The sequence below is a fragment of the Entelurus aequoreus genome, linkage group LG02 (genome assembly GCF_033978785.1).
Source record: "Entelurus aequoreus isolate RoL-2023_Sb linkage group LG02, RoL_Eaeq_v1.1, whole genome shotgun sequence".
Lineage (NCBI taxonomy): Eukaryota > Metazoa > Chordata > Actinopteri > Syngnathiformes > Syngnathidae > Entelurus > Entelurus aequoreus.
Window position 1 is genome coordinate 85690292 of NC_084732.1, and position 72089 is coordinate 85762380.

A 72089-nucleotide genomic window follows, 5' to 3' on the forward strand; every position below is an offset into this window, starting at 1 on the left:
AAACAATGGATGTCCGCTAACTTTTTGCAACTCAACGCTAAGAAAACGGAAATGCTGATTATCGGTCCTGCTCAACACCGACATCTATTTAATGATACCACCTTAACATTTGACAACCAAACAATTAAACAAGGCGACTCGGTAAAGAATCTGGGTATTATCTTCGACCCAACTCTCTCGTTTGAGTCACACATTAAGAGTGTTACTAAAACGGCCTTCTTTCATCTCCGCAATATCGCTAAAATTCGTTCCATTTTGTCCACAAGCGATGCTGAGATCATTATCCATGCGTTCGTTACATCTCGTCTCGATTACTGTAACGTTTTGTTTTCGGGCCTCCCTATGTCTAGCATTAAAAGATTACAGATGGTACAAAATGCGGCTGCTAGACTTTTGACAAAAACAAGAAAGTTTGATCATATTACGCCTATACTGGCTCACTTGCACTGGCTTCCTGTGCACCTAAGATGCGACTTTAAGGTTTTACTACTTACGTATAAAATACTACACGGTCAAGCTCCTGCCTATCTTGACGATTGTATTGTACCATATGTCCCGGCAAGAAATCTGCGTTCAAAGAACTCCGGCTTATTAGTGATTCCCAGAGCCCAAAAAAAGTCTGCGGGCTATAGAGCGTTTTCTATTCGGGCTCCAATACTATGGAATGCCCTCCCGGTAAAAGTTAGAGATGCTACCTCAGTAGAAGCATTTAAGTCTCATCTTAAAACTCATTTGTATACTCTAGCCTTTAAATAGACTCCCTTTTTAGACCAGTTGATCTGCCGTTTCTTTTCTTTTCTTTTCTACTCTGCTCCCAACCCGGGGTGGACCGCTAGCCTGTCCATCAGATGGGGACATCTCTACGCTGCTGACCCGTCTCCACTCGGGATGGTTCCTGCTGGCCCCACTATGGACTGGACTTTCGCTGATGTGTTGGACTTTCACAATATTATGTCAGACCCACTCGACATCCATTGCTTTCGGTCTCCCCTAGAGGGGGGGGTTACCCACATATGCGGTCCTCTCCAAGGTTTCTCATAGTCATTCACATCGACGTCCCACTGGGGTGAGTTTTCCTTGCCCGTATGTGGGCTCTGTACCGAGGATGTCGTTGTGGCTTGTACAGCCCTTTGAGACACTTGTGATTTAGGGCTATATAAATAAACATTGATTGATTGATTGATTGAAGACTATGTCTCCCGGCTGGCCTGGGAACGCCTCGGGATCCCCCGGGAAGAGCTGGACGAAGTGGCTGGGGAGAGGGAAGTCTGGGCTTCCCTGCTTAGGCTGCTGCCCCCGCGACCCGACCTCGGATAAGCGGAGGAAGATGGATGGATGGATGGATGGATGGATCTGCCCCAACACAAAAATGAATAATTATAATTACTAAACTTTAATTAAGCCGATGAATAAGTGACATATTTGCATTTAATTTAATAGGCACAGTACATAATATTGTGCTGGAGTACCTAGGTACAATTTTGAGAGGTATGACGTACCTGCATGTGAACCAGTGACGTGCGGTGAGGTTCACGCCAGATGAACCACTGATGCCTTTCAACTTTAAATTAATCTGCTCTATTCAATGTTGATACAGGTTGCTCATTAAGACGATAACAAGAAAAAAAAAGATAATTACTGTTATCAACTACTGCTGAGACCAGGGTTGTCCAAACTTGTTTCCACTGAGGGCCGCACACTAAAAAATAATAGCATGCGGGGGTCGTTTTCATATTTTTCAGTTTCAAAACCAATACAATATATATTGTAACCCTTCGGAGCTTTCTTAAATTTTGATAAATATTAAGGCCCCAAGGACCCAAAATGGTCTCAGTCATTCAAAATTTCCCCCAAAACATTTTTCACAATTGAATATTTGATGTAAGATAATTGGAGCCTTAAATTGGTAAATAATTCTATACAACATTGCTTTTAATTCATTATAATATTTTTAATAATTACAATTAGTGGCCCTAGTGTGTGAATGTGAGTGTGAATGTTGTCTGTCTATCTGTGTTGGCCCTGTGATGAGATGGCGACTTGTCCAGGGTGTACCCCGCCTTCCGCCCGAATGCAGTTGAGATAGGCTCCAGCACCTCCCGTGACCCCAAAAGGGACAAGCAGTAGGAAATGGATGGATGGATGGACAATTAAAAAATAAATCTCACCAAAGGTCTATAAATATATATATATATATATATATATATATATATATATATATATATATATATATATATATATATATATATATATATATATATATATATATATATATATATATATATATATATATATATATACATATATATATATATATATATATATATATATATATACATATATATATATATATATATATAAATATATATATATATATATATACATATATATATATACATATATATATATATATACATTATCAAATATGAATGAAGATTAATTCCCGGATTAAGGTTTAACTCGGAAGACGCGCACATTTAAAGGTGAAACACATACTCGAGGTCGAGGATGGCGCAGACAGTGTTGCCAATCCTCTTGGCGACTTTTTATGCAAACAGCTACTATAGTGACAAATCTAGTGACTTTTCCATGTGATATTGGAGACTTGTTTGTGTCTTGGAGACTCTGAGGTGAAAACAAGCAGCAGTCACGGTCTTCAGCGAGCAGTGGCGGCTGCTGCCAATCAGCTGGTGCTGCTGCTCTGCTCGCGCCGACAGCTACACTGCAAAAAGTCAGTGTTCAAAAACAAAAACAAAAATACAAAAGTTAGGGGCATTTTACTTTAACTAAGCAAAATTATCTGCCAATAGAACAAGAACATTTGGCTTGTCAAGACTTTCCAAAACAAGTAAAATTAGCTAACCTCAATGAACCCAAAAATACTTTAAAAGTATATTCTCACTAATAACAAGTGCACTTTTCTTGATAGAAAAAACAAATATGAGACCTTTTTTATCAATATGTTGAAAAATATTCTTAAATTAAGTCAATGCTAGTGCCATTATCTTGACATAATGATATGCGCTCTGCATTACATTTATTTCATTTTCCCATCGATAACATGACATCATCGCGCCAAGTGCGTGCTCTTTCAGTTAATTAGTGCGCAAGGAATATAATTTTTTTTATTGTAATTTTGAAGAATTTATCTGAATGTGCATGAACTATTTCTGTTCAAAATTGTTTGAAATGTCACATGTTCAATGTTTAAATATTAACTGTCAGTTTACTGTACTGTGCCAACTGTACTACTATATGAGTACGTATGTTCTATTGTTTAATAGAAAATAAAACAGCAAAGTCCATTTTGCTGTCATCTGTTTTTGAGACACAATTGTGTCAAAGTCATGAATTTCTACTTGCTTGAAATAATAAATTCTTACTTTGAAAAAGCAGTTTTATACTTGTGAGTGTTGATGACACAGCTTCGCATCAGTTGATATTCTAGTTTCAAGCATGTTTTACTCAATACAGGTCATCAAATCTTAGCAACAAGCTGTAATATCTTACTGAGATAATTTAGAACAAAAACACTTAAAACAAGTAAAACACTGTAACATAAAATCTGCTTAGTGAGAAGAAGTATCTTATCAGACAGAAAATAAGCAAATATCACCCTTATTTGAGATATTCAATCTTACTTAGATTTCAGTTTTTGCAGTGCACATACTAGCATGAATGATAGCTACGTCCACAACAAGCAGAGGAGAACGCTGCGCTGGCAATGTTTACTGAGTCAATGTTGTCAACAAAAGTAGCACATTTAAGTTAAACATATGCCTTTGCTAAATGGACAGGCACCACATGCAGGACATCTAAAATCTGTTAAGACCAAGCCCTGCAAGAAGATGTCTTTCATATCACCACAGCTGATTCGTCGTACAATAGCTAAGGAGAGGCACAATTACAACAATAATAAACCAACTGTACTACACAAACATAAGCATTAACTTGCAACTTCAGACTGAATGTGAATTTATTTAGCTTCTTGGAAAACGTTGGACATCTGTAACTTATTACAACGAGCTAGGGTCGCATTGTACCAAACAAAGAGATCAGCATAATCGTACGCTATGTTAAGTTCTTTATAAGCGTGTTTACTACATTATTGATTAATAACTGTACTTTATTTGCAACATTATTGCAAACTGCAAATACTTTGAAAATGTGCACTTAATTTTTACTATACTTATTTTCACATTGTTTTGAGCAAATCAATGACTTTCAGTTCAGTGAAACATTTAAAAATGTTCCTGTATTACATTCTGACTACCAAATTGCATTGGTACCCAAATATTGGGGTATTTTCTTCAGCAAATTTTACCGGTAGCTTTGTAGCAAAATGTATTTTGATACTTTTCGATACTTTTCTAAATAAAGGGAACCACAAGAAATGGCATTATTGGCTTTATTTTAGCAAAATGTCTTACGGTACATTAAACATGTTTCTTATTGCAATCGAAGAACAAATTTGTCCTTAAATAAAATAGTGAACACATGAGACAACTTGTCTTCAAGAAGTAAGGAAGCAAACAAAGGCTCCCAATTAGTCTGCTGACGTATGCAGTAACATATTGTGTCATTTCTTATTCTATTATTTTGTCAAAATTATGAGGGACAAGCAGTACAAAAATAATTATTAATCTACATGTTCATTTACTGTTAATACCTGGTTACTTTCTGTTTTAACATGTTCCATCTACACTTGTGTTAAAATGTAATAAACACTTATTTTTCTGTTGTTTGATAGTTTACATTAGTTTTGGATGATACCACAAATTTGGGTATTGATCCGATACAGGATCATACATTGGTCATAATTCAAATAATCATGTGTCGACTCCAGGGACATATTTCCTGAGTTTATAAACATACTATAAATGAAAAAAAATGGAAAAAGATTTTGTGATGATAAAAAATATAGATGTAATCATAGTAGTATCGACTAGATACACTCTTGTACTTGGTATCATTACAGTGGATGTCAGGTGTAGATCCACCCATGGTGTTACCTACCATAGATGACATACTGCTGCCATAGTCCAGAGTGTTCTCCCTGCTCTACGCGGCTAGTGGCTTCTGGCAAATCCCGCTGGAGAAGTGAACAGCCAAGCTGACCACGTTGATCACTCCCATGGGGAGGTACTTCTTCGAGCGGCTCCCGTTTGGGATCTCCAGTGCACCGGAAATCTTTCAGAGGGAGATGTCAGTGCTGTTCAGAGGCCAGGAAGGAGATGAGGTGTACATGGATGATATTCTCGTCCACGGCAGGGATGAGAAAGAGCACGAAGCGAGATTCCAGAATGTCCTGCAGATCCTAGAGAGTACAGGCTTGAACCTCAGTGACAGAAAGTGCCTCCTGCGCCAAAAGCAGCTGACTACCTGGGGCAACCTCATCGATGATGAGCGCATTTGGCCTGACCCCTCAAAATTGCCATCACAGAACTACAGCTGCCAGATGACACGCCAGGCCTTCGGAGGTTCCTGGGTATGGTTAATTATTTGGGTAGATACCTGCTCAACCTGTCAGAAGTGATAAAACCTCACAACAACCTGCTGAAAACTGACGCGGTATGGACTTGGGACGCAGCACAAGTCAACGTTTTCAATAAGGTTAAACAACTCATCTCCACAGCACCCACACGTGCATTCTAAACCAACCCACAATATTGAGTGCAGACGCAAGTAGCTTCGGGCCGGGTGGCGTGCTGCTACAGCGCTATGTCGAGGGACTGAAACTAGTAGCTTTATGCTCCAGAACATTGACCGATGCAAAATGATGCAGGTAGAGATAGTGTTTGGCGGTCGTTTCGGCCTGTGAAAAATTCTCTACCTACCTGGAGACGGTGTGGCGCGGTTGGGAGAGTGGCCGTGCCAGCAACCTGAGGGTTCCTGGTTCAATCCCCATCTTCTATCAACCTAGTCACATCCGTTGTGTCCTTGAGCAAGACACATCACCCTTGCTCCTGATGGGTCGTGGTTAGGGCCTTGCATGGCAGCTCCCGCCATCAGTGTGTGAATGTGTGGATTTGAGATCTTCACAGTGCACACAGACCACAAACCAGAGCCCCACTGACCAACAACAAACATGGTTCCCCTGAGGTGCCAACGCCTGCTCATGCGTCTGATGTGATTCAAGCCCACTGCAGAGTACGTGCCAAGGAAAACATTGACAGTGGCTGACACACTGTCAAGACAGCCACTACCTGTAATACAGAGGGAAATATCAGAACTGACCTGTGATGTTTCCGTGTTCAAGGATGCAGCTCCTGCAGCATGGCCAGTGTCGTCCTCCAACCTGTAGCGGATCAAGCGAGAGACAAGCACTGACTGTGACCTGCAGGTGGTGAGTAAACTGGCGACGTATGGGTGGCCAAAGCATGTGGGCAGCATCCCAGTACAGGCCACAGTATACCACTAATGGGGTGAGAGCCTGTCAACCTCAAAAGGGCTACTGTTGTATGTAGATCAAATTGTTATCCCACACAGTATGAGAGGTGACATACTCCACCGTTTGCATGATGGGAACCAGGGCATCACGAAGTGTCGCAAGTGGGCGCGAATGAGTGTGTGGTGGCCCGGACTAGAGAAGGAGATCCAATAACTCCAATTCAGGGCAAAGTGTCCTGAATGCATGCAAATCAGACCGACACAGAGGAAGGAGCCTGTGATGGCAACACTGCTACTTCAAAGGCCATGGCAGAAGGTCGGCGCCGACATCTGTAAGTATGAAAAGAGAAAATACCTGATTGTCATCGACTATTTTTTTTGCTATTTGGAAATAGCACATTTACCCGACATGACCATTGGTACCACCTGTGCGCGTCTGAATAACATTCTACGCAAGGTGGGGGTGTCCAGATGAGCTACACACAGGCAACGGCCAACAGTTTTCGAGTAAGGAATTTCAAAACTTTTCTGTTTCTCATGATTTCAAACACATCACCTCCAGCCCTTACTACTCCCAATCCAACGGTGAGGCTGAGAGGGCAGATCAGACAGCTACAGAACCACACTGGTACAAGCAACGTGTGCCAGCCCTGCACAGCTCATGTTGGGCCGTCAGATTAAGACAACTGTGCCCACAGTGGACAAAGCAGAGATACTGCAGTTTTTCTTGGTAATTGTTTGCATACATTTAATGTCTATGACTCAAAAGAGGGGAGATGTCATGAGTGTGCTATCCAAGGGACTTTTTTGTGTATGCGCGCATTGATCTGAGTTCACGTGTACAAAAGCAATTCTGGCTCAAGTTATAAGTTACTGCTTACAGCAGGGGTGCCCAACCAGTCAGAAACTAAGAGACACTTTTTTTTTACTGTGTTACTGCAAAGAGCCACATCCTACACATGGGCACACATGAACATCACCCCATCCCTTCCTCACACACACACACACACACACACACACACACACACACACACACACACACACACACACACACACACACACACACACACACACACACACACACACACACACACACACACACACACACACACACACACACACACACACAGACCTCTGCTCAGCCAGATTTATTGCAAATGTCACACACCAACATGACTCCTACAGTACTAAGACCACAGGCCAGTTATTTTTAACAATTAACATTGTGTGCAATGTCTCACACACACAATGGTTTTATCAATGACAAATACTGCCTCAGTTGGCACTCAGACAAGTTTACCGCGAGGGGCTGTCAAAATAAAGACTTCATGGTAAACACTAAGGCACTAATAGAGTTGTTACACCTTTCCTGCTTCCGGCTCCCAGACCGTAGTCGTGGAGCGCAGGGGAGACGTTCCTCCAGGGCCGATGTACTTCAGGGGTAACACCCTTCATTTTAACTGGCAGTGGGTCTCAGCTCCGGACTTGAGGGTGAATGACGAGGCCGGCGGTTTGTTGCAACTTTGTGACTTTATTGATGTCTTGCACGCAGCCATCCACCAAGCTACTAGCAACTGCACGCACTCACTGTTACCGCTCCCTCACCACTCTCGTCCACCCACTCACTGACGTCACTCACCTCACATGCTGTCATATCTTAAAGGGCCACACACTCACATACACTACTCTCATAACAGAGTTAAGAGCCGCATGAATCCAGCCAAAGAGCTGCATGAGGCTCGCGAGCCGCGGGTTGGCCAGGTCTGGCTTACAGTAACTTAAACAGCATTAACAACCAGCAACATTGCCAACTATTCTTCGGAGGTAACTTCCACAGTGGGTGACACTCCGGTATACGCGGCCAGGGCGATGGGTGGAATGGCTGGATGGAGTTATTGTGTCCGGGGTGGTCACGGTTGTCATTATTGTTGTGGTGCTGTTTGGTGTACTTGGGGTGGTTGTGCACAATTCGGGGTCTTTTAGACGGGCTGTGTGTTTTTTTTCTTTTGTTTTTGGATGACTGGGTTGAGTTGCCACGCGGTAGACTTTCTTGGCGGAGGGGTCATCGGGTGTTGTTCTGGCTTCATGGGGGCCCTAGTGTTTTTGTTTTTGTGTTTGGATACGTTTGTCTTCGTCCGTTTGGGTTTTTGACATTTTGGATATTTTTTTTTGATGGGTGTGGATTGAGTGATCGGTTGTTTTGCTTTAGGTCTGTGTGTGTCGTGCGGGTTCACCTCACGTTGGGCGTGGTCCGTGTCCGTCTCTTTTGGCTTCACGCTGTGGGGTTTGTATTAATGGCTTGGTGAGGGGGCAGCGCAGCCTTTTTGTTTGGTGTGGGTACTGTGGCTTGGTTGTTTGGGCAGTGGTGTATTTGTGTGGGTTTTGATTGGGGAGTTGGATGTATTTGTGGGGGGTGGCATTGATGTCTCTTGTTTGCATGTTGGCGTTTGGGCTGGCTAGCGGACTGGCGCTGGTTGGTCACTTTCAAATACATACAATACCTACACACAGTACGCACATGCACACGCATATTCACTGTTCAAACATACACACACTGTACATACAAATGTACATATACATACATACACTCATGCATATAATCACTTATCATCAAACATATTTTAATGTTGTCCGCCCCGGGGGACACTGGATAGAAACCCGGCTCACTACCAAAGCTTAACTTAATTTTACCATAACAATCCATCCATCTATCCATTTTCAACCGCTTGTTCTTCACGGGGTTGCGGGGGTGCTGGAGCCTATCCCAACTGCATTCGGGCGGTTGGCGGGGTACACCCCGGACAAGTCGCCACCTCATCGCAGGGCCAACACAGATAGACAGGCAACACACACTCACATTCACACACGAAGGCCAATTTAGTGTTGACAGTCAACCTATCCCCAGGTGCATGTCTTTGGAGGTGGGAGGAAGCCGGAGTACCCGGAGGGAACCCACGCAGTCACGGGGAGAACATGCAAACTACACACAGAAAGACCCTGGGCCCGGGCATCGAACCCAGGACCTCATATTGTGAGGCACACATGATATTGTCTTTTCGGTCACAACCCAAAGCTCATGACCGTAGGTGAGGATAGGAACGTAGATCGACGGGTAAATTGAGAGCTTTGCCTTCCGTCTCAGCTTCTTCACCACAACGGATCGATACAATATCCGCATCACTGATCCGCATCACTCATGAACAAGACTCAGAGGTATTTGAACTCTTGCCAAGCCCAGAGATGGCACTCCACCCTTTTCCGGGCGAGAACCTCGTACTTGGATGTGCTAATTCTCATCCCAGGGGCTTCACACTCTGCTCAGAACCAATTCACTGAGAGTTGAATGCCCTGGCTAGATGAAGCCAGCAGGATCACATCATCTGAAAAATCTGTGATGTCTTTATTTTGTGTTTAGAATGTGTCGCCAATAACAAATGAACTGCGAGCAGCAAATGGCCCCTGGGCTGCACTTTGGACACCACTGCTCTAGGCTCATCGGGTAGAATGATTTTATGGTCTGAACAATGAGGCTATGAAAGGTTTGGAGACAAAACCAATGAAAGCAAAATAAATAACTTTTGACATTTCAGTGTATAGCAGGTTAAACCTGTTGGGTGTACTCCAAAGGAAACGCCTTTCAGGTCTCTAAATTGAAACTGACTCAACAAGCTTCTGTTTGAACAGAGTCTCTCCGACATCATGGCAGCAAGCGCCATCCTTCTGCTGCTGTTTGCGTTACTGGGGTTTGGCTCAGCTGAGGACTTTTATGGAGATAGTGTTAGTTTTGTTCATCCACACAAGGACCCTGATGGATATTTTAAGGTACAGTAGTACAATTTATACAAGCATTTCCTTTCTTGTTGACTGATTGCAGTTTTTTTTTTAGATTTGTAGTTAATCTGCAGCTACTCAAGATAAACAAAACAATACAGCACAGTGGTGCATTGCTCAGCCAGGTTGAGAATTGGGTACGAATCTTGGTTCCGTTTCATGCTAAGTGTAAATAGAGGTCTGTCTCTGTCAGCTCTATGACTGACAAATGATCAGTCCATAGTGTATCGCCATTTAGCTCTCCCCTGACCTGGAACTACAAAGCGCATAAGATTAAACACTTTACCGACCCTCATACTACTCTTATTGGTAAAATCCATTCCAATACATTTTTGATATTTACAAGTCCTTTCACAAATTGCGGTCAAACAACCTTTTCCTGCTCAACTCATTTGTCTTTATCTCTACCTTAAAACTCTCTTGTAGCCTTACGCTCTTACAATAGACGGTAGAAATGGGAATTTTTGGGCGCCTCACGCGTCGGTTCGATTCAGATTCTTGGGGTAACGATTTAATTGAGTACCGATTCTCAATATAACAAGATTCTTGTAATATATTATATGATATGTAAATCAAGATAACATTTTTCAGAACAGGTTACAAAAGCTCCTTTTGTCTTCTGACATTTAAAAATATTTAAAAAAAATATTACTTACAAAAATCACAGAATGTTAAATAAAAGAAAATAGAGCAACCCCAACTCCAACCCAATCCCAGCTTTACAATACTCAGGAGAGACATGTAAAAATCAATTGAGAAGATGTACAAATACTATACTTCTTAAATACAATACTTAAAAAAAGGAAAACCAAAAACTTATAAAAGCAACAGTATCAATCAGGCAATAAATCAATCACAATTTATTTGTATAGCCCTTAATCGCAAGTGTCTCAAAGGGCTTCACAAACCACAACAACAGCCCCTGATCTAAACCTACATCCAGGCAAGGAAAAACTCCAAAAGCATGAGATGGGAAAATAAAACATCTTGGGAAGGGGCTGCAGATGCAGTCTAAAAAAACTGGCAATATTTTTTTTTGAATAAATTCTCGAAAAATTATAAATCAATTTAGAATCGGAGTACAGAAAAATTGCGATTTGGATGTGAATTGATTTTTTTGAGCACGGTATATGTATTGTCTTTGACGGCTTGTCATATGTTCTAAAATGTAATTGGCATACCTGGTTAAATAAAATGTAGATAGATAAGATAGGAAAAAAGTGTAACCTTTCTGTTAGTCCAACTTCATGGTATTATTTAGTGGTTTCTTCTGTCCTAGATCACCAGCTTGTGTCAATGCTGCTTCACATCACATTTTAAACACATTTGACAATTAAAAAGTCAAGGTTAATTTCAATCCGTCAAAACCGACTGACAGAAATTGGATATCTTTGTAATACATGTGCAGTATGATACTTTGCTGTACTCACAAATATCCACACTAAATTGAATAAGTTTGTCGTTTTTCGGGCTCGGGGTCTTTCTATGTGGAGTTTGCATGTTCTCCCCGTGACTGTGTGGGTTCCCTCCGGGTACTCTGGCTTCCTCCCACCTCCAAAGACATGTACCTGGGGATAGTGTGTGAGGGGGAATGTTGTCTGTGATGGCCCTGCGATGAGGTGGAGACTTGTCCACACTTATATATATAAATAATAAAAAGGTCTTATGTATTATTACTTGTCTGGCATGTTTTTTTATTTTTATAAAACTCTTTTAAACTCCATAGGTAGCCTTTCATCACAGACAGAATGGCAGGAATCATTGTGATTATCCGTCATCCTATACATGCATGGAGTGTACAAGCTTCGACAACAGCAGCGTCATGCAAACAGACCAGGACAACTCAGGCCAGGACAGGTGGTGTCAGTCTGAAGGACATACGATGGCCAAAGTCTCCTTGGACGCTTCATACATTTCCCTAAGGTACATGACCAAAATGTATTCTATTTTTTTGTTTTTAAGTACACCTCTGAGAAAAACGGTGTTAAAGTATGTCTTAACTGCACTTAGTTAGCCAATGATGTGCCCATTAATTCATGCTTACAACATCTCTGAGTTTTTCCTCCATGTGCTTGCATGGGTTTTGTCAGAGTTCTCCAGCTTTCTCCCACATTCCAAAACTATGCTTTCTAGGTTATTGTGTGAATGTGAATGGTTGTCTGTCTATTAGAACCTTGCGATTGACTGGCATCTCTTGCCAAAAGTCAGATGGAATAGGCACCCAGCTCTCCCATGACCCTAAAAAGGGGTTGAATGGATTAATCGAATTAATGAACTCAATCACTAAAACTTGAATTCCAGGCGGCAACATTTCTGCTATCTGTAGCTATGTCCACATAATAATTAAAGTTATTAACATTTTAAATCCCTTTTTTTTTTTTTTTTTACTTTAATCCCAATTCTCCCCCTTAAATGGGAACTGCATTTTTGGAATTTTGCCTATCGTTCATAATCCTTATGAGAGACATGACGATGGATGTTATTTTTTTTTGCATTCTAAACATTAAATAAATGTGATTAAAAGTCCCCTTACAATGGAGCCTAAGGGAGTCGCTTTATTCTGCCTCTAAAGCCCTAAAAAAAATCCAAACACCTCCATTGAGGTTTTATATACATGATGTAAGTATATATGTGATGTACTAATGGGCATATTTATAAGAACATTTAATATTTACATATTTCGATCATATTAAGCGTACGCAGCGCATTAATTTAAAAAACGCATCGATACGTTTGCTTTTTAGGATGTTCATATATTCCCATTTAGATGAACAATGACCATAATTTTCACAAGGAAATCGTCTTTTCGTGCCGTTCTCGCCATTTCCGGGTCCTAAATGGCTTTCAAAGTGTATCAACTTGTCAGAAAATGTCCTCAGACTTCTTCAGGTGATATGTATGATTTATGATCAATAATGAACTTCCAGGGAGCAAGGAAGGGAGGAAACACCGCTCCAGTCGATTATGTCAAAATTGTACACAGGCTTGTGATCATGGCGCCGCTATAAATAGTTAATCTGCGTTAGCGCTTATAATAACAATATCACTAATACTTGGTTAATATTCAAGTCACAAAATGTACAGTAAATGGAGTAATGTTGGCTGTTTTTGAATGGTTCAATCAATCAATCAATGTTTATTTATATAGCAATAAATCACAAGTGTCTCAAAGGGCTGCACAAGCCACAACGACATGCTCGGTACAGAGCCCACATACGGGCAGGGAAAAACTCACCCCAGTGGGACGTCGGTGAATGACTATGAGAAACCTTGGAGAGGACCGCATATGTGGGTAACCCCCCGCCCCCCCTCTAGGGGAGACCGAAAGCAATGGATGTCGAGTGGGTCTGACATAATATTGTGAAAGTCCAGTCCACAGTGGATCCAACACATCAGCGAGAGTCCAGTCCATAGTGGGGCCAGCAGGAAACCATCCCGAGCGGAGACGGGTCAGCAGCGCAGAGATGTCCCCAACCGATGCACAGGCTAGTGGTCCACCCGGGGTCCCGACTCTGGACAGCCAGCACTTCATCCATGGCCACCGCACCTATGCAACTCCCTCTCCCAAGGGACAGGGGAGAAGAGGAGAGAAGAAAAGAAACGGCAGATCCACTGGTCTAAAAAGGGGGGTCTATTTAAAGGCTAGATTAAACAAATGAGTTTTAAGATGGGACTTAAATGCTTCTACTGAGGTAGCATCTCTAACTGTTACCGGGAGGGCATTCCAGAGTACTGGAGCCAATGGTTATTTATTGGATTTTTTTGGACAAAATAGAAAAGTTCCCATTGACTCTGCTGTAAGTGGACTTTTATTTATGTTTATTTCCAAGTAAGAATGCATGAAGAAAAAAATCCATCCTTCGTCATGTCTTTCATAATGATTGCGAACGACAGGCAAAATTTCCAAACAAGTGCCGTTCCCCTTTAACCTTTTCCCTTTTAAAAAGTTAAAGTTAAAGTACAAATGATAGTCACACACACACTAGGTGTGGCGAAATTATCCTCTGCATTTGACCCATCACCCTTGATCACCCCCTGGGAAGTGAGGGGAGCAGTGAGCAGCAGCGGTGGCTGCGCCTGGGAATCATTTTTGGTGATTTAACCTCCAATTCCAACCCTTTATGCTGAGTGCCAAGCAGGGAGGCAATGGCTCTCTTTTTTCTTTTTTGTAGTCTTTGATATGACTCGGCTGGGGTATGAACTCACAACCTACCCATCTCAGGGCGGACACTCTAACCACACTCTTACGCTAAATTACTATGAAAGAAACTGATATATTGTTAACCTGTTTACATAGTGTATCGCCATGTACTTAGCATATGCAGCGTGATTTATCAATATTCCTCATTGTTGTGGGAGCACTAGTTTGCGTTATATTTAGCACGTTTGAAAAGGACCTACAAACTGACAGTTCCACACATGTGCGCGCGCTGTAAAGACTGACGATGGACAGAGAATCTTCCATCCTATGTGTACATTTCAACATATTTGGATGGTCAGAAATAAAAAATTATTAGACACATCATCTATTAAGCAACATCCTTTTAGGATTTCATAGCTGCTATATGACTTAAGGGGCTGATTAAAACAAACTCAATTGATGCGTTTTGGTGTCATTTAATATTTTTTAATGTTTGTTTGTTTTTTAAATAGAGTATATATTACTAACATACAAACGTATATCATGATAAAAATGTAGCATGCATTTTTTGGTACACTATTTTTTGGTACACAATTTTATTGATTGCACACGCTGCTTAGCGCAAGGTATTTAGATTTTAGTAAATCATGTCCTATGAGCCTTATCTACTAAAGGCTTGAGTGTACTAAAACACGTGCAAACTTTATAGCAGATCAACTAAACCTGTGCACAGAGATTTGTGTCTCCGACATGATTAGAATAAGGAGCGCAACCCATTTAGCATATCTGTCTTCATGAATATGCGACACCTCCGCTCCGGACAGGCTAACCTCCTCCAACCTCCGAGGACAAAGCTACGAACAATGGGAGACCGGGCTTTCTGCTGCGCCGTTCCAAGTCTGTGGAACGCTCTCCCTGACCACCTGAGGGTACCACAGACTGTGGATGCTTTTATAAAAGGCTTAAAAATCTTTGTTTTTAAAAAAGCCTTTTTTTTTATATATATGCATACTAGTTTTAGCTATTTAGCTGTTCTAGTTTTTATTTTTATTTATTTTTTATTGTCTTTTTTTTTTTTAATACACTGTAGCACTTTGAGGTTGTTTACTCAATGTAAAGTGCTTTTTACAAATAAAATATATTATTATTATCATTAATATGCTGTATATATGCTGATCATCGGAACGGCCACAACACTAGGAGGATGGGATGCAAATATAATCATTGAGCAAGCGCAATGTGATTTATCAAGGCTGATTACTGTTCTGTAGCGCTATTTTGCATCTTTATTCATAATGTCTCAAAATTACGCCCAAACTGATACAGTTGCACATACAGCTGTGAGAAAAGATGTGCTCATGCTGCAAAGACGGACGATGGACAGATAATCCTCCATCCATGTAAGTGTGTCAACATATTTGGACTGCAATAAATCAAAATAATTAGGCATATTGTAATACATCGCATAACATCCTGCATGTACGTTATCCATTGTACTCCCAATAACTCAATCCACATTCATTTGCTAAAATTTTAAACTTGCAAACAAAAACAATTTTGCTCAACACATTTAATATGAACGGTTACTTGAAACATCTTAAGAAAACCTACATCATTACACAAAAAAATATTTTTGGGGTTATTTTTCTTTCTCTGAAAAGGATCTTTGAGTGTCCCGTAAAGTACTACATCAATTTGATGAATGATTATTAGAATTTTTATACGAGAATTATATTTATTATGTAGGTTCTAATGTTCTAACGTTCTAATGGATTAAGATTAAGATTAAGATTAAAGTACCAATGATTGTCACACACACACTAGATGTGGTGAAATTTGTCCTCTGCATTTGACCCATCCCCTTGGGGAGCAGTGGGCAGCAGCGGCCCCGCGCCCGGGAATCATTTTGGTGATTTAACCCCCAACTCCAACCCTTGATGCTGAGTGCCAAGCAGGGAGGTAATGGGTCCCATTTTTATAGTCTTTGGTATGACTCGGCTGGGATTTGAACTCCAACCTACCGATCTCAGATCTGTATGTGTTTGTTTATGCTGAATATCAGTGTAGGAATAACAATATTCTTTTCAGTAATGCAGGTTGCTGCTGGGCATCTAACAACGATGCAAAAACAAATTGGACAGGCCATGCCCATTTGGACCTCAGTACTCGATCTGACACCAAAGATTTTAACAATTGTCCTGTAACTACGACGGTTTCCTCACTAAGGTAAAGAACTATTATTTTCAACTCAGAGATTCTCAGTCATGCTTTTGTTGAAGACAAAAAGGATGATTGGCAGTCATCCATTATTTGTTGAAAACATTTCACCTTAAATCCAAAAGGCTTCTTCAGTTTTAAAGTGTAGTTGTTGAGTCTCCTTATTCATGATTCTGGTGAGTGTGTCCTTGGGGTGGTGGTAGGGTTGCCAACCGTTTGTTTTAAAAACTAAATTGTCCCGTGTTTATAAACAAATATGAGCTGTCAAGGGACACACAATGTACCGTATTTTTATTACTGTGAAATTTAAAAATACATGTAAAAAACACAGACTTTCATTCAAACGATAACAGCTTCACCACAGTCTGCTACAGGTTAAGCCAATGGATGCCAGCGTGATTGATCGCTCGCCTCTCAAACTCATTGTTGATCGACTTTTCTGTTCGTTTTTCCTTGAATGCTGTCACTCTGCCTCAATGTACCTTAGTAGCATTAAAGGGGTCCTAATATGAAAAAACAACTTTTCTTACCTGTTGGTACCTGTTTTTGTCTATTTCTGGGATTAAATCGCTCTAATTTTGAATAAAACAATGGAGGCATGACACAAATACGAATAAAACAATCTAGCCTTCTTCAAAACATACTCCAAATGAGCCGTTTGGAATTTAAGACTTTCGTTACGTATTTTGCCTTAGTTACGTCAGCTTATAGCTCCATATATGGTAGAGGTTTACCTGAAGAGCTTTTTTAGATGTAGTCCAAAGTTGTTGTCAATAAATTCCTTCTATTTTTATCCTTTTATTGTGGGGCAGACTAGCTCACACAGGCAGATGCATTCTCTGCTGTTGCCATTTTTGATACAAAATAGCATGTACTTCTAACTTAAATCTGTCAGTAGACTCGATATAGAAGCACTAAAAACTACAACATGGTTGAAGAGTAGAAGACGCAGTCGAAGGGGACTTGGCCTGGAGAGGACTTCCGCATGTAAATAAGACCACGCACGAATTGGTGCATACTGAAGAGACAGTCAGAAAGTGGCTTGAAAATTGTTTGTAAGACAAAATCTTTGCAAAATTTGGATCAAAGCTCATTCATCATATCGTATGTAGAACACAAGGAAGTGTTTTAAATATATATATATTTAAAATAAATAAAAATTGCAATATGACCCCTTAAAGTTTAATTTAACAATTCTGCTCTCTTTTTGTTATTAATACAATAATGTCTTATTCTCAAAACACCAGTTGTTTATCTAAGTTGTTGAACATTATTATTGTGTGTCCAGCTTTATGACAAATTACCACAATAAAGACAATAATTACACCTTTTAAGTGAAGCTCTGCATCATAAATAAAGCACAATTTAAATATTGCCAGTCATATTAATAAAACACAAATATCTCACGCCTCTTTTTGTCAAGGTAATTGTCATAGTGATGAAAGTTGAAGACCTGCTCTATCATAACACTAGACACTGAATTAATACTGTTTTAAGTTAAGCAGGACATACATTTGTTAAGAAAGATGTTTACTTTTATTTCGTAAAAATCAAGCAGGAAATAATTCTATTTCAGTCAAAAATATTTTTGTTCTGGTAATTTATTAATTTTGCACAACAAAATAATTTTTGAAAAAAGACTCTTCACCAAAAATATACAACTAAAGAAGCCTACTGATGAAAGGTTAAACATCTTCAACAAACAAGAAGTGTCCAGTGGCCTTGATTCAGTCTCTGCAGCTAAAATAAATTAAATATAAATTGTAATTACCTGTGTCTATTTATCTATTTTTCTGCAGGGTGCCCCAGAACTGTTTTTCAGAGATTCATCTTTTGGCTTATGATCCAGATGGAGATAATGTGAAGTGTCGTTTAGTTGCAGATGTTGCAGTTCATGCTAACATTACTCTGAATACGGTAATTACTGAAGATACAGTGTCAAAATAACTCAATAAATCCTGGATAAAAGATTGCATACACAATTTTAAAATAATATCCTGAATGGTAAAGATCTCCTCTGTTTTCTGTGTTCATCCAGTCTACCTGCACACTAGACAAAACAGGGGAGGTCAGTGCTGGTGTCTATGTGTTTGAGTTGATGCTTGACGACTTCCCCACAAAAAACCTTAATTTATCCTACGCAAATGGAACTTCTACATATTGGGAGAGCTCTAATGAAAATTCACCACCACTCTGCAGCCTAAAACTGCAGTTTCTATTAGAAAGTAAGTAATTCATTACATTATACAACTTAAAAATGATAGCAGTAGGGAGAAGGTAGGGTCAAAATCTCATTGGCATATACCTTTAAAATAAAAATATAGAATGTGAGGTAGAAAAGCCAGAACAAGAGACGCTCAGCCCTGGTGGAGGGCTCAGAAACAAACTCTGAAGACCATTTCAGATTGATGGTCTCAAAGCATGACAGATAAGTAAAACCTGGAAGTAATTCAAAAAGGTATTTATGGTATGTCTGGTAATGATATGTCTTAGTCAGGTAAATATTGAGCATATGTATTGCGTTGACCAAGGACTGCCTGCCACAGAGCTGAACATCATCACGAAATTCATTTCTAACCGAGACACTGGTAAAGTCTGGAGAACTACAACAATTCCATTACAAAGGAACAGATACAGACTCAGGAACTAGGACCAGTCTTTGCTTTACGCGGAGACTACAACCGGGACAAACCTGGTCACACATGGAAACAGGAAGAGATTACGAGTGAGGACAACTGATATTCAAGGATTTAAGGAACGTTATTGTCTTACCAGCACACATAGAAGGCGGTGGACAGCAAAGATGACCAGAACTTGGTCTTTGAAGGAAATTTAGGCTACAGATAAAGACAATTTGCCATACATGTGTCTGTTTGCTGTATTCAAGGCACAGACGAGCTGGTGGTGAGGAGACACTGGTTAGAGCAATATGAGGGCTTCATAATGCTAAACAGCAAGGAGGGCACTTAGTCATCAGATATAAACAGCAAAAAGGCCAGTCACTTTTTCGTCAAACTTGAAATCCAGTATGATACCAGGAATAAGCATTAGAACTAAAAAGCAGCAGAATTATCAATCAATACAACAATATCCAATACATGTCAGAGTTGTTGTAGTAATGTACCAATAAAGAATTCAGTTCATTTGTTAAAGTTGCAAAAATGTTTTGGGTCCTTGTTTCAGTCCTCTCACCATTGCCAGTCTGCAAACTTGGTCATGTGCTGCCCAAATACTTGTACCCAACACCCAAACATGGCGATGTGCTTCATGCCACAGTGGGACACAAATTCATGCTTCATGCAGAAGCGCAGGCTCACCATGCCACGTAGGTTTTGCTCTGGAGTATAACAAACATTAGGTCCATTAACTAAATCTAATTAAACAGACATAATGACTTCTTATTTTTGGTTTCCCTGAAGCATTACTGACTTCCAGGTCAGCGTCCCTTATGACATGACTAAAGAGTTCAGTGATGATCAACATGGAAAAGCTGGGCTTAAGCTGACCTGGACACCACAACACAGTGATGTGGACCGAGTTGCTCCAGTCTGCTTCACTGCCGAGACAAATGAATCGTGAGTGTTCGGTACCAATATGCATGCAAAAGTTATTTCAGTCATTCAGTTTATTGTTATTGTTTATTCCATGCAATGAAACCTATAAAATGAACTTGTATCTGCTTTGTGTTTCAGTCAATCAGAGATGAGGTGTGTTGCAGTTGTGGTGAGCGAACCGACGCCCTTCCATGGTTAGTTATTAGGCTACATTTAAGAAAACAGTTTTACATTGGCCTTGCTTTTCACCGTATTTGGTTTTTGATGCCAATTTTCAACAATAGTTTGCTCCTTTATCAGTCTGCAGACTGCCCAAACAAAAAACTCCACGCTTTGGTGACTTAGTCTTGTCGTGTTAGGAATACACTGCATGAGTCCAACTGTGTTCGTAACATGTCTTTATTACAAAACTTGCCCGTTAGCTTGCTCTCAACTTTCCACCTGGAAGTTATTCTCTCGCAGCTCAATCACCCAGCGTCATCACCGGTTAACTCTGTCGTTCTTTGCTAACTAACACAATTACACCGCAAGTCTGTGCTTTATTAATGGAGTACAACTGCAAAATTAACTAAAAGTGGCCCAGGAAAGTTGGAATTAAAGGCACTTTGATAAAGTTGATCAAAAAAACATTATTGATTTCAAGACTGAACTTGTAGCAAAATGCGACAGTTGCGTTTATATGGATATTCCCTCCCTTCATCCCTTTACTCGTATCTACAGTATGTCTTTGCTAACAAGTGTTTTTAATAAAGGTAAAAGTGATGTTTAATGTTAATTCATCCATTCTGTTCATAATTTATTTCACACTGTTTTTTTTTGCATGTAAAACTATATTTATTTTCCATAAAATTGAACAGATAATTGGATTATTTTCTATGAGGAAAATGGCTTTTTTGTAATTATGATTTTGTCTTTGTCTGACATTATAAAAGAAAACTGAAAAATCACTCAATTTTAAATGTACAGACTCAATCAATCATTGATTTTTCTTAAAAACATTTTAATATATACAGTTCCAAATAGTCAACCCATTGACTTAATAAACATTTTCACGGAGAAACATGTCATCCGCGCTGACGAATCTAAGAATTTCAAATTATTAATGAACTGTGAGGCTGATGTTTAGTTGATTAAATGTACTTATCATCAAAAGGAAAAGAGAGAGCTTGCAAAATGCTTTAGTTGGTGTATCATTCAGGCCTTTGTCTTACATAAGATTTCTTCCTGTCAGATGCATGTAATAATAATAAGAATATATGTACCGTAAACAATCATCATCAAACTTTAGTTCGGACACAAACCTGGCCCATAGTATAGTAAAAACGAAACTGAGTAGTACAAATGAAAAAAAATTTAAAAATACAAACAACACACAGAAATGTTCATTTAATGCCATAGAAGCTAAGGCGCCAGTGTTTCCAAAGACTCGAGAAGAATCCAACCAAGCTTATTACAGTCGAGTCTGTCGTATGAGCCAAGCTATTTCTACAATAAGCACATGAGTTCTGCTTTATCTGTATAAGTCTCTTTGATCATGAGGAAATGTAATATAATATTGTACATGTGCTAAAGGTTAATATTATCCCTACTTGTTGCCTAACATTTGGATGAAATGTGATCCTAGGTAAAACGGATGTGACGTGCATGGCAGACAAGATGATGGTTGCCATTGAGAGATCTACATTGCCTGATGTGGATGTGAACTATATCTCGCTTATGGATCCGTCATGCTTGGTCACTCATAATGATACTCATATCATGGGATCAATGATGTTCGGCAACTGTGGCACTACATTTGAGGTAATGACATTTTTTTGTGGCTACAATATTATATCCCATTTCCCCCGCCACAATGAGGGATTCCTGTGAGCTGCTGCCAATTTCCTGTCATCTTGTCAGTTTCCCATCACGTTTTTTTCCCCTAAAAACAGGAATCAGACAACTACATATTCTTCAAGAATCAGATCCAAACATTACGCAAGCCAGATCAAGTTGTAATCCGAAGAAAGTCAGTGAAGATCAGCTTTTCTTGCCAGTTCCCCAAAACCGCCAGCATCTCGTCCAGTTACAATGTCCAGAAGTCCAACTACGTTTTCAGCGACTCTGAACTGGACAGCTTCAGTTATTCTTTCGACGTGTATACTGATGGCAACTTCACAGCTAAAGTGCAGCCTAATGCCTATCCAGTGGAAGTTGAGTTTCTACAAAAGATCTTTTTAGGCATCAAGGCTGACTCAGAACTAGCCAATGTGAGTTTCTTTGTGGAGTCATGCAAAGCCACCCCAGATGACAACCCTGACAACGCCATCTTCTATGACCTTATCAAGGAAGGGTGAGTATAAATGGTGTCACAAACAGACACAAGATTAATTACCGAGCTATTGACAAATTGTAAATTTCCACATGCATACATGAATGCAATGGTGCAATGGAAAGATTCACGCTCTCCATATCAGACACACAGTACTTTATAACTGGTTATGTTTGTGCACAAAAAAGGATTGATTTAGTACTGTATTTGTAAAGATCCGACCAAATAACCCCAACTGTCAGCTCTAGCTAAAATGAGCAATATAATTAAAAAAATGTGTTGGTTATTATTTGAATCCATTAATAGATATAAAGTACTTCCTCTGACATGTAATATATTTATTCTTTCCCCAGATGTCTGAAAGATGAGTCTCTAAAAGTCCAAGCAGTTGATTCAATGACATTCCACATGGAGGTTGAAGCCTTCAGATTTGATGGAAGCAATGATCAGGTAATTGAACAATATATTATCTGTCATTTAACTGCATTAATCAGACACTCAGCCAAGATAAGTACATCCATCAAAAAATTGACTTGTCTGATCACAAAACAACCACAGTTGTTCAAAGTGTATTAGTTTGCCTGGTTTGGGGAGTGATCGTGTCGTGCACTGTCACTGTCGTACGCAGTGAGTCAGACGGAATCGTCAAACGACTGTGCAGGGAAAATGCTACTATGACCTAATGAGTGGTAGTTCGACAATTAATGTTTTTTAAAATGACCCACCATCTATCTACAATACACTGTAGTTTTTGTTTTTCTATCAATGGCCACAACTGGAGCAAGGGCCAATGCATTTCAATGGCAGGATCTTGAGACTAATATGTTGAGTTTTACGCATGAGATAGCCTGCAATATATTCTTTAGTTCTTTAATAATGTCATTGTAGATATTTGACTATGCTTCATCCTAAACATTTCACAGTACATTTTTCTCACGAGAAAAAATGTGAACTGTATTACACCGAATGTTTAATACAGTTTAATGTACTACATTAATTAATACTGAGACTTCATCTTACAGGTGTACATTACCTGCACTGTCCTCATCTGCGACACCAACAATCCGTTCTCCAGATGTGCCATGGGATGTCACAACGAGGCGTTCCGCAGACGCAGGAGATCAGTGGGTGTGCAGTCCTCTATCCAGTCCCTCATGCAGGGTCCATTTCAGTTTGTCTACGAGGCTCTTCCGATTGCTACTGTAAACCACGAGGATGTCATGATGAAGGTAGCTGATGCTGAGGAGATGAAGGCCGCCGAACGGGTGAAGATTGCTGAGATAGAGAACAATCCTCTGATGAAAAAGAGTGACATGCTTTTGCCAGGTACCTACCCACCTATAGGGAAAAAAACTAGAAACCTAAGAGTTACTAATAAATTCAAAACATAAAAATGTAAAAATATACGTTTGTAAAACAACTATCTTCAAGGATTAAATACTTCTGGTAAAGTGAGTTGAAACTACAATGAAATTAACGAAAACATTCCTTACAAACTTGTGATTTGTTTACGATGGCAAAAAGCTAAGACATTGAAAGCCATTTTTCATTTTGTTGGCACAGATGGACTGGATGTGACGCATAGCGCTATCATTGTGAGGCCAGAAGTGTGTGATCAAGAGGTGTCTTGACTGTGACCATGTTTTGACCATGTTTTGACGAGAGATTGTTGGCAATAAAGCTGTGTCTCTCCAGTTCCGTAAATAAGATCGCCCACAAAACGGCGCATTCTAAAGAGACTGTCAGAAAGCCGTTTAAAGACGGCCTGGCCTGTAAAACATAATCTTTGCAAATTGACCAAAGAATTACATGGGAGTTTCAAATGTAAAACAAATCATAATATTACCCCCTTTAAGACAATGCATTGCAATGCGTTGTATATTGAAAATAAATGTATTGTAGCATACTTGCCTTATATTTGTGTGTAAATGCAGATTAATCGCGCAATTTATTTTGATTGCACATGCTCGTTAACCTTAACTGCAAATGGTTACCTAAAAAGTTGCTTTACGTTCAGTGATCAGATCAGTGCATACGTCAGTGCAAAGATGAGTAAGGACACGACAACTGGTGTGCTCGCTGGCAAATTTCACTTCAAAATACACACAGATGAAATTTTAAATAAAACAAATACATGATGTGCATTCAAGTAGAATATAATAAAAAATCCTGTATGACATTCTGACAATAGAGATTGTGCCCAAACATTTTTTTTTAAGTTAATTTAAATTATCCATGCAAATAATCGCAATTACTCACAATGCAAAAGAGCGATTAACGTCATTCAAAAATGTATCGTTTGACAGCAGTATTTTATTGTCAACTTAAAAACATGCTATTGATACACAACAAATATCTTTTTGTAAAAAACAAAAAACAACTTACCTATAATAGATTATTCCAAGTGTCCTTGTTTCAAACGTGTCATGTTTTTTGCATGCAGCACAATGTGTTGACATTCATGTTGTCTTTTTTTCAGTCTACAACAATGGAATGCATTGGGGACTGTACAATGTTTTGTAAAACATATTTTACATATCTTTGCTAAATGAAGATGCTTATTCAGTGAGTTTCAGCCGTAGAGGAAAAATGTTAACACTGGAAGGCTAAGATTCTCTTCTTATTCTCTTATTATCGGAGTGATTATGCGGCGACTAGTGTCAAGCCACAAGTTATTAGTTTATGCAACTGGGATCCAGCCCTGCAGACAACTAGGCTCGAGCCCCAACCACACAGCCCCTCTGCTTGAGAGTCGAGCATGCTAGTCAGTGAGCTAAAAACCCAGACTCCCAACCCTTGTCTGACAACTCGCGCGAATCCTGAGGCATCGGGGTGTGATGTTTACTTAACATTAACTAAGATTAAAGGTAATTGCATTTTTGGGGAATTTTGTCTATTGTTCACAATCATTATGAAAGATATGTTTTTTTTAGTGTATTCATATTTCGTAAATAAACGTAAACAAAGGTCTGCTTACAATTAAGCCAATGGGATGTCCTTTATTCCGTCCTTAAAACCCAATAAACAACCATCCAAAAACCGCCAACAATACTCCATTTACATTACGCGACTTGAATATTAAGTATTAGTGATATTGTAATTGTAAGCGCTAACAAAGACAAACTATTTATAGAGGCAACTTGATCACAAGCTTGTATGGCTATGTTGACATCCTAGACAGGTGAGCTGCTTGCTCGCCTCAGTGCTTGTGAAGGTTTATTCTAGATCATAAATCATGCCTCTCACCTGGATAGTAGAAGGATGAGGACGTACTCTAACAAGTTGATACACTTTGACAGGCAATTTAGACTCGGAAATGGCGAGTAAGACATTAAAAGACGATTGGTTGCATTCCCCTTTTCTTCTTGAGGATTATGATTCATTCTTCATCTAAACGGGAATATAGCAAAATTCTATCAGTAGGCATCTTAATGACAGCAGACATTGTACAGTAAGTGATGTTTTGTTATGTTTATTGGCTCTCATGAAGTCTGCAGTGAGTAATAATCAGTGATGTAGTTGGAAAAAAAGCGAACGTTGTAATGCGTTTTTTAAATTAATGCGCCGTGTATGCTTAAAATGCAATATACGTAATATTAAATGTTACTATAAATGTGGTACGTACTTACCGTTACTACATTACATATATACTTACAGCATGTATATAAAACCCCAATGGAGGTGTTTGGATGTTTTTTTAAGTGTTTTATAGGCAGAATAGAGCGACTCCATAAACTCCATTGAAAGCAGACTTTTGAACGCATTTGTTAACTATTTAGATAGTATTAAAAAACAAAAAAACATATATGTTCTTGTCTCTTGTTTGGCAAAATTCCAAAAAAGTGCAGTTCCCCTGTAACTCAACTGCGACTCAAAAATGAAGACAACAGTTAAAACAACTAATTTTCTGAAGACAATGTTAGAAAATAATCCAAAAATGATATTATCATTACTGGTATAACAATTGTGGTGAGGTGGCGACTTGTCCAGGGTGTACCTCGCCTTCCGCCCGATTGTAGCTGAGATAGGCTCCAGCGACCCCCCGCGACCCTAAAAGGGACAAGCGGTAGAAAATGGATGGATGGATGGTATAACAATTGGTATTGCTAAAAGGAGTTTCTTGAAAGGGTATGAATCACATGTCTTCAACAGGGTCCGCGAGCCCCAGGGACTCCGCAGAGGTACTGCAGGGGAGGGGGGTCTGTAAAATATTTTGTAGATTTTTTTAATAAATATTTCCATATTTCTTCCAACAATTTTTCCACATTTTTAAATGTCTTTAAATACACATGAACATTGTGCCAACAGTCATGTAGTTTAATGTGAATAAATAACAACACATTACATGAATAAATAATTACAGTATTATATTTATCAGAATCAGATTTATTGGCCAAATATGTAACACAGAAGGAATTAGACTTGTCAGACTTTGCTTTCTTTGTGCAATGTAAGAAATTAAGAAAAACGTAACAACTACGAGAGAGTGCAATGCCGTGGCGGCACTACCTTGGTATGAAAACAAGCAGGAAACAATAAAGAATACAAAGGACATAAAAGACACTAAAAGAGCACAGAGCTAATGCAACCAGCTGCCACATGAGCAATGTTCCCTCTAATTTTTCATGTGTGTGAGCAAACGCAAAAACTCCTTGAGCATTCGGTGGAGCACATGTGAGCAACATCAGATGTGCACACTGTGGCCACACCTGCAGCACACCTGTCCCAAACCTTACTAAATAACAAGTTAACTTTCTTATTATTATAATCAAATGACAGCAGTCATTTCCATGCATTTAGTTCCCCTTAAAACATTCACATGTTGCACAATGTAAGCATGGGATCATGTGTATAATGCTGTAACTTTCTGTTTGTAAAATATATATCTTTTTATTAGTATTTCGTTAATATAATAACAGCATTTCATGATTAATATTTATAAATCAAGATTCTTAATAAATGACAGTAGAATGAGCACACATTTAATTGGTAAATGATAGTGTAACGACCTCGAATCACACATAATGTGCGGTGTTGGAAATGTCCGTCTTTTTGTGTGGCTGTGAACGCATCACTGGCTCAGTGCCATATGTGCATGTGTTGGCACAAGTGAGAAAGCGCGAGCGGCTGCTGTTGATATGACAGATGGCAAAGTTGGTTTTGGTCTGGTTTGTACGGCAGAAAATGACCAGTTTTGCTAGATAGAAATTGTTTAGCAATGTTTTTGGTCATGTGATTATAAAGAGTTTTGCTCAATAAAGTGATCGATGGAATTCATGTCCTCCTTAAAGCGTCTCGACAGACGTTACAATAATTGAACAGTGATGACGAAAACTGTTGTCTCTCTGGTGGCCTCTTGTCAGTTACTTTGAAAATTGCTTTTTTTTTAATTGGATTTTGTGCGCGGCATAGATTTGCTGTGGGCAGAGGACGCGTGAGCAGTGCGCAATTGCACAGGCGCGCACCTTAGAGGGAACGTTGCACATGAGCGGCACTATTTCTACCTACTTACTGTTTACAAAAGTAAAACACAACAAAAAACCCCGGAAATTAGCAATAAAGAATACATATTGCGCACACAGGATCGCACCATGCATAGACAAACAGCAAAACATAACGAAACAAAACAAAAACACAATTTCAACGACCACATACACTGCGGTGGCCTTTGCAGTGCTCCATGCCATCGTCTGCTGGGGAGGAAGGGGCCGCACGGCCAGAGACAGGAACAGATCCAACAAAACAATTAAGCTGCTCGCTAGCTCTTAGCCACTGTCCAGTCCGCGCGGATAAGGGAGAATCCATCTCGGGAGACCCAAGTGTCCGATACGTGCTCATTCAGCAAGGGCTCCGTGAAGCTTGTCCATCACGACACTCAACGCAATCTCCGTAGACCGCTTCCACCACATTTTCTTGTCAGCTAGCAATTAGCGCTCTAGTTGCCATCTTGCGATCAGCATGCTCGTTGTTGGCTAGCGATTAGCACTCTATTTGTCAGCGAGTAATTAGTGTGTTAGTTGTCAGCTAGCGATATAGTTGCCAGCTAATATTAGCGATCCAGTTGTCAGCTAGCGCTTAACACCCTAGTTGTCAGCTACCAATTAGCGCTCAAGTTGCCAGCAAGCAAATTGGCGCGTTGGTTGTCAGCTAGTAATTAGGGGTCTAGTTGCCAGCTAATGATTAGCCCTCTGGTTGTCAGCTAGCGATCAATGCCCTTGTTGTCAAAGTACCTTTAGGACCAGTTTAATGTAAAATATAATCATAACTTCATACATGATATATAAATGGGGGTTCCTGCTCTTTCGCTCCATCAGTTTGTGGGTCTTTGGCATGTAAAACTTTGAAAACCCCTGGTCTAAATACACTCTTGACCTTCATACAGTACCAGCCCACTGATCAACAGTATGATCACATCTTTTATTCTTTTTTCCAGTTTCTTCAGAAACCCAAGGACACATGGCAATCAAGGAGATGCTCAGCAGCAACATCAGCACTGGGCTCTTTGCTGCGGCGTGCTCATTGTCCGTAGTAGTGTTGGCAGCGGTTGTCGCCTATTACAATCGAAAGAGCAAAGAAGACGACCAGAAGCCTCTTCTGCGTGGTTACTGAATGGGATAACTGAATCCTGCTATCGATAATTTATGTCCTTTAGTCTAACTTTCCCTTTTACAAACTGATTCAAATCCTGATAATGGAGAAAATGGAGAGACATTATTATCTTTTTCCAATATTTTACATGCCATTATCTTTGATGGTGGATGATTTGACACGGGCCTGGATCTTTTGGAAGCTGGACATTAACTAACAAAAGTTATTCACAGTAAAGTCAAGTATTTTAGGGCGAACTTTCCCATGAATACAAATTCAGAAAGTTGATAAATGACGATAAAATAACGATTGTTGTAGATACATCATGCAGTACTTAGAATTGAATGACATAGTTTCTGCCGTGTGACAATCACATCTCCAAATTGGATGAGATTGGCCTATTTATTAAAATGGGCAAATAGTACAGTGTTCCCTCGTCACTTCACGGTATATTTTTAGTACATTGTAGTACGATTTTATACCAAACTACATAGGGCAGGCCTGGGCAATTATTTTGACTCGGGGCCACATTTAGAGAAAAAAATGTTTCTGGGGGCCGGTGTATCTATTTTTAGGAACACTAATACAAAACCTCACAAAATAAACCCACCTACAATCTGATACATCTGATATTTGCTGAATTCCCCCAAGGGATCAATAAAGTACTTTCTATTATATTCTATTCTATATACTGTATCACTAAGCTTTAGAACTTTGTTGTGAAAATCTCCTTCCGCGTCTGTGGAAACACTTCCCGCCCACACTGCTTGGTGCCTCGTCTGAGCTGCTGTGACATGGATGACCATAGTAACTAATTAGATGACCATAGCAACTAATTACATGACCATAGTAACTAATTAGATTACCATAGTAACTAGTATATCATGCAAAAGTGCAGATTCTAATCATTGAAATACTTAGTATAGTTGAAGACTTACGGTCATTTGAAAACATCACTGCACATCATAATGGCAGCTACACTTTCCATCTTAAAGATCTAAAAAAATTATTTGGGAATGTCCGGCGGGCCAGATTGAAAAGCTCAACGGGCCGCATGTGGCCCCCGGGCCTTAATTTGCCCAGGTCTGATATAGGGTTTAGAGTGTTTAAGGTGTTTTAAAAGCATTGGAAGTGTTTATAAGTGTGTGTAAAAGCTTTGTGGAGTGTGTGGATGCCTTATAAAGTTAATAAATGCATATAATATTAATAAAAATTACAAATTGAATAGCATTCCTATTTAGCAGAACTTCACTTAACACTGGAACGTAACCCCCGTGATAATCGAGGGAACACTGTATAATTAAAGAAACAACAGTATTATCTGAAAATCAACTGATGACAATGCCATTTGAAAAATATAATATGAAAAGACAAAGTTGTATGCTGAAACACATACAATTACACTTTTATGTATGAATAGAAGATTAGAACCTAAGACACCACGGATCACCTTTCAAGCTATTTTTATAAAAATAGCTATTTTATCTCTTTTTAGTCTGACTGACTAGACTGACTGTTTTTAGCATACAAACATCATCTTACTCCTTACTCACCTTGCAGGTCAGTGTCATCATTCTAAGTCTTTATTTCCTGTGTCTCTACACTGTTTACAAACATATATATGCAGAAATCATAAAAATAAAGTGCTTAAAAAATCGTACTCCTTACTCACCTTGCAGGTCAACGTCATCATTCTAAGTCTTTATTTCCTAAGTCTTTACACTGTTTACTAACATATACTGTATATGCAGAAATCATAAAAATAAAGTGCTTAAAAATATATAAAGATTTAGCTTGTTGTTGACAGCAGGGAATAAGTTAAGAAATGAAAGCAGCTGTAAATGTTAACATTGTGAATGCTTCTGAATGTTTGTTTAAATAACACGGGCCGATTCAGGCCACAGCTAAACACAAACTGGACCAGTTTGGCTGCATGTGCAGTAGTTTAAAGCTGTCAATCAAATCTACTTACATAAAACTAAATTCCATTCAATCTTGTTTACCCGTTTTTGAATAGCACAATATCACATGTCAACATTGTGAGGGGTCCCAGCAACAGACACTGACAATAAAAACATCACATACCACATAACACATGTAGCCATTCTTAAAATAGGTGAAATAGTTGCACTTGTATTATTCAACCCTCGTTGTATACTGCAGATGCTATTGTAAGATTAACTAATGAAAATTCAAGACGTTTCAATTATCCTAAACAGTACCTATGAGTGTGTAAGGTCAAGTGTTGGCATCATGATTGTGGTTACTTGAAACGATCTCAGAATATTATGAGGTACAAAATGTTGTTATAATAGCACGGTAGCTTTTCGTTGATTCAACGCTAATAATGTCTTGGGCTTAACATTTCATAGGCACAACACAAATATTTAGTTGACACTTGACACATACAAAATATATTTTACGGTAATTTTAAAATGCATGGAAAGTGTTGCTGACATTAAACCCTTACAGGTGCATCTCAAAAAGGTACAATATTATGGAAGTTATTATCTTAGCAGTTCAAATCAAAAAATTTACTTGAGTCATGAACAAGGACTGAGCGACTCATACCACAAAAAAGACTTTGAACTCCTTTTGTGAATTAAATGACAGTTGAATAAAACTTATTTCGAATAATCCTCCAACTGACAAAGACCAGCAGTGACGCTGTGGCGCATTTGCTGAAATGTGAGCTAAAAAATAAAGCTCCTGTAGATCCACGCTGATGTCCGTGTCTTCTCTACCTAACAGCCATAAAAAGATTTCAACCATCCCAAATATATTACACTATATACATCCATTCATACATTATATTACTTTAATTTACTTTTACGTAAAAAAAACACTCAGTTTTAAGGTGTGGCAACTTTTATTTTATTTTGTAGTAGTAGCGACTTCCTCCCGGTCAACTTCCTTTGTTTTTATTTTATCAAAGTGTGCATGTAAGTGACAGCGAGACCACATTGGGGCCACATTGGGGCCTGTGCGCATTTACACTGGAGTCTGATAAAAATCACATTTTACTTGCAGTGTAAACAGTCAGCTGGGAAAAAATCAGATTAAAAAAAATATTACAATTTGAGCCACTTTGGCCTGCAGTGTAAATGTAGTTATAGCAGAAGAAACATTATTTTTAAACAAATACTAAATAAAAATAATAATAAAAAAGTGTAGATTCAAAAAACAAAAAAGAATCAATTAAAAAACATACATAAGCACATACATATATACATATGTGGCCTAGTGGTTAGAGTGTCCGCCCTGAGATCAGTAGGTTGGAGTTCAAATCCCAGCCGAGTCATACCAAAGACTATAAAAATGGGACCCATAACCTCCCTAGTTGGCACTCAGCAACAAAGGGTTGGAGTTGGGGGTTAAATCACCAAAATGATTCCCGGGCGCGGCGCTGCTGCTGCCCACTGCTCCCCAAGGGGATGGGACAAATGCAGAGGACAAATTTCACCACATCTAGTGTGTGTGTGACAATCATTGGTACTTTAATCTTTAATCTTTAATATATCGTACACACATATATAAATACAAACACACACACACACAATTAACTAGAGGTGCCCAGAGAGATCATACTTCTTTCAGTTGTTTGATTCAGCAGGCATTCTTTCCAAAACTATATGATCTAATAAAATGTTTTTTGTAAAGGTTTATACATCAATCATCAATCAATGTTTATTTATATAGCCCTAAATAACAAGTGTCTCAAAGGGCTGCACAAGCCACAACGACATCCTCGGTACAGAGCCCACATACGGGCAAGGAAAAACTCACCCCAGTGGGACGTCGGTGTGAATGACTATGAGAAACCTTGGAGAGGACCGCATATGTGGGTAACCCCCCCCCCCCCCTTCTAGGGGAGACCGAAAGCAATAGATGTTGAGTGGGTCTGACATAATATTGTGAAAGTCCAGTCCACAGTGGATCCAACACATCAGCGAGAGTCCAGTCCATACATAAATTGTTTTTTGTTTTCCAATTGATGAAAAAAGTTTTCTCAACGATGCCTACTGCATTTATAAGGAAGTATGTTTTGTTTGTATCAAAGTCAGTTGTGGAGAGCTCACCCAACAGGCAGAGTGAGGGGAGGTGGGAATGGGAATCCGTAAGGCTAATGACATGTTCTCGCACACTCCACAGCAGAAGTTATTAACGAGAGCACAGGACTGCATTGAGTGCATGTAAGTATTATTATCTGAGCAGTGTACACGAATGTTAGAGTCAACTAAACCCATTGTAAATAGTCTTTGACCGGTGTAATGTATTCTGTAAAGTGTTTTGAACTGAATCAGCTGTAAATTTGGATTCAAGAAGTATTGAGGCAGATTTGTTTGGACAATTCTGGGTCACAGCTTGTGGATACAACAAAGTGCCATTTGGAAGTTGGGATACCTATTGTGTTATTGTTTGTTGATAATAAAGCATATATTTTGGATAAAGCTTTGGGGGCAGATATGGGGATACTTTCCCATGTTGTTTTGTTGAATCTTGCACTGGTTACAGATTTGATTTGTATATATTGTAGGAATTTGTTAGGATTTATTACATACTGTGTTCTTAAGTCTTTGAAAGTGATACTACTGTTTCCATTGATGATATATTTAAGGCATCTCTTATCATGCCATGTTGGAATGTTCAATGGTTTCTTGTTAAGCAGAAAATCAGGATTATTCTAAATAGATTTAATTTGGCAGGGATTGAGCTGTTAAGGTAGTGTGTATATTCATGTTTTTAAAGCAGTTGTGTTTTTGAAGAATTTGGCTAATAAATGGCAAGTTAGAAATTGAGATCTCCTGGCTGAATGATTGTTAAATATCTAACCATAAATGATCTAATAAATTGGAACTGATCCATTTTAATATATATTGTAAGTTTATTTGCAAAGAAGTAATGGGATATTTTTTCTAGACGCCCACATTCCTTGGGTTTTTGTAATGTTTTTAGGCTGATTTGCACTGGTTTACTTTTCTAAAGAAACTGATTGATGTGTGAGTCTAGTGAGTTATACCAAGTTTGAGAAGGTTTGGTGGGAATCATTGAAAAAAGATAATTAACTCTAGGCAAGACAATCATTTTCACTGTAGAAACCCTTCCCATAAGTGAGATGGGCAGTGTCTTCCAATACACCAGATCATCCTCAATCGATTTTAAGATTGGGGAGTAATTCAAGAGATTCAGGCCTGACAATGTGGAAGAAATATTTATATCCAGGTATTTAATGTTCCCTTTGTGCATTGGAATCGATGAGGTGCTCTGAAAGTCTAAATTAATAGGTGACACAGTAGATTTGGACCAGTTAATGGAGTAATCTGAAATATAACTGAATTTATCAATGAGTGAGATTGTGTCTTGAGGAGAAAATGTGTATTTTGAAGGAAAAGTTACACATCATCATATTTTTGTAGTCATCATATTTTGAGCGCTACAAGCGTTTTGTTTGAGTAACAGTGTTGGCGCGATTTGTCACGTGACCACTACACAGCCTGTGTCATGTTGGTAAAAAGTATGTTTTCTATGTGTAGGAAGCGGAGCGTTACAAGGAATCACAGAGAAAGGTTTTATGTGATTTTTAATTCATTTTCAGGTATGTGTAATACTGTAAATGTGCATGTTGTCTTGGTTTTATTTAACTCCTTCCCAACGCAGTTCTTTATTCTGGCCGCTAGTCGGCAGTGTTTACTTTTTGCATCTTATATTGAGTCAATGCTGTATGAGGATACTATGTATTTCTTTAAAACATTACACTTTGACTTTGCTGAGGAAGCAGAGCAGTACAAGGAGTCACAGAGAAGTAGTTATGTGATTTTTTACTTCACTTACTTCACCTGTTACATTTGCATGTTGTCGTATTGCGGCTGCAAGAGGTTCAATAAATATAGCAAACAGCAGAGGTGGGACCAAATCATTGTTTTGCAAGTCACAAGTAAGTCTCAAGTCTTTGCCCTCAAGTCCCGAGTCAAGTCCAAAGTCAAGACCGGAAAGTCTCAAGTCAAGTCCCAAGTCTCATTCTCTTTCTATGCCACATCAATGTGGAATGCGCTCCCAACAGGTATAAAAGAAAGGGCATCTCTATCCTCCTTCAAAACCGCAATAAATGTTCACCTCCAGGCAGCTACCACCCTAAACTAACACCCTCCCCGGACTGCTAATAATCAAATGTAAACAATCAAATGCAGATACTTTTTCTTATGCCTTCTGCTCTCTCTCTCTCTCTCTCTCTCTCTCTCTCTCTCTCTCTCTCTCTCTCTCTCTCTCTCTCTCTATGTCCACTACTTGCTGTCCATATGCTACCCCCCCCCCCTCCACACCCCTGATTGTAAATAATGTAAATAATTCAATGTGATTATCTTGTGTGATGACTGTATTATGATGATAGTATATATCTGATAGTATATATCTGTATCATGAATCAATTTAAGTGGACCCCGACTTAAACAAGTTGAAAAATGTATTACCATTTAGTGGTCAATTGTACAGAATATGTACTTCACTGTGCAAATGGTAAATGGTAAATGGTTGTACTTGTATAGCGCTTTTCTACCCCTTTTTAAGGAGCCCAAAGCGCTTTGACAGTATTTCCACATTCACCCATTCACACACACATTCACACACTGATGGCGGGAGCTGCCATGCAAGGCACTAACCAGGACCCATCAGGAGCAAGGGTGAAGTGTCTTGCCCAAGGACACAACGGACGTGACTAGGATGGTAGAAGGTGGGGATTGAACCAGTAACCCTCAGATTGCTGGCACGGCCACTCTCCCAACTTCGCCACGCCGTCCCCTTGCAACCTACTAATAAAAGTCTCAATCAATCAATCAATCAATCAATCAATCAATCAATCAATCAATCAATCAATCAATCAATCAATCAATCAATCAATCAATCAATCAATCAATCAATCAATCAATCAAGGAGAAGACAAAGAACAAATCAAGCCATGGAGTGGAAACAAGGATTGAGCACAAAGCTTGTCGCTTACGGAACACCATTTGAGAAACTAAGTTCCCGCACCGATCCTTGGGTCCACTGGGCCTTTATCCAGCTCGCCCTCATCAATCCCAGGTGTGAAGATTGCCGATGAGTGATTGCCGGTGAGTGATTGCAGCTGGCGGCTGCTGCAGGGCGGAGACGCGCGGCGCGTCCCTGGATGTGCGCCCCCCCCCTTCGGGCACTGGAGCGCACAGACGGATGAGCAGCGTTGGCAGGAGTCTGAGCCGTAACAGTACCCCCCTCCTTATGGACAGCTTCCAGATGTCCTACAGGTCGTACCACAAAAAGCACAGGAACAAAAGTCAAGGGAGGGCGGAGGGGCGAACTGGTGGTGGGTCGCCGGCCCCAGTGTCCCCGAATCCACTGGGGACGAGTCTGGTGGCGGCGGCGAGTAGAACGCCGCTGAGGCCGGCGAGGCGGGCGACCAAGGAACGGCCACCATCTTGGCCGCCGAGGTGCTGAGGTCGGCGGAGCAGGCCAAGGTGCTGAGGTCGGCACTGCTGGCCGAGGGGCAGAGGTCGGGGCCAGCCTGGGAGCTGGTGGAGACGCGGGGTGTATGCTTTTAAAACGCTGTATTTATTTATTAAAACAAGTGCATTTGAAATTGCAGGAAAAAAAATAGTGCTGACATTGCACTTCATAATAGCACTATTAACCAGCCATTTTAAACATTTAACTCATTCTTTTACAGAATAAACACATTTGAAAAAAAGTGCAACTGTACTTATTGGCACAAAAGTGTTAACATTGTGTTTCCATGGCATATTGCATTGTAACTAGTTCCACAGCAGTTTCTATTCTGTTCTTACCTTATCTCATTGATCTCATCTCATACTGTATGTGTGTTTATGTGTGCGTACACATGAAAAACATAACAAATACATGAACATAACAATGAACAGAGTTGTACTTTTTAGAAGTCAGGGTCCTATGCAATATGTACACATATTCTTAATATAGTATACATTTTAACTGACCTGAACTATGTTTGTCTTTTTGTAGGTGGCTAAAATATGCGGTGCTGTTGACCGCCGTCTAATGTTACGTTACTGTGTGTTGACGTAACGTTAAGTGTAGGTACCTCACGCAACCCTGCTTAAAGAAAATCTCTTGACAAAAAGTATGAATAAGGTAGCAAACTGCAGTGGACGAAACAGATTGCCGTGTTTGCAATGACGTTATAACCATAGACATCTTATAAGTAGACGCAGAATTGGCTGCTGTGACGCGAGCAATTCGGCCGCCATCTTGAAGTGGTGAATAGGAGCCGGCGAGCAGCCTAAACTGACAGTTGACAGGTAGAAAACAAAGTGTTCAGTGTTTTCCTGCTCAAATGAGCGGACTGTTGAAAATAGGAATCGGGGGATTACTTTTCTCAAGTATGATTTAACATTAACGTACTATTGGTTGTATTTTGTGAAAAGAATTTTAGCACAGAGTTGAGAAGGAGCAAAGATCTTCAATATTTGTATGTGAAAATCACAAAGAAATCTTCTGGGGGAGGATGACCCTCCTAAAGGGGTTTGGTTTCTTTCTTTCAGCCCCACCTAAAACAAAATTCACCAGCCGCCACTGATTATGATGCATTTTCATTTTAGGCAAAGTATAAGACAATACTTTAACAGTATAATTGTAGCCAGGAATAAGTCTCCAAGTAACAATATTCAAATACTAACATTGTTGGGTAAGACAGAATTTGGTTTTATTCTGAATCCAGTGAAACAGATTGATGGTTTTAGCTGATATAAAGACTTTCAGGTGTTTATATATGTTTATGTTTAAGTATTTGGCAGACGCTTTTATCCAAAGCGACATACATAAAAAATACATATAAAATAATAACTATCACTGTAAACATGATCATTTAAGGGAAGAATGTAATACAAAATATCAATACAAAGTTTCAAGACAGAATAAACTCTCTGCTGCTGCAGCAACAGAGATACAGTCTATAGGTCCCTAAGATATATAGATATCTAATGTATTCATACATTGTTTATGTAGGATATATGTGATGGGACACAAGTAGGGGATTTTATTTTTTTATGTTTCATTGCAATGCATGTCTTAGAGTGTTTTTATTGCTGTGGATTTTAATTGCATGTTTTTACATTTTGGAATTTGATTGTATTTTTAATTGCATGTTTTTACTCCTTGTGGACTTTGTTGGTATTTTAAGATATTGCCCCTTTTAGCTTGTTGCCCCTAACAACCAAAGTGCCCAATCGAACGACACCTGAAATTGGACGCACCTGCGGAGCATTAGGACTGCACATTTAAAAGGAAAATTGACGGAGGGAATTGACAGGCTTTGCCAGGAGCGGGGAAGGATCGACAGGCTTTGCGTCATCTATGTTGCTGCTTCTTGATCTTAGCGCCGCTTTCGATACCGTCGATCATAATATTTTATTAGAGCGTATCAAAACACGTATTGGTATGTCAGACTTAGCCTTGTCTTGGTTTAACTCTTATCTTACTGACAGGATGCAGTGCGTCTCCCATAACAATGTGACCTCGGACTATGTCAAGGTAACGTGCGGAGTTCCCCAGGGTTCGGTTCTTGGCCCTGCACTCTTTAGTATTTACATGCTGCCGCTGGGTGACATCATACGCAAGTACGGTGTTAGCTTTCACTGTTTTGCTGATGACACTCAACTCTACATGCCCCTAAAGCTGACCAACACGCCGGATTGTAGTCAGCTGGAGGCGTGTCTTAATGAAATTAAACAATGGATGTCCGCTAACTTTTTGCAACTCAACACTAAGAAAACGGAAATGCTGATTATCGGTCCTGCTAGACACCAACATCTATTTAATAATACCACCTTAACATTTGACAACCAAACAATTACACAAGGCGACTCAGTAAAGAATCTGGGTATTATCTTCGACCCAACTCTCTCGTTTGAGTCACACATTAAGAGTGTTACTAAAACGGCCTTCTTTCATCTCCGTAATATCGCTAAAATTCGTTCCATCTTGTCCACTAGCGACGCTGAGATCATTATTCATGCGTTCGTTACGTCTCGTCTCGATTACTGTAACGTATTATTTTCGGGTCTCCCTATGTCTAGCATTAAAAGATTACAGTTGGTACAAAATGCGGCTGCAAGGCTTTTGACAAAAACAAGAAAGTTTGATCATATTACGCCTATACTGGCTCACCTGCACTGGCTTCCTGTGCACTTAAGATGCGACTTTAAGGTTTTACTACTTACGTATAAAATACTACACGGTTTAGCTCCAGCCTATCTCGCCGATTGTATTGTACCATATGTCCCGACAAGAAATCTGCGTTCAAAGAACTCCGGCTTATTAGTGATTCCCAGAGCCAAAAAAAAGTCTGCGGGCTATAGAGCGTTTTCTATTCGGGCTCCAGTACTCTGGAATGCCCTCCTGGTAACAGTTAGAGATGCTACCTCAGTAGAAGCATTTAAGTCCCATCTTAAAACTCATTTGTATAATCTAGCCTTTAAAGAGACCCCCCTTGTTTTAGACCAGTTGATCTGCCGTTTCTTTTCTTCTCTCCTCTTCTCCCCTGTCCCTTGCAAGGGGGAGTTGCATGGATGAAGTGCTGGCTGTCCAGAGTCGGGACCCCGGGTGGACCACTAGCCTGTGCATCGGTTGGGGACATCTCTGCGCTGCTGACCCGTCTCCGCTCGGGATGGTTTCCTGTTCGCCCCGCTGTGGACTGGACTCCCGCTGATGTGTTGGATCCACTGTGGACTGGACTTTCACAATGTTATGTCAGACCCACTCGACATCCATTGCTTTCGGTCTCCCCTAGAGGGGGGGGCGGGGGGCGGGGGGGGTTACCCACATATGCGGTCCTCTCCAAGGTTTCTCATAGTCATTCACCGACGTCCCACTGGGGTGAGTTTTTCCTTGCCCGTATGTGGGCTCTGTACCGAGGATGTCGTTGTGGCTTGTACAGCCCTTTGAGACACTTGTGATTTAGGGCTATATAAATAAACATTGATTGATTGATTGATTGATTTGCCACGAGCGACCGGGTGGACGCACGCAGGCTGGGAAGGAACTCCTCGGACTACACAGCAGACCCTGCAGGCTACCGGAGCGAACCCCAAGAAGCCCACAACACGCAAGGGCAGAGGAAACTCTGCCTCCGAAGTGAGTGTTGTGTATTGTGGATCTGCGGGGGCATCCAACTGCTTTGGGCTGTGGGCTTGTGGGCTCGTGCGTTGTGCGCTGGCTGTGTGGTTCTGTGGACAGGGGCGATCGGGACCTAGAGACCTGCGGTGACCCCTGGGAGCGACCAAGAGGCGGAGCGGGACGGGACAAGTACGGCCATGTAGGTCCCGCGAGTGACCGGAGACTGGCGAGGAGGGTGGGCGTACCCAATACCTCTATGCGGAACTACAGTAGAGGCAGGGGAAACCCTGCCTTGCGTGTAAGTGTGACGTCAGCCCAGAGAGCGTCTTCGTGGTTTTAAATGATTTTATCCCCGTGGCTTGCCTCCATTTAAATTCTGTGTGCAGGAGGACGCCGTGGGAGTGGGCAGAGCCAAGACCCTGACCCTCTACGCCTATCGTGACTGTACCCTCAAATAAACTGTGAGCTAGCATAATCATCTTCCCTTATTTTGGAAGGCTGCTCTCATTACATTGGGTCCTTAATATTTATATTGGTTTTAAGCAAAATGTTACTAGTTTTTAATATTCCACCACTCGGGTCTATTACATATACGCATGTATATATAACCTAATCATATTGTTTCTTGAATTTAAAAATAGCTGACCGTTTTTTTCCCCTTCTCTGGGATTATATTCCCAGTTTTGATCTCGGACGTCTGGTCACTTATAGCATATAAGAATATTCTATTACTGTTAAGCAAACTATGAATAATAAAACATGTGTCATTTATCATAGCTACAAGTATGACAAAAAAGCGCGTGAAAATCAGTGGTATTCAGTGAGGTAAGATGAATTAAATGCGCTGACAGTTCATTGCTCCTGCCAAATGAATTGAACTGAGTGGAGCAGATCACCACTCCAAGATGGCGGCCCCGCGTCTCGTCAGCGCCAGTAGGCAGTAGCGCTCGATGCTGCGTCTACTTATAAGATGTCTATGGTTATAACGTTAGCAGTGAGTTTACAGCCTCACTGATTTAACTACACAGCAAATAAAAATGACGTTACTTAGCCAATAAACGTTAGCTTACATTCAAAACGTATCCTTATTTATGCATTTTCAAATGTCGAACAAAGTTGGAAGTTGTTGCGTCTCCGTCTGTAATATTCGAACTGCATGTTTTGCATACGGCAATTCGTTTTTGTTGACCAAGTCGTAGTTTTTATACCCGTACGAAACCAACTTTGGCATGATTTTTTTCTCACTGGCGTGTTGTTTGACAATTCTTCTTCGTTGGTTTTCCTGCAATTTGATTGGATGAATGCTGTGTGATGAAAACAACGTAGCTCTAATTTGATTGGCTGTTGTACTGAGATCACTCACGCTGACAGGAACAACACGCTGATAGACAGATACATACAAAATTAAAGATACGGAGTGCTCCTGAATAACATTTTAATCTTTGGGTTTTGGGGGAAGTAGCAAGTCATGTCAAGTCAAAAGGCTCAAGTCCAAGTGCAGTTACAAGTCATTGATGTTAAAGTCTAAGTCGAGTTGCAAGTCTCTTTACATTTTGTCAAGTCGAGTCTAAAGTCATCAAATTCATGACTCGAGTCTGACTCGAGTCCAAGTCATGTGACTAGAGTCCACATCTTTGGCAAACAGTGACGAAGAAAGTGGACAACCTTGCCTAGTGCCCCTCATAAGAGGAAACCTTGGAGAGATTTGGCTGTTAGTTCTAACTATATAGGACCTTGATCCATGCTATAAATGAGTCTCCGGATCCAAATTTCCTTGAGTAGTTTGAAGAAAATTCCAATTCACTCTGTTAAATGCTTTTCAGCATCTAATGAAACAACAGCGGTTTTTAGATTATGCACAACAGAATAGTCTATCAGGCGGCGAACATTGTTGGACGATTGTCTCCCTTAGATAAAACCTGTTTGATCAGGGTGTACTAGATATGGAGTGATTTTTTCCTAATCTTTGAGCTAATACTTTGCAGATAATTTTCAGATCAATATTAATCAAGGAGATTGGCCGATAACTTAACGGAAGTGTTGGGTCTTTTTCAGATTTTAGCAGAATTCATGTTTGGAGGAAGGAGTGAGGAAGAAATACCACCTGAGGTAAAGAATGCCAACATTGTGAAGAGATACAAAAGAAAGGGTGATAGAGCAGAATGTGGCATTTACAGATGAATATCACTACTCAATACTGCTGGTAAGGTCCTGTCAGGAATCCTCAACACAAGACTTCAGACCATTGCTGAGGACATACTCCCAGAATCTCAATCAGGCTTTAGTCCAAAGAGAGGAACAACTGACATGATATTCTCAGTGAGAAAACTCCAAGAAAAATGCATTGAATAAAATAAACCCCTCCATATTAGAGTTGGGTATCGTTTGAATTCGAACGATTCCGATTCCAATTCTTTGTTTCGATTCCGATTCCTGACGATTCTCGATTCCGATTCTTTTAAGAGGCAGGGTCAAAAAAAAGTTTAGGATATTTTAAATGAGCTAGCTAACCTACAGTCTTTCTGAATGAAATAGTCTGACATTCTCCATCAATTTTAATTCTATTAACTTTTTATGAACTTTACTATAAATTCCTTTCAGGGCTGTTTTCAACTAGAATATAAATATCAAATCTATGAACTTGAATATAAATATTATAAATTATGAATACATTTTCCCAGGGGTACACTTTCCTCAAGAGAGCTTTATTTTTGAAAACCTCATGAAAACACATTTACACACACAAGTGTATGATGCTGCAGGTACTTCAAAATGTTGCCGTGCTCCCACTGATGGGCTAACCTGGTGCAGAAAAGCAAATAAACAATAAGAAACAACTTGCAAAACCCAGTCCAGATTAGCAGCAGGTACAGTATAAAATCAGAGACAGTTCTTGTTTAGGAAAATGACCATATCCGCCTTCTCAGGCAGGATGCGTGAGCGTTCTGGACAGATAGTCTCCTGCTGTGGAAAATACATGTTCGCTGGGTGTGGAAGAAGCTTGAACGCATAAATAGGAGAAAGCGCGATCTGACAGCAAAGGATAAGTCTTTTGTTGGTTCCACCGGACCATCACCATGCAACAGGGTCGTCAGACATAATTATCGGTGGAACGTCCTGGTACATCTGCAGCTCTCTCTCCACTCGTTTCTTGATGGACATGGAGCTCTGTTATTTCTTTTTTTTTTTGTAAAGTAAAGCCACACTTTCGACCGCCGACGCCCGCTATCCATGCTTGAGCTTGACTGACTCGCTCGGCTATGCTAACACTTCCGGCGGTGGGCGCTTCTTCGTTGGTGCTCAGCGGCTTCTTCTTCCGGTTCGGCTGCCTTTTTTTTTTTTTTTTTTTTTTTTTTCCGGTCGGCGGACTGGGTATCGAAAATAGGAATCGAAATTTAAACTTTTGAACGATTCCGGGAGAATCGGAAAGTTAGTCCCGGTTCCAATCGATACTCGATACTCGATACTCGATACCCAACCCTACTCCATATGGTGTTTATTGACTTCACAAAAGCATTTGACACTGTCTCTAGGGAACTACTTTGGGAAGTACTGGCAAGATCAGGATGTCTTCCAAAATTCATCAGTATAGTCCAATTGATGCATGACAATATGACAGCTACAGTACTTGGGAATCGTGATGATTCTGCTCCTTTTGAAGTAAAAACTGGAGTAAAAACAGGGATTCCTGGAAGCCCCAACACTGTTCTCTGTCTTTATCTCTGTTGTGATCCACATTGCATATTCACGAATACCAGCTGAGCTATTTAAAATTGCATTTCGGCTAGATAGAAAACTATTCAACCTGAGGAAGCTGCAAGCCAGAAGAAAAGTTTCAAGTTCAAAGTTTCAATATGCCGATGATAATGCAATAGCAGCCAAGAGTGCAGAAGATTTGCAAGTAATACTGGATGCATTTAACTACACGTACACACAACTTGGACTTAGAATAAATGCACTCTTCCAACTATCGCCAAAGGACGTCATCCGGCAACCACCAGCAATAAAGATAGAAGAAGTGGCTCTTAAAAATGTAGAAAGCTTCACATACCTTCGTAGTATAATGTCTTCAAATGCTAACATTGATGCAGAAGTCAATCACAGAATCAGGCTAGCTGCTGCAGCCTTTGGAAAACTTAAGACTCAAGTGTTCCAAAATCATGACTTCAGACTAGATACAAAAATCTAAGTGTTCAGAGCAATTATTATAACAACTTTGCTATATGGTTCAGAGGAATGGACAGCATATCGAAGACATATGACAGCACTTGAAAGGTTCTCAACAGCATGGTCAACGCCAGATGGTGAATATTAATTGGCAAGATATGAGAACAAACATCAGTGTACTGAACAGGCCATGTTTTTAAGAGTGAGTACAGAGTAGAGTAGAGAGTACAATTGTTAAAAAACAAGTACAATGGACAGGGCATGTTGACGAAAGACTGCCAAAACAGATGTTGTACTGTCAGCTAAATGAAGGGAAAATAAATGTTGGTGGGCAGAGAAAACGTTTCAAGGATTGCTTAAAAAAAAGATTTTTAAACAATGTGTAATAGATTCTACATACTGGGAAGACCTAGCAAAAGACAGAATAACATGGAGAGCTGCAGTCAGTGAAGGAGTGACAAAGTATGAGGAGAAAGAACATATACGATACTTGGAAAAAAGGAGGAGGAGACTGGAAAAAAGAGTCATGCCAAAACGTATATTACCACTTGGTCTGATCTGTCCAATATGTGGCAGAAACTTCAAAGCTCGCATTGGCTTGTACAGTCACTACAGAGCACATCATTCTTAGGGAAGATGGACCCCTATCTTATAACAAGCAGAGGAGCCAGCAAGCGAGAGCCATTTTTGTAAATATTGGGGCTAGGAGTGACCACAATGTTTTGTAAAACTCCACAGGGAACCCATCAGATCCTGGTGCTTTGTTGTTTGGCATCTGTTGAAGAGCATCATGAATTTCAGTTACTGCAATAGGTAGACCTAAATTTGATACCTGCCCTGTATTTAATTTAGGTATGTCTATATCATTAAGAAATGTCTGAATATCTAAAAGAAATGGGTCACTCTGGGGTGTATATACTGTAAGTTTTTGTAAAGGTCTCTAAAGATAAGGTTAATTTCCTCAGGAACAGCTGAATCGTTAATGAATGGTATAGAAGTTTTTTCTTTATTTAGTTTAAGTTGGTTAGCCAAATATTTGCTTGGTTTATTGTCATGCTTAAACTTCTCCAATCGTAACCTCTGTAGCTGGAATTGAGTTTTCTTATCAATTATTTCTCTTAAATCTAGTTTGAGTTTTCTCTATTTGCTCAAATTGTGTTCATTTTGTGAGTTAGCATAAGCTATTTCTAATTGTTTGATTCAATTTTCAAGTTCCTGCTCTATTAAACATTTCTTTTTTTTCTTGTATGATTAATAGGAAATACATTTTCCTCGCATAACTACTTTTGCGGTCTCCCAGAGAACACACCGTGGTTTCTGGTTGGTCGTTGAAATCTAAAAATTCTGTCCATCCATCCATCCATCCATCCATCCATCCATTTTCTACCGCTTGTCCCTTTTGGGGTCCATTCTTTCTTAAAATAGTTTAGAAAGTCTGGGTCCTTTAGTAACGATGTATTAAAGGTGCCATATGTAGAAATTGCATGTCAAGTCATCATTAAATGACCCTGATATGTCAAAGGGCATTAATAAATGATGTTCTTTTCGTATACCTCTATAACTAATAACGGTAGTTCACCCGGGATATGCTTATTTCAAAATTAGATTTACAGCCCCGAAATCTTGTTATTGTTTTCATTTCGATGTCCCGCCCTCCACTGTTTGACCAATTAGAAAGTCCCTGAGTGTGTCACATGCAGGTTGCCAGTTACGTACCGTCATTGTCCTCTAGCTACTGCCACTGGTAAAGTTACTAAACATGTCAGACCTTAGTAAATCTAAAAGGCCTCGTTACGATTCTCAATTTATTAATCACCAAGCCAGGAACAAAACGAGGATTTGAAGATGGAGACGATTGAAGGCGGAGAATATTTTTTCATCTGATGCCAAACTTGCAAATTTCCTCCTTGATAGGTAAGTAAGGCATTTACGTTTTCTTATTACTTGTGATAAATGAAAATGGACATTTCGTTTGTAAGCCAGCCCGTTGTGTCTGACACCTGGTCATGTGAGACAAAGACTGGAGAGAGTCAACCCAGCCAAGTCAGCAAGCCCTGACCACAACTCCTGGGTCCTGAAGACTTGTGCTGCTCAGCTGACTGAGGTCCTGCACTTCATCTTCAACTTGAGTGTGAAGTTAGAAAGTATACCAGCGCAATGGAAAACATCCTGCATAGTGCCGGTGCCCAAAAAGCCCCTCCCATCAGGAATTACTTCAGACCGGTTGCCCTGACGTCTCATGTCATGAAGGTCCTTGAGAGACTTGTGCTGGATAAGCACAAGGACTCTTGTGCTCCTTCCCTTGACCCTCTACAGTTTGTGTACCAGCCCCATGTAGGAGTGGATGATGCTATTATCTACCTACTGCATCATGCTCACTCTTACCTGGATGGTGGGAGGGGCACTGTGAGGATCATGTTCTTTAATTTCTCCAGTGCCTTTAACCCCATTCAGCCAATTCTGATGAGTGACAATTTGCTCAGGATGGGTGTCAGTTCATCCATTGTCTCCTGGATCACTGATCACTTGTCTGATAGGCCCCAGTTTGTGCGACTGGGTAGCTCCCTGTTGGATACTGTGGTCAGTGGTGAAAGTGCTCCACAGGGGACTGTCCTGTCTCCTTTCCTGTTCACCCTGTACACCTCAGACTTCCAGTATAGTCCTGGGTCCTGCCACCTGCAGAAATACTCTGATGACTCTGCTGTGGTCGGGTGTACCGGAGAAGGACAGGAATTGGAATACGGGACACTGATCGCTGACTTTGTGGAGTGGTCTCAGGCAGGGGCGCAGAAAAGGTGGGGGGTAAAGGAGACGGATTCTAGGGGCCCATGATGGAGGGGGGCCCAGAGAGGCCCCTAATGATGATGAAATTATAATACAGAAAAAATAATGACACTAAGTTATTAACTAACATATAATCACACATGTTTTATTTTCCATGTCCTGGTAACAATACCTTTATTTGTTTTGGAAGCATCAACACATGCAGGGTCCTCCCTCCCCCCCCTCTATTTACGTAAAATGGTTCAGTCCGACTGGATCAGCTGCAGGTAGAGCACCTGCGATTTGTCACAGACAGCGCCACAGCGGGCAAAGCGGAGGAGACTGCAGTATGCCTCAAAAATCAGGCAGCCAAAAAAGAAAGGAAAATAAAATAAGAGAGGAGAAGGAGTTGAAGGGTCGACAATATGTCACCCAATATTTCCAAAAAAAGGTGGGTTTGTTAGTTGTGGTGGAAAATTATGCATATTAACTTTGTCCCTGTCTGTGGTAATAAGCTAGCTCACTTTTCTCACCATATTAGCTCAAGAAAACTCTGGATTTTTACATTTTACTGCTATATTAGTTAAATAATCAATCCAGTCAAACATTTATCAAGCTGTTCTTATCCAATAATAGTTGATCTCCCCTCTGTCAAAATGATGCCTCATTCTGAACAGAGTCAAGTGCACCAGCAGCAGCAGCAGCAGCAGCAGCAGCAGCAGCAGCTGTCTGTCAGCCCCCAAGTCCCCCTGCCCCTGAATCAGCCCCAGTGCCCCCACATGAGGAAGGAGGTGAGCAGCTGTGTGTGTTGAAATAATAATAATAATAATAATATAATACAAAATATAATACATTTTACTACAGTCTCAAGAATCAGTGGTGCAGCAAATAAATGACTCAAAATTAATTCCATTGTATTCAGAATACCATTAAAATGCATAATTGTATGTAAAATAGCATCAAAAAATGTTGCCGCTGTGTTGGGGGCCCTGTAAAGATTCTTTTCATGGGGCCCAAAATCCCTAGCGGCGCCCCTGGTCTCAGGCGAACCATCTGCTCCTTAATGTGGACAAGACCAAGGAGCTGGTCATCAATTTCAAGAAGTTGATGTGGAGCCAATCAACATCCAGGGCCGGGACGTGGCAGTAGTGTGGCAGTACAAGTACCTGGGAGTCCACTTGAACAGCAGACTGGACTGGAAGGACAACAGCAAAGCTGCAAACAAGAGCAGCAAGCTGTTGGAGATCTTTTTTCAGTCTGTTGTGGCCAGTGCCCTGTACTTTGCAGTGGTTTGTTGGGGCAGCAGCACCAGCAAAAGGGACTAAAACCAGATTGACAAACTGATGCGGAAAGCTGGCCAAGCTATTGACTAGCAGCTGGAGGCGTTTGTGTCAGTGAGGGACAGGAGGACACTGGACAAACTGCTGGCCATCATGGACAATCCTGCCCACCCACTTCACCAGACAATTGAGGGACAGCGGAGTTCATACTCCAACAGGCTCCTTCAGCTTCGTTCCCACACTGTGCGATTCAAGAACTCCTTTATTCCACACTCCATCCAGCTGTATAATCACTGGCCATACAGCAATAGATGATATCTGTCTATTACCTGACCGCTTCTATGTTAGTGACCTCTCTTTGTTTATAATTTATATTTTCTACTCTATATTTTATGCTGTCCTTTTTTTTTGCTGCAGCTGTTACATATACTGTAATATTGTACATGGTAATTGGGATGTGTTATATGTTGTATATATTATATACAAATATAATATAATAATATATCAGTATATATTATATAATGTGTATATAATATGTAAATATTACATATATGTTATATTTTATATTGCTACTATGGTACATTTTTAGTGTACTTCATACCTTTTTGTGCCGTTGTGTGCATTATCCTTTCCATCTTTATCCTTTCCTTTCTAAATGAGCTACTATGTGGAACAATTTCCCTAGTGGATCAATAAAGTTTGTCTAATTCTAAGTATAATGTCTAAACTATATTGTCCAATACAGTCTATGATCTTGTCTAAAAAGCTAGTGTGTTCGTGCAACGATTGCTTAGGAGCGAAGCACCATCACACTAGTGCAAGGCTTAGCATGCTAGCCCGGTCAATGACACATCGACACATAGGGGAAATATATGCCCGTTAGCCTGTATGTCGATGTGTCATCCAACTGACAGGGCAACATAAATTTGACAAATACAACCTAGGTGGATATGGGTAGTGTCAGTGCCTATTTCCTTCTCAATATGCTGATACGCTAAGGAAATGCGTTCCAACATTAGCACGGCTAATTGAGGTTTCTGGTACTGTATGTACATCAGGCACATCCATCCATCCACTCTCTACCGCTTGTCCCTTACGGGGTAGCGGGGGGTGCTGGAGCCTATCTCAGCGGCAGGGGTGGTATTTGCTTGGCACAATATAATGCATTACAAGTAATGATTTTCTACTTTGCGTATTGACATGGTAGTAGGCTATATGATTTATGCGTAACGTGAGTTGGTTCACAGAATTGCACTCTGCACTGAAAGATGGTAATATGCGTACATGGAAGAGAATGCAGTGCTTCAGGTTGGATGCAACATGGAGTTATGCTGAACGAAATGTGACGGTAATTTTACTGTTGGCCTTGGCTTGCCATGAAAGTAGGCTTACGCGATATATAATATAGTGTATAATATATTTTGATGGTGGTCCGTGCAGTCAAACTAGACATTTTAGCAGGGTAAAGCCAACAATCTGTCCCGACTCCCGACTAAAATATTGATGCGTAACTTTACAAATCCATTTGGCTAATCGACATTAGCAAAATGTGGCATAATTACTTGTTGTTTTTTTGGTTTACAGTATTGTACAGTATATGTTTTTTGGTTTCTTATATATTTTTTAAGGCTATATAACCCCTAACCACACACTTTATAAACTTTTCTCATACAGGCATTAACATTTTGTCACATTTTCTCCGTGCAGAGAAACACTTTTAAATTCAAAGCGTTTCTGAAATTTGTCAAACCAGCCCTTGCTGGCATTAAATAGACTTGATACTGGGTTCAGGCACTTGTCGATGGCCTGGGCTCCGCATCATCCTGATCATCGTTGTCGTGACTGGATTGACCAGTTAGCAAATGTTTCATAAAGCTTTTTAGCTTTTGTGCGGATCATGTTGGTGTCCAGCGTAATGTTCTTTTTCCTGCAGTCATTGATCCACAAAGCTAAAGCAGACACCATCCTTACTATGCTCTTGTTGCGGACAGTTAAAGCCCTTTTTGCATCCTTGTTAAAATGTATTGCTGCGGTCGTCCTTATGTTATTTCCCTCTTTCACTATGGTATGCACCGAAGATTCATTTATTACGTAATGGCGCCCTAGTTTTGTTTTTGTGTTTACGTGAGCACTATCATGATACACAGGCGTATTGTGAGAGAGAGAAACATAAAAAGAAGCATAATGAAAAAATTACAACATTTACCATGCTTCAGATGTTAATACAGCAACACTGTGGCTTCCAGGTTGCGGTAAAGTTGACCGTTGAGAAAAAGTTTACACACTTGGATGACGGCGCGGCATCCTTCTGCAATAAACTTCTTACGAAGCCAGAACAGATGACACCATCTGTCGAGGATCCCCCTCGGCATGTTTTGTTAGTACTGCTACATTTATTTTTGGGGTGTGGGGGTTAATCTTGGTTTTACTCTATTTTCTATGTCCTTTTGTGTTCTGTGTACAGTGTGAGTGGCTTAAGTCTTCATTTAGGTACAATTTAAAGGGGCCCTATTATACAAAACTAAATGTTCTTACCTATTGTATAGCTGTTTTTGAGTATTTGGGATCTGAATAAGTCCCGAAATGTTAAATCATACCAAGGAGGTATTTGGGAGATATTTATAAAACAATCTTGCCTTCCATCATACTTTCTCCAAACGGGCCATAAGATGGCTATGGCCAATCAACTGGACATACTGGTTGTTGACATGAAGACCGTTTTGATCGATTTAAAGTGTTTTTAAATTTACTCAATGATGGTTGAGTGTCCCAACTAACAGGTTGATATAAGCAATCTCTCGTTGGCTTAGCGAATAACACGGTGAACTGCGAAACATTCGCAACAAAACGTGTAAGTTAGCAAGTGTGAAGATCATAGATGCAGTACCATTATTTATGGACTGTAAGCCAGTACTTTTTTCCATGCTTTGAACCCGGCGCTTTATAAAATGCTGCGGCTGATTAGTTTTTTTCGGGTACACAACCATCATATGCCGCCAATATATTTCAAATTGTTCACATTAAATCAAACACACTCACATGATCATTCAATCAGCCATTTGGCGCATTACACACTCGCCCTAATCAGGATGCATGCAGCTCCAAAGCACTAAGCGATCCAACAGGCAGGGTTCTTACGGGTGCTTAAAAACTTGAAAATGCTTGTATTTTTGTTATGGCTCAGACCCCTGCCTGCCATGCGCACCTTGGGACACGCCCACGGCTGCGCAAACCCAGGGACTCGCCGCGCGCGTCTCCGCCCTGCAGCAGCCGCCAGCTGCAAACACTCACCGGTTATCTGCGCACCTGTTACTGATGAGGGTGTGCCGGATAAAGGCAGGGTGGACCCAAGGATCGGCGCGGGAACTTAGTTTTCTCATGGTGTACTGTAAGCGTCAAGCTTTATGCTCTCTCGTCTTGTTTCCCTCTCCGTGGCTTACTTGTCCCTTGTTTCTCCCGTGTCCCCCGCAGAATTCCCTCCGTCGCCTTGGAAGTGAGCTGTGCACCTCACTTCTCTGGACCCCTCTGGATTCTGACTGCATCCCTTGATCCTCGACCCCCCACTTTGGACTCTGACTTCTTGACGCCCCTCTCAGCCCCACGGACCCCCGCTTGTATCCCGGATCACCTGTCTGCCCCCTGGACTTCCTCGTATCTCGTTCAACACTTGGTAACACACATTCCAGTTAAATACTACACATAGTCTTACACCATACACACTTGTATTCTAGTTCACACTCTATTTCCTTAGTTTAGTTGTATTGTTTAGTATTATTATATATATATATATATATTGTCCATATATATATAATAAATATTTGTATATACTTCCCCCTGGTGTATGTTTGCCGTCACCTCCCCTTAGTAAACACAACAGTAAGTTCCCGCCAAATTATATATAGGGACCTGACGGCCCCCAGTGACTTTAGCCCCACCCCCAGTGACATTTTTTTTTCCTCTCCTATTTTTGCCCCATTCACCATGGCCTTTTCTTTTTTTCACTTCAAACCGGAGGATTTGTCTTGTCCTGCCAAGCTGTCATGGAAAGGCATGTTCAGTAGCGATATGAGCAAGGAGGAATTTTGTCATCGCCTGGACACCCTCCTCCCACCCTTAGAGACTCAGTCAACAGGAAGCGTCTGGCATCCGCTTTCAGAGGGGGGGGATAGTACTTGTGGCTGTGCTGATGGGGTGAGGCAGTCGCACCCAGACAGGCTACCCCCGGCCAGACTAATTCCACCTATTTTTCGCTTTTCCCAGCCGCAGCCACCAGTCCCTCGGCTAGCCCCTGAGCTAGCACCAGTCCCTCGGCTAGCCCCCGAGCTAGCACCAGTCCCTCGGCTAGCCCCCGAGCTAGCACCAGTCCCTCGGCTATCCCCCGAGCTAGCACCCGTTCCTCGGCTAGCCCCCGAGCTAGCAGCAGTCCCCAGGCTATCCCCCGAGCTAGCACCCGTCCCTCGGCTAGCGTCCGAGCTAGCACCCGTTCCTCGGCTAGCTCCCGAGCTAGCAGTAGTCCCCAGGCTATCCCCCGAGCTAGCACCCGTCCCTCGGCTAGCCCCCGAGCTAGCACCCGTCCCTCGACTAGCGTCCGAGCTAGCACCCGTCCCTCGGCTAGCGTCCGAGCTAGCACCCGTCCCCAGGCTAGCGTCCGAGCTAGCACCCGTCCCTCGGCTAGCGTCCGAGCTAGCACCCGTCCCTCGGCTAGCGTCCGAGCTAGCACCAGTCCCTCGGCTAGCCTCCGAGCTAGCACCAGCCCCTCGGCTAGCCTCCGAGCTAGCACTAGCCTCCAAGCTAGCACCAAACCCCAGGATATTCCCCGTGTCTCCACCAGCTCCCAGGCTGGCCCCGACCTTCGCCCCTCGGCCAGCAGTGCCGACCTCTGCAGCGCCGACCTCTGCACCTCGTCCAGCAGCGCCGACCTCTGCACCTCGGCCGGCAGCGCCGACCTCTGCACCTCGGCCGGCAGCGCCGACCTCTGCAGCACCGACCTCTGCAGCACCGACCTCTGCAGCACCGACCTCTGCACCTCGTCCAGCAGCGCCGACCTCTGCACCTCGGCCGGCAGCGCCGGCTTCAGCACCTCAGCCAGTTCTTCAGCTGCCCTCCTCGTCTCCGGCTATGATGACGTCTGCCGCTGCCACGCCGCCGATGACGTCTGCCGCTTCCACGCCGCCGATGACGTCATCCTCTTCGCCGACGTCTCATCCTCATTTCCGGCGAGACTCACCATGGCGACACTCGCGTCCGCCTTACCGACGGCCAAGATGGTGGTCGTTCCTAGGTCGCCCGCCTCGCCGGCCTCAGCGCCGTTCTATTCGCCACCGCCACCAGACTCGTCCCCGGTGGATTCGGGGACACTTGGGCCGGCGACCCACCACCAGTTCTCCCCTCCACCCTCCCTTGTGTCGTGAGTATGTTGTTCGTTTGTCTGTCTTGGGACATCTGGAATCTGTCCATAGGGGGGGATACTGTTATGGCTCAGACCCCTGCCTGCCATGCGCACCTTGGGACACGCCCACGGCTGCGCAAACCCAGGGACTCGCCGCGCGCGTCTCCGCCCTGCAGCAGCCGCCAGCTGCAAACACTCACCGGTTATCTGCGCACCTGTTACTGATGAGGGTGTGCCGGATAAAGGCAGGGTGGACCCAAGGATCGGCGCGGGAACTTAGTTTTCTCATGGTGTACCGTAAGCGTCAAGCTTTATGCTCTCTCGTCTTGTTTCCCTCTCCGTGGCTTACTTGTCCCTTGTTTCTCCCGTGTCCCCCGCAGAATTCCCTCCGTCGCCTTGGAAGTGAGCTGTGCGCCTCACTTCTCTGGACCCCTCTGGATTCTGACTGCATCCCTTGATCCTCGACCCCCCACTTTGGACTCTGACTTCTTGACGCCCCTCTCAGCCCCACGGACCCCCGCTTGTATCCCGGATCACCTGTCTGCCCCCTGGACTTCCTCGTATCTCGTTCAACACTTGGTAACACACATTCCAGTTAAATACTACACATAGTCTTACACCATACACACTCTTGTATTCTAGTTCACACTCTATTTCCTTAGTTTAGTTGTATTGTTTAGTATATATATATATATATATATATATATATATATATATATATATATATATATATATATATATATATATATATTGTCCATATATATATAATAAATATTTGTATATACTTCCCCCTGGTGTATGTTTGCCGTCACCTCCCCTTAGTAAACACAACAATTTTAATGTTTTGTTTTCAAGTTTTGAAAAAAGCTTGAATTTTGGGTGAAGTGCTTGCAAATGCTTGGAAATGTTCATCATATTTCTCGGTAGTCTGACTCAATAGGCTAATTATAAAATGGAAAAAATAAAACAAGTTTCCTTAAAAATGAAAGCTACACACTTGATCCTACATTAGGCAAGGCAAGGCAAGGCAACTTTATTTGTATAGCGCTTTTCATACACAAGGCAGACTCAAAGTGCTTCACAGACAACAAAGTGAAATGAAAGAAAATAAAAGCAAAATTAAAATGCAGACAATAAAAATAAAAACAGTGCAGACGTTAAAAGTTAAAAGATTAAAAGATTTAGCTGAAAGCTAAGGTGAACATAAAAGTCTTCAGTCTAGTTTTAAAAGTAGTGAGAGTTGGGGAGAGTCTGACATCTTCAGGAAGTTTATTCCAGCTATGTGTTGCATAGTGACTGAATGATGATCTCCCTTGATTTGAGTTTACTCTTGGAACCGCTAACAGATTGGTCTCAGAAGATCTTAGTGATCTAGAGGGCGTATATAGTGGGAGCATATCAGTGATATACTTGGGCCCTAGACCATGTAGTGATTTATATGTGAGCAGGAGGATTTTGAAATCTATTCTCTGATGTACAGGGAGCCAATGTAAGGATTTAAGAATTGGTGTAATGTGCTCACATTTTTTGGTCTTTGTTAGAACTCTAGCAGCAGCGTTCTGAACAAGCTGTAGCTGCCTGACACTTTTTTTGGGAAGACCTGCAAGGAGACCATTACAATAGTCTAGCCTACTGGTAATAAAGGCATGTACAAGTTTTTCTAAGTCTTGAGCTGACATGAGCCCTCTAAGTCTTTTTACATTTTTGAGGTGATAGTAGGCCGATTTTGTTACTGATTTGATGTGACTGTCGAAATGTAAATCAGAATCTAAAATAACCCCAAGGTTTCTGGCTTTATTTGAGGTTTTCAGGGACAGTGATTGAAGGTGTTGGATGACTTTAAACCTTTCTTTTTTAGCACCAAAAACAATTATCTCAGTTTTATCTTCATTTAGTTGTAGGAAATTTTGGCACATCCAGTGTTTGACTTGCTCAATGCACTGGCACAGAAGATCTATGGGGCGATAGTCATTTGGTGATAGCGCTACATAGATTTGGGTGTCATCGGCATAGCAATGATGGTCAATGTTATTATTTTGCATGATTTGTCCTAGTGGGAGCATGTAGATGTTAAATAAAGTCGGCCCCAAGATTGAACCTTGGGGGACTCCACACGTTACGTTGGTTGGTTCTGATACAAAGTCACCAATGGAAACAAAATAGTTCCTATCTTGTAGATATGACTTGAACCAGCTTAAAACTGTGCCTGAGATCCCCACCCAGTTTTCCAACCTGTCCAAAAGTATTGAGTGGTCGACAGTGTCAAATGCAGCACTGAGGTCCAAAAGCATTAATACTGAAGTTTTGCCAGAGTCTGTGTTTAGACGGATGTCATTTATAACTTTAAGAAGGGCCGTCTCTGTGCTATGAAGAGGTCGAAATCCTGACTGGAAGTTGTTGTGGCAGCCAGTAGAAGCCAAGAAGTGATTTAGTTGTTGGAGGACAACTTTCTCAATTATTTTACTTATGAATGGTAGATTTGAAATTGGTCTGTAGTTGTTGATAACAGAGGCATCTAGGCTCTGCTTTTTTAGAAGAGGTTTAATGACTGCAGTTTTGAAAGCCTTCGGGAAATTGCCCGATTTAATAGAATTATTAACTATTTGCAAGATGTCTGTTGATAGGCAGTCAAAAACATTCTTAAAGAAGTTGGTAGGTAAAACATCAAGGCAGCAGGTGGATGACTTTAGAGCTGTCACCGTTTCCACTAGAGTTTTAGAGTCTATGGCATTAAAGCTTGCCATCATTGCTGTGTTACTTTTGCCTAAATGGGGTGGTGATCCAACTTTTTTACTTGAGATATTGATGGTGCGTCTGATGCCTTCAATTTTATCAGTATAAAAGAATGCAAAGTCATTGCATTTCTGCGTGGAATGGAGTTCGGCTGGTATTTGTGTTGGGGGTTTAGTCAGTCTGTCAACGATTGTGAATAGGGTTTTGGCCTTATTTGTGTTGCTGTTTATGATATTGGAGAAGAATGTTTCTCTAGCACTTTTTAAGACTAAATTGTAGGCCTGGAGGCTCTCTTTATAGATGTTATGGTGAATATGAAGTTTTGTATTCCGCCAGATTCGTTCAGCCTTCCTGCACTCTCTTCTCTGGGCTGTTACAGCAGCAGATTTTCTCCAGGGTGCCTTTTGCTTGCCAGAAATCGTTTTAACTGTAACAGGTGCAATGATATCTATGATATTCACAATTTTGGAATTAAAGTTGCTTACAAGATCATCAGCATGACATGGGTTTAGAGGTGGTAGTGAGGAGATGGCGTTTTTAAAGAGGACATTAGCATGTTCATTTATGTACCGCTTTTTGACATTCTTTGATTCTGTTTGTGTGTCCGGAATTACAGAAATATTAAAGAAAACACAGAAATGATCAGACAATGAAGGATCAATCACAAGAACATCAGAAACATTGAGACCTTTTGTGATAATCAGGTCCAGGGTGTGTCCCTTATAATGTGTAGCCTCTTTCACATGTTGAGACAGTTCAAATGTGTCTAAAATAGTAAAAAGTTCTTTTGCGCCCTTGTCATTTAAATCGTCAATATGAAAATTAAAATCACCAGTTATAACCAGGCAGTCAAAGTCAGTGGAGATGCTAGACAATAGTTCAGTAAAATCATCAAAAAAATTTGCAGAATATTTAGGTGGCCTGTAGATAATTAACAAGAGAATTTTGGGAGAGCATTTCAACACAGCACACAGGTATTCAAATGATGTAAACTCACCGAGTGACATCTGTTTCCCCTGAAACATGTTTTTAAATATAGCAGCAACCCCTCCACCTCTTTTCCCCGATCTACATATATCAATGAAGTTATAGTTGGGGGGTGCTGTCTCGATCAGAATGCTTGCACTGTTATTTTGTTCCAGCCATGTTTCAGTTAAAAACATAAAGTCAAGTTTAGAAGTGCTAATAAAATCATTGACTAAAAATGATTTGCTATTCAGAGACCTGACATTGAGCAGACCCATCCTGATGGTGTTATTGACAGGCTTCGATGTTGGCTTTGATTTGGAGATAATAGGAATGAGATTGTTTAGGTTAGCAGGGTGGCTAAGTTTCCCAATGTTTACTCTCTTGGTAGTCACAACAGGGATGTAGAAGGTGCCATGATTTGATGTAGGCAACCTTGGGCCCAGCTGATAATGTGGTCTACTGCTGAACCCTTTTCTGTATATGAAATATTCAGGACTGCTGTCAGGGCGAGGCGGGGTTTGCCGTAAGGGGGAGGGGGAGTGAGCAGCGTCAGAGCTGGGACGAACTACTGAAGGTGGACGTTGAGGGCGTGTAAGGGGTTGGCGTGAGAAAGGTGAAGTATGGCTGGGGGGTTGTGGAGCACGCCTTCGTGGAGGGGGTGGTGGAGGTGAGCGATGATCTAGGGGGGTAAAAATCTGAGTAGGGTGGGGCGTGAGTGGGGGTAGCTCCCGGAACTCCAAGGGGGAGAAGGGGGGAGAAAGGTCTACTTGAGGGAGGGAGAAAGATGGAGACGTGGATGGCTTGGGGGATGTGGGGGAGGGATCTTCACATGCATTCAGAATGGAGGGAGGGGCGGTAGAGGAGGATAGACACCTCTCCTCTTTGCTCTGGTGTATCTCATGGTCGACGTTCTCCTTTTGCAGTGGCGGTCCTCCTTCGACGTTCCTGATAGGCTGTGTTGTGTCTTCCTTCCTCGGTGGCTCCTCTTGTCTCTTGTCCTTGGCAGTGATGATAGATGCAAGATGCAGGAAGTGAAACATGTTGTTCATGAATAGCTTTACTCCCATCTTATTCAGGCAAAGTCCGTCTGCCTTAAAAAGATGCCTGCGGTCCCAGAAAAAGCTAAAATTGTCAATAAAATGCATTGAACGAGCAAGAAGTGCACTTGATAGCCACTCATTCAGCGAGTAAAGTCTACTGAATCTCTCAGCTCCTCTCCTGATTGGGGGTAGAGGACCACTGATAAAAACGTCAGCATTCACAGCGCTGACTGTTTCAAATAGTTTATTGAAGTGCTCTTTCAGCTCTCTTGATTGTTGTTTTACAATGTCATTAAAACCAATGTGCAGGATGATATTTTTCACATTTGGGTGTGCAGCGACAATTTCCAGGATTCTTTTTTCCATGTCAGATACCATATCCTTCGGAAAGCAGAGTACTTTGGTGTTATTATTGCTTTTCATATCTTTTACAGAAAAGTCCCCCACAATCAGATTTTCAGGAGCTCTCGTTAGCTTTCTCTGTGGTGTAAAGTTAGCAGGTCTTACCCTTCTGCGTGGTGATGGTGGGTTATTCAGGCAATCAGAGGGGGATCCATTGTCCATCAACAGTGGGGCAAACCTGTTCTTTAGTTGGACACTTGCTTGCTGGGGAGGTTTATTGGTAGTTCTCCTCTTCTCAGCTGTCCGCTGCTGTGTCCTACGTGGCAGTGGAGTTGATGACGCAGTATGCCTGGCTGAAGATGGTAGCGCAGGCCAGCCGGTCAGATCAGAGATATCGGGGCGCTGGGTCCTGCCAGATATCCATTCTCCCTTGTCGCAGGGAGGTGGTCTTCTCTTTGGCTTTGCACCAAGTGTGTTCCAGGGAGGATTTTCACTGGTAGATTCATTACCCTCTACAGGGACCTCCCGTTTCTTCGTAGCTTCATTGTTGCTAGTTAGCTGGGTTGTAGCATGGTGCTGTCCAGTGTTTTCAGTCGACAGGAGTGCTAGAGTGGTGTTGTAGCCACATTGTCCATTCACTTCTAAATTCACTTCCAACCGATTCATTTTTATTTCCAACAGTAAAATCTTCTTTAGCAGTTTGTGGTAATCTTCCGTAGAGAAAGGAGGCATCTTATGCTGATTACCTTTAGCACTGTAGCACAGGCTCGGGCTCAGGCTTATCTTGAATGGTAGGCCTCCTCGCGTAGTGTTGAGGACGTCGTAAAAATATTGAAAAATGCCTCTGTTATCTAAAAGAAAATATAGTCCCACTGGTTTGGTAAGTATCCAAGAGCTGTTGCTCTTTGTGTAAGAAAATAGCAGCAGATAGTAGCAAAAAATGCAAGCAGAAGCGAGAGCAAGCGAGAGCAAGCAGAAAAGCGTCCATCCAGCGCAGAGGACGGACTAAGGCCCTTACATTAGGTTGTTGTCATGCCAGAGCCGGATATACGACTCTGTGTCGCCCCCAAGAGGACAGTGGTGCATCGGTCCATCATGCCGGGAGGTTGTCGTTTTAATAAACATTGGATGGAAATTGTTAGTCCACTATTGGACTTGTTTATACTGTGGCGGTCATGTAATGTATAGTTTGTAACTTTTTTCACAACTTAGAGCTGAGTTAATATGAATGATTTTGTAGTATTTACACGACATGGATGTATGCATTTCTTGCTGTATTATTTTCGTTATTGACTTAACTTGTCTGGCTACCTCTGTCACGGCGCAGACTCGAACCCGCGTTTCCTCAGCAGCTGGAGCTGCCGGCACCTCCGCTGGCAGCGCGCTCAGATATGCCCCTGCTCGCGCTGAGCGCAGCACGCCCGCGCAGCAACAAGCCCGCGCAGCAACAAGCCTGTGCAGCAACAAGCCTGCAGACGATCACTAATCAACGCACCTGGACCTGATGAGAGAGAGCGGCATAAAGACCAGAGGACCCGAGGAACCTTTGCCAGAATGTCGCACATCTTCCCATGTCTTCCCCGTCATCTGTGATCATGTTTTGCCTCCCGACATCCATCCGGATCTCTGACTGCCTCCCTCGATCTTCGACCCCTGCTCGGACACAGACTATGCTGCCTCGCTCCTACCCTCGAACCCTTGCCTGTTTGTGGACTGCCTCTTCGCCTTGCCCCCTTGACTTGACAAAGGATACATCCAACACTCACGAACAACAACCTCTGGTAACACTTACACAATTAATTCCACACATCGTCTACACCCATTCACTTAGAGTAGCATACACACTCCACGTACTCATCAAAGGTTTTAAATAAACCACTTCACATTATGCAGTTTACAAGCACAAATACGGTGTGAATCAATCCGTGCTGTTCGATGTCATTGAGTGCTGTAAGTAAGAAAAAGAACAACAAATTTGAAAAACCACACAAATGGAGACACGTTTGCAAACACCAATGACATTGAATAGTCTACAGAAACACTGCTTCATTTTCTATGCCCCATTCAGTTAATGATAACGGCTGGTTCAATGTTAGGCTTAGGTTTTAGCAGATTTTCCGTATTTTTTACAGACAGCATTTGGTGACCTCAAACAACATTGATTCACACTGGTTTTCGCCTTTTCAAGGGTACTGGAAAAACTGGAAAATTGATCTTCTAAGTCCTTAAAGGCCTACTGAAACCACGCAGTCTGATAGTTTATACATCAATGATGAAATCTTAACATTGCAACACATGCCAATACGGCCGGGTTATACTTATAAAGTGCAATTTTAAGTTTCCCGCTAAACTTCCGGCTGAAAACATCTAGGTATGATGACGTATGCGCGTGACATCAATCGTTAAAACGGAAGTATTCGGACCCCATTGAATCCAATACAAAAAGCTCTGTTTTAATCTCAAAATTCCACAGTATTCTGGACATCTGTGTTGGTGAATCTTTTGCAATTTGTTTAATGAACAATGAAGACTGCAAAGAAGAAAGCTGTAGGTGGGATCGGTGTATTAGCGGCGGACTACAGCAACACAACCAGGAGGACTTTGAGATGGATAGCAGACGTGCGAGCCGCCGACCTCACCTTGACTTCCTCCGTCTCCTGGCCGCCGACCGCATCTATGATCGGGTGAAGTCCTTTGTCGCTCTGTTGATCGCTGGAATGCAGGTGAGCACGGGTGTTGATGAGCAGATGAGGGCTGGCTGGCGTAGGTGGAAAGCTAATGTTTTTAGCATAGCTCTGTGAGGTCCCGTTGCTAAGTTAGCTTCAATGGCGTTGTTAGCAACAGCATTGTTAAGCTTCGCCAGCCTGGAAAGCATTAACCGTGTAGTTACATGTCCATGGTTTAATAGTATTGTTGATTTTCTGTCTATCCTTCCAGTCAGGGGTTTATTTATTTTGTTTCTATCTGCATTTAAGCCCGATGCTATCACGTTAGCCCCATAGCTAAAGAGCTTCGCCGATGTATTGTCGTGGAGATAAAAGTCACTGTGAATGTCCATTTCGCGTTCTCAACTCTCATTTTCAAGAGGATATAGTATCCAAGGTGGTTTAAAATACAAATCCGTGATCCACAATAGAAAAAGGAGAAAGTGTGGAATCCAATGAACCCTTGTAGCTAAGTTACGGTCAGAGCGAAAAAAGATACGCCCTGCACTGCGCTCTAGTCCTTCACTCTTACGTTCCTCATCCACAAATCTTTCATCCTCGCTCAAGTTAATGGGGTAATCGTCGCTTTCTCGGTCCGAATCGCTCTCGCTGCTGGTGTAAACAATGTGAGGAGCCTTTCAACCTGCGACGTCACACTACTTCCGGTACAGGCAAGGCTTTTTTTATCAGCGACCAAAAGTTGCAAACTTTATCGTCGATGTTCTCTACTAAATCCTTTCAGCAAAAATATGGCAATATCGCGAAATGATCAAGTATGACACATAGAATGGATCTGCTATCCCCGTTTAAATTTAAAAAATTAATTTCAGTAGGCCTTTAAAATGTTCTTGAATTTGGCCATGGAAAAGGTGTACGAACCCTGAACAGGTGTTGTGCCAAAATATGATTCCCTACCAAAAGTTGATTCCCATTGCAGGACCGCGCACCGCTCGCTAAACCTGCATTGCTGGGCTTTGTCTGTCAACAACTGATTACTACGTGTGAGACAAAACCTTTATCTTCGTGGTAAGTGTAACGCTGTGTGTTTCACATTATTTAACCCTTTATCGTATCCGAAAAATTCCTTTTTTATGGTGTTATAAGATTTTCAAGGACTGTCCAATGTTAATGTGATTGAACCATTTCTTGTTTAGGAGCTATACACAAATGGAACTGTTATTTATTTTGTTCATATATTCAATATTTATAATGTGTTTGGATATATTCATTAAATTTAGATTTAAAATGTTTTTTCCATGATCGCCTCTAAACCTTTCAAAATAAGCCTGAATCTGCACGATTCAGGTAAATAAACAGTAGCCTAATGGGGCTTAGACCATCGCCTGAAACCCGAAAGTGCCCGGTTGCGCCTCTTGGTCACGTGATTGCAATCCACCTATACCCTTCTTAGCATTACATATATCAAAATAAAGTACATACAATACTGCTTACTTGTTTAAGTATTAGCTATAAAGCTAAAGTCTACTCAAACGAGTTGTCAAAAATTGATTCAAAGTAATAATTGGATATTGACACGTCTCATCTCTATATAATTTACTAGAATTTTGGAAGTATTACATATATCAAAATAAAGTACCTACTATACTGTTCACTTGAATAAGTACCCTTTATGAAGGTAAAATTTACCCAAATGACCACTTTAGTTGTTGCCAAAAATGGCTTCAAAGTAATATTTTGATATTGACACATCTCATCTCTGCATATTTTACTAGAATACCCTTATGAGCATTACATATATCAAAATAAAGTACTTATTATACTGTTTACTTGTTAAATTACCCTTTATTTAAGTTGCCACAATGACCACTTAGTTGGACCAAAATGGATTCAAAGTAATATTTGTATATTGACACATCTCATCTCTCTGGTGTATATGCAGCTTCCGCCATCCTAGTCACTGCCGTTGTGTCTTTGGGCAAAACACATCCCCCACCTTGATCCCAGTGGTGTAAATGTAGCTTACCACCACCAGAGGGAATGTATAATACGTTTCTCAATGTAACGTGCTTTGAGTCACTGGAGAAAAAGTGCTATATGAATATATTTAATTCATTTATTTTTGTTGCCTTCTGTGTTATTCAGATTGGTTGTGATACCTGTGTAAGGTGGTATCACAGAACTTTTGTCCAGAGACCTTTCCCAAAAAGAGAAGAATAGAAGAGGAGCAGCTTATCTGTCAAGCATGCTAAATGCATTTTGACATTTGGAATCGATTCAGAATTCCTGACGCCCCTTATATGTATTACTGTTAATAGTTCTGTTATGTTGTAGGTTCGGAATAAGTGTGTGTGTGTATATAAGTATACACATACATGTGTATATAAAACGTACGGTGTATATATAAAATGTTTGTGGTTTATATAAATAAATATATATTATATATATATATATTAGGGCTGTAAACGATTAAAATGTTTAATCGCGATAATCGCAGTTTGTTCATAGTTAACTCAAAATTAATCGCGATTAATCGCAGATAAATATAATTTTTTGCCATTAATAAGTGTTAAATAATATAATTAATCACATCACAGGGTCAACACAGAGAGACAGACAACATATAACACTGACATTCAATTTCATTCTAGGATCAATTTAGTGTTGCTATTCAGCATGTCTTTGGATGTGCCCAGAGAGAACCCCAGCAGTCCCAGGGATAACATGCAAACGCCACACAGAAAAATCCCAACTCCAGACCTTTTCCCAGTATTGTGGGTGTTTTGATGATCAGCATACATTTTGCATACAGAGACGCAATCCACTTTGCACACGTTTAGTAGATCAGCTTTGCGCATGTTTTAGACTGCCAACCTCAAATTCGGGAGATTTGGGGGGGGTTGAGGTGGGCGGGGCCTGGGGGGCGGGGGCGGGGTTAAGGGGGAGGAGTATATTTATAGCTAGAATTCACTGAAATTTAATTATTTCTTATATATATATATATATATATATATATATATATATATATAAATAAAATAAATACTTGACTTTCAGTGAATTCTAGCTATATATAAATATGTATTTATTATATATATATATATATATATATATATATATATATATATATATATATATATATATATATATATATATATATATATACATCTAAATAAAATAAATACTTGAATTTCAGTGTTCATTTATTAACACATATACACACATAACACTCCTCTCTACTCATTGTTGTATTTGAAAGTGCAATGCTTTGCCGCCAGTAGCACAGCCTTTGAAGGAGCATAGGTATGGGCAGTGTAATATTCTGGGTTAGAGTCAATAACCAGGTGAGGTGATGAAGTTACGTCTTTTTACTTCAGGGGTGTCCAAACTTTTTCCACTGAGGGCCGCACACTGAAAAATCAAAGCAAACGGGGGCCATTTTGATATTTTTTTATTTTAAAAACCAATACAATATATGTATAAAAAATATAGATTAAGGCCTCCACTCAGGCTTGATCCCGGGGACCCCAAAGGGTTTTGGTCCAAAAAATATTTAAAATGTGTCATTATTCAGTATTATTATCTCTAGATCAACATTAGGTCTATCTGTCAATATAACATTTTTAAAGATTTAAGTCGTATGCTCTTTTTGTCAAAGAAAACCCTGTTTTTATATGGAAAAAACACAAAATATGCAATATTTTCACCCAATAAAATTTTGAAGAGGAATATTTCAGATTATATAATAATTGGAGCCTTAAAAAGGCCAATAACTCATAACACCATTGATTTTAATTCATTATTATTTTTTGAGCAATGACACTTAAAAACAAATCACTCAAAAATTATTGGGTGACCAAAAGGGTCCTATTCATTAAAGTGTTAAAAAATAAATTATACATTTTTTTTACTGTTTACTTTTAACACAATAATCTCGAGATCAACTTCAGATCTATCCGTCAATTATACATTGTATTGTTGTGTATGTTTTTTGTTTGTTCGTTTTAGGCCCTTCTTTAAAAAAAAAATTAAAAAAAAGCTAAATTTTTTATATGGCAAACACAAAATATGCAACATTTTCCCAAAAAAATATCTCAAAGTGCAATAATGTGACGTAATTGGAGCCTTGGATAGGTCAATAATTCATAACGTTGATTTTGATTCATTATTATTTTTTAAAGAAAGAAACAGCCTGCATGGCAGCTTTGTGTTATTAGAGTAAACATTGTAACATTTTCTTGTTACATTTCACCTGTCTGGTCTTTCCTACCACTTTTTATGTTTTTAATTTTTTTAATCATATTTTAAAATGGGCCGTGGGGCTATTAAAAAATGACCTGCGGGCCGCAAATGGCCCCCGGGCCGCACTTTGGACTTCCCTGCTTTACTTCATACTTCAGAACTGACTCCCACACTTGCCGTCAGGGTGCGCAATACCAACCAAAAAGTAACCACAGAACACTATACGGTATAGTGTTCTGTGGTTACTTTTTGGTTGGCCAAGCGGACGTGACGACAGGCTGTCCTCACTCAGGTCCGCATGGACCTGGAGGGGGCGTGCCTTAAGTCCAGCTGGAAATCGGTAGAAATTTGGGAGAATGGTTGTCCCGGGAGATTTTTGGGAGAGGCACTGAAATTCGGGAGTCTCCTGGAAAATTCGGGAGGGTTGACAAGTATGGTTTTAGTACACAAAAACCTTTAGTAAATTAGGCCCTACATACACAGGCAATAGACAGGATTTTTCCAACCGCACTGTGACAAACTTTCATGCTCAGATTTATCAGGACAGCGTCTCTTTTTGCAGTCAATAGGCAAGGGCACCACATGCTCACTGATTTCATCAAAGTTACTCATTAGGCCTACTGAAATGATTTTTTTTTCATTTAAACGGGAATAGCAGATCCATTCTATGTGTCATACTTGATCATTTCGCGATATTGCCATATTTTTGCTGAAAGGATTTAGTAGAGAAAATCGACGATAAAGTTCGCAACTTTTGCTCGCTGATAAAAAAAGCATTGCCTGTACCGGAAGTAGCGTGACGTCAGATGAGGTAATATCCTCACAATTTTCCTTTGTTTACAATGGAGCGAGAGAGATTCGGACCGAGAAAGTGACGATTACCCCATTAATTTGAGCGAGGATGAAAGATTCGTAGATGAGGAACGTTACAGTCAAGGACTTGAGAGGCAGTGATGGACGTATCTTTTTTCGCTCTGACCGTAACTTAGGTACAAGCTGGCTCATTGGATTCCACACTCTCTCCTTTTTCTATTATGGATCACGGATTTGTATTTTAAACCACCTCGGATACTATATCCTCTTGAAAATGAGAGTCGAGCACACGAAATGGACATTTAAAGTGACTTTTATCTCCAAGACAATACATCGGTGACACAATTAGCTACTGAGCTAACGTGATAGCATCGTTCTCAAATGCAGATAGAAACAAAAGAAATAAACCCCTGACTGGAAGGATAGACAGAAGATCAACAATATTATTAAACCATGTACATGTAACTACACGGTTAAAAATTCTCAGCCTGGTAAGGCTTAACAATGCTGTTGCTAACGACGCTAAGGCTAATTTAGCAACTTAGCAACCGGACCTCACAGAACTATGATAAAAACATTAGCGCTCCACCTACGCCAGCCAGCCCTCATCTTCCCATCAACAGCCGTGCTCACCTGCGTTCCAGCGATCAACGGCGCGACGAAGGACTTCATCCGTGGGTTTGGCGGCAAGCATCGGCTAGGCGTCTGCTATCAGGGTAAGTAGTCCTTGTTGTGTTGCTGTAAGTATTGTACTTAGCCGCTAATACACCGATCGATCCCACCTACAACGTTCTTCTTTGCAGCCTCCATTGTTCATTAAACAAATTGCAAAAGATTCACCAACACAGATGTCCAGAATACTGTGGAATTTTGTCGAAGAAAACAAGAGGTTTTTGTATCGGGTCCGATGGGGTCCAACCACTTCCGTGGATTTTGTGATGTCACGCGCATAAATCATATCCAAAGGAGTTTTTCAACCGGAAGTGTGGCTGGAATTTTAAAATTGCACTTTATAAGTTAACCCGGCCGTATTGGCATGTGTTTCAATGTTAAGATTTCATCATTGATATATAAACTATCAGACTGCGTGGTCGGTAGTAGTGGGTTTCAGTAGGCCTTTAATGATGCTTTATTGAATTGATTGATTGATTGATTCCCCCAGGGATCAATAAAGTACTTTCTATTCTATTCTATTCTATGTGGGCTCTGTACCGAGGATGTCGTTGTGGCTTCTACAGCCCTTTGAGACACTTGTGATTTAGGGCTATATAAATAAACATTGATTGATTGATTGATTGATATTCTATTCTTTTCTATTTAATTTAGTTGCAATCACGGCAAAACAGACACAAAGCGAGCGAACATGGGCGCTGATATTGGATGACGTTATCAGATTTTGATACACTGATTGGTCTAATGAATTTGTCTGTTTGTGCCACAAAGAGAGCAGGGTATGTGTCGGTTTCCGAAGTAAAACAAAGTATTCAACAGTGAAATGTGAAAGATAAGTTGTTGGTTTGGTTTATTTATTCATCAGCTTTTGTGCCTGAACTCTTCAAAAGTGTATGAATATATACAGGGACGTGCACATAATTATAGAGGGGCAGGGGCTCAAAGTCAGAAAAGGGCAGGACATTTTTTTTTGGTCCTTTACACAATATGGAAATTAATGTAAAATGAAATTTGCTAATAGGAAGCTAACTACTTAGCTGTGTGTCCTTTGTAGGTAAAAGTGATTGCCATTTCTTTTGTGTCAACAAATTATTGTCATAAAGAGTTAATTCACATTATCATAGGCTTGGAAGACATGAAAAGCAACAAAACACTGGTTTATTATTAGGCTATTTATTGTTAAAGATAAGCACTTTAATATTGAACATTGAACAGTGCAACATGAACTTTGAAAGAAAATACAAAAATAAATACCCAAATGGGAAAAACTTCAATGTGAAAATCTGTCCTTCTTCCCTTAACTTGATGAAAACACCATCAAATTGTAACTTATGGTCTTTCTCACTTAATGCTCAGACTAAACAACTGAAACGCAATACAGGGCCAAAAATATGGACCAGGGGCCAATAGAGGGCTGTAGGATGGAGGCCACACATACCCAAATATGCTCCTCAATGTAAATTCAGGGCTTCCATGAAATGCTGTGAAATCATCAATTTTAGCCATGCATTAGGAGGTCTGCTACCCTTAGCTGCTTCCTGGCGCTCCTTCTACTTCCTTTTCAGTATCCTTTCTTTTTTTGGCATTGTGCTGCAGGCATAATCAACATGAATCAAGTTTAAATACAGATGGTAATATTCCTAAAAGATAACCTACATCTTATACCCCCAGAATGCTGAAATTAATATTTTTATTATTAATAATAATTATTATTATTATTATCATTATTATTATTCTTATTATTGTTATTATTATCATTATTATCATTATTATTATTATTATTTTGTTAACCCACACAGTAATAGCAAAGTCACAATAAACTTTATATCTAAACCTCTACTGTGAGAGAAATGTGATCTGCCGTAAACACAGTGCATTTTATTTTGAAAATTAACCCGGTGTTTTATTTTGTATTTTGTACACTACTTCCTGTCCCACACGATCCGCTCTGCTCTGTGCGGAATTGATGTGCCGTGCTCAATTGATGCGCCGTGCTCCGACGTCCGGCAAAAACAGAAGCTGACACATTGAATAATAGAATAATACAGCGTTTTTCTGCAATATTACCCATATTAGATGCCGAATAAGTGGACGGCGACTAGACCATAACATAACTCACAGGTTCAAGTTGCTCCACTGTCACGTCTTCGGCTCAGGGGCGCAGTTGGCTCTCTCTCCTCTCACTTACTCACTCACTCGCCCTCTCTCTCTCTCTCTGGCAGAAGCGGCAGGCTCAAACAACCCCGTATTACAAGAAAACGTGGAGGTTTTTTTTTTTTGTTTTTTTTTTTACATCCCTGACAGGAATTTATTAATGTTGTTTAAAGAAAAAGAAAAAAAACGAAGAAAAAAAACCACACACACAGGCAGAGGGCACTTTTTAAGACGAGGCAAAAAATGGCAGGGGCTCAAGCACCCATAAGGCCCTATGTGTGCACGTGCCTGAATATATATATATATATATATATATATATATATATATATATATATATATATATATATATATATATATATATATATATATATATATATATATATATATATATATATATATATATATATATATATAAATATATATATATAATATATATATTTATTACCAATAAATTGTTACCATTTGTTTTTTAATTTAAAGTTCGTAATATCAAACAGTGCCAGTTTGAACAGGCAATTCATTCCAATCCAGTAAGTAAGCAAAAAGCTGCATATGTGAGATATCTCATTGCGTGACAGCAAATGAAACTAGATATTCAAACGCAGCGAACCGTAAATTGGTTACACCCTACTGAATACAGATAATCCTTTTTGGCGTCATCAAAACTTTCATTTCAATAGATACTTGTGATGTTAATCTAGATAAGCTCGCTATTTTAGCATGTGAATATTTACTTCCTTGTGGTTAATCTCTACACAATACAGCTCAGGTGGCTTGTTGAGCCTTTTGCTTTCGATTTAGGCAAACAATCGCAATATCCAAAATCACAAAAGTAATTCAAAATAAAGAGAAAAATGGTGTGAGAAAAATAATCACAGTTTTTCTCAATGAGACATTTAAGTTTTCCTATCATGTAAACTTCAATATTTGCCTTTGTGCATCTTAAAAAGCAAATTAAGTAAAGATCTGGTTGAATAATTAATTCTTAAAGATTCTTGAGACAATCTTACAATGGCATTGTGGCTAGATCTTCTCCATGACACATTAAGGGCCTGATCTACTAAGATCCAAATACCACGCTCTGAAAACTGTGTGAAATCTATAACATACAATCCTCTGCCCACTATTTTAGCAAGGGATGGAAATTGAAAACCGGTTCTTGTTGAGAACTAGCTCCTAGGGTTTCGATTTCTGGGAATCCTTTGACAGTTTTGTTAACAATTCCCTTATCGATGCCTGTGGGCATGCATGACATCACCACGCACACCGATCAGCAGCAAAGACATTTGAATTATTCAAGAAAAAGTAAGACAGGACACCTTGTAATTGTTACAAAGTGGATGTATTCTATCAAATTGAGAACATACTAAAAGAAACATTAGCAGACAAAGCATGTGATAACGTTGAATGAGTGACGTGTTTTCAATCCACTCTGAGACGGAAGTGAATAATCACCACCAGCAGCAAAGTCAGCAAGTTGTCTGCTGTTATTACTGCAGGTTATTTCCACTGCTTATCATGTAAAACATGCTGTAAACTTAACTGTAAATGTGAAATTAATGTTTCTCATGCATCACATGACAAGACCCCGTTGCAGTTTGCACACCTCCTTCCCTAGAGGTGCTCTACACAGCTGGAGACATTGTGATTAGTCAGAAATATCGCATTAGCTTACGAAAAAAGCAGATATGCTTAATTTTCTGCAAAATATTAGTTAATTTTTGTAGTTAATGGTTGAAAAATTGCAGTGCACAGTTCTACTTGACTAGATTTGCTTTTATTTGTTTTTGACTGACATAGTTGTACTTACTTTTCAGCGCTCTGTGTCACAATCCGGTCGTGTCAAAGCGAAGGTTTGTTTTGGCCAGGATGCGGAAGGACAGGCAGGAAAACAGCTTGCAGGTAAGAGCAGTCTTTAACACTACAATAAGACAAATAATAAACGGGCCGCTTGAAGCACACAAAAATTCCAAGACTAACCAAGGCTATGTTTAGCAGATTGCTAAGCAGCAAACAGGAAAAAAACTAACCAAGCACAAAGTAACTAGTCGCGAATAGCGAGCAATGCGACCGCGCCGAGTGCACAGCCACATGGGTATAAAAAGAGGCATGATTAAGGCCGTAGCAGGTGGGAACACTGATCATAAAACAGAAACAGGTGTGGATAACGCTCACTGCTTCCAGCAACAGGAAATGTAACAAAGGGAGGCTTAGGAGCATTGGCAACATGAATAACACAAAATATAAGCAGATATGATCTGTTGTGACAGATCATGTAACGGATTCCAGACGTCCCGAGAAAAAACAAGTCTAAAGTCTGTGAAGGTTAGAGGGAGGAATTGATGGCGGGTTGCCAGACCTAGTGTCCCAGAGGCCACCTGAGACGAGTCATGTGGCAACGGCGAGTGAAATGCAGCTGGCGAGGTGGGCGTTCACAAACTGGCCACACTGGTGGCCGTCAAGGAGGCGAACGAGGACACTTCAGAAGAACTGGTCGTTGCTGCTGATTTCACGTAGGGTGTCCAAGAACTGGCCACATATGTAACCGACCCACTGGAGAAGATTGTGGCATCAGCCTTGCAGGCGTAGAGCTGGTAGCGTCGATGGCCTCGCTGGGCGTAGATCTAGCGGCGTCAGAGGCCTTGGTGGGCATAAAGCTGGCCGCTTTGGAGGCCTCTCAGGGGATAGAGCTGGCGGCGTCGGCGGCCTCACTG

The 72089-nt window shown here is 40.7% G+C and overlaps 1 protein-coding gene across 1 annotated transcript; it reads left to right on the forward strand.

The window, feature by feature from the left end:
- The first annotated feature begins 10081 nt into the window (after nt 1-10081).
- On the forward strand, nt 10082-31747 carry LOC133664695 (uncharacterized). The gene is made up of 13 exons (XM_062069534.1): nt 10082-10212; nt 11948-12144; nt 16451-16588; nt 18379-18496; nt 18618-18804; nt 19763-19904; nt 19999-20154; nt 20272-20327; nt 21758-21933; nt 22065-22465; nt 22798-22894; nt 23467-23770; nt 28878-31747. Exons 1-13 carry the CDS (start codon nt 10090-10092, stop codon nt 29051-29053), a joined length of 2271 nt encoding a protein of 756 aa, XP_061925518.1. The 5' UTR covers nt 10082-10089; the 3' UTR covers nt 29054-31747.
- Nucleotides 31748-72089: the final 40342 nt, after the last annotated feature.

Excerpts from the sequence above, each read along its gene's own strand:
- LOC133664695 (XM_062069534.1), top strand. The coding sequence starts at position 10,090 with ATGGCAGCAAGCGCCATCCTTCTGCTGCTGTTTGCGTTACTGGGGTTT. Across the intron at positions 16,589-18,378 it reads ACGACGGTTTCCTCACTAAG|GGTGCCCCAGAACTGTTTTT; the intron begins GTAAAGAACTAT and ends ATTTTTCTGCAG. Across the intron at positions 18,497-18,617 it reads CTAACATTACTCTGAATACG|TCTACCTGCACACTAGACAA; the intron begins GTAATTACTGAA and ends GTGTTCATCCAG.